The 63,824-nt window shown below is 37.3% G+C and overlaps 3 protein-coding genes across 7 annotated transcripts in view; all 3 read left to right on the forward strand.

Moving 5' to 3' along the window:
* The first annotated feature begins 3,659 nt into the window (after nucleotides 1-3,659).
* alcamb (activated leukocyte cell adhesion molecule b) lies at nucleotides 3,660-28,934 on the forward strand. Of its 4 annotated transcripts, XM_079823753.1 has the most exons (17): nucleotides 3,660-3,769; nucleotides 3,994-4,077; nucleotides 19,606-19,712; nucleotides 19,815-20,019; nucleotides 20,130-20,194; nucleotides 20,383-20,470; nucleotides 21,213-21,386; nucleotides 21,944-22,068; nucleotides 22,177-22,306; nucleotides 22,954-23,066; nucleotides 23,197-23,323; nucleotides 23,473-23,594; nucleotides 24,784-24,916; nucleotides 25,942-25,971; nucleotides 26,257-26,371; nucleotides 26,509-26,622; nucleotides 27,506-28,721. In XM_079823753.1, the coding sequence occupies exons 2-16, from the start codon at nucleotides 4,023-4,025 to the stop codon at nucleotides 26,600-26,602; spliced, it is 1,683 nt and encodes a 560-aa protein (XP_079679879.1). In that variant the 5' UTR covers nucleotides 3,660-3,769; nucleotides 3,994-4,022; the 3' UTR covers nucleotides 26,603-26,622; nucleotides 27,506-28,721. The 4 variants fall into 4 exon arrangements, with proteins under 4 accessions (XP_079679879.1, XP_079679878.1, XP_079679877.1 ...); XM_079823752.1 differs by having other exon boundaries at nucleotides 3,672-4,077; nucleotides 27,506-28,934; XM_079823751.1 differs by having other exon boundaries at nucleotides 3,722-4,077; nucleotides 26,254-26,371.
* Nucleotides 28,935-32,023: 3,089 nt separating this feature from the next.
* dyrk1ab (dual-specificity tyrosine-(Y)-phosphorylation regulated kinase 1A, b) lies at nucleotides 32,024-60,723 on the forward strand. Its single transcript, XM_079822632.1, has 11 exons — nucleotides 32,024-32,749; nucleotides 53,274-53,470; nucleotides 53,662-53,754; nucleotides 55,172-55,360; nucleotides 55,583-55,730; nucleotides 55,844-56,130; nucleotides 56,240-56,386; nucleotides 57,004-57,144; nucleotides 57,254-57,557; nucleotides 57,652-57,776; nucleotides 57,877-60,723. The coding sequence occupies exons 2-11, from the start codon at nucleotides 53,351-53,353 to the stop codon at nucleotides 58,474-58,476; spliced, it is 2,154 nt and encodes a 717-aa protein (XP_079678758.1). The 5' UTR covers nucleotides 32,024-32,749; nucleotides 53,274-53,350; the 3' UTR covers nucleotides 58,477-60,723.
* Nucleotides 60,724-63,263: 2,540 nt separating this feature from the next.
* Nucleotides 63,264-63,824, forward strand: part of thap12b (THAP domain containing 12b) — a 9,944-nt gene continuing 9,383 nt past the window's right edge. The window contains exon 1 of one of the 2 annotated variants that reach the window (XM_079822614.1): nucleotides 63,264-63,519. In XM_079822614.1, the coding sequence (XP_079678740.1) occupies nucleotides 63,431-63,519 (89 nt within the window). In that variant the 5' untranslated portion in view covers nucleotides 63,264-63,430. Of the gene's footprint in view, nucleotides 63,627-63,824 lie in introns of both variants that reach the window. The other variant, XM_079822615.1, reaches the window with a different exon arrangement.

Here is a 63,824-nt window from a genome sequence, read left to right on the forward strand (position 1 = left end):
TCTTTGTGTGCACGAATAATAAATAATTAGCTACACATCAGAAATTACTGATCACAGATCAGAAGGAACTGAAAAAAGACTTCTGTTTTCATTTGTACATCCAAACACTGAGAAACTGCCAGCGTTCACTCGTTCACAACCCATGATCTCTCGAGCGTTTGCATGGGCGTGCCAGATTCTCTGGGCGGAGGAAAGGGAGGAAACCGTTCCTGCTTGGACGTCAAACCAGGAGACTTCAGGATTGGCTCGTCTGGCCTGTCATTTTCTCAAAGGCAGAGAAAGACAGCCAGAACTCGGGTTTACACCGATCAACATTTCTATCCACTTGGGGACAATATTCAGGCTAGAGGAACTCATATTAATGTTGAAAAACCTCATAAAATGAAAATTTCATGCCATGGGACCTTTAAAACATTTCTTTTCAGGACTGTTCATGGGACTTTGCAACATCAGCTGAATGCATGCAATAAACAAAAAACATAATCGTTTGTGAAATTATATCTCTTAGCAAGAGGTTCGCCACCAGTTTTGCGAGAGTTATGTAATCAGATTACTTTTTTAAAGTAACTAGTAACACATTACTTTTTCCATATCCGCTTCTTAAGTCGTGACGTAAGGAACGCCGTTTCTGGGTCCAAGCCTCAACTCGTTTCACTTGAGAATGCCATCGACGGCCGTTTATGAGCGCTATTTATTCATATTAAATATCAAACATTTAAAAAGTTAAACATTTTAAATACTTACAGTCTACACAACAGTCTCTGTGCTCACAGACATTAATATTTTAACGATTTATAAAAGATGAATCACTGTCTGGCCATCTGGAATTTTGGTATGGAGATAAAATTATGATTATAATTTTTTTGTATTACACCACATTTTGTGTGTATATTAGCACCGTTTGTTGTTTTTCTTGTGGTATGAGATAGATCGTTTGGACCCGCGTGACGTCAGACTTAACAACCGGATAAGTAACGCAAGTTACTTTGTTTTCCCATTTATTGACTCTAAGCTCTCCTATCGAGAGAAATCGTGAGTAAGTGCAGAGGCGCTGAGTAAAAATGATGGTTATTGTAGTTCTACACTAAATGTGACCATGCATTTACTCATCTCACTTACACAAAAACAGATTCAATATGCCTCAAAAGAAATGAAAATATGCTAACTCGGATACAAATACGCACAAAATTCGGAAGATTGTCTTTTATTGTTATCAATAAACAAACAAGCAAGCCCAGCCCAAGTGAGAAGGTAACGCAAAAGTAATGTAATGCATTACTTTCTGTAAAAAGTAACTAAGTAACACAATTAGTTACTTTTTTAGGGAGTAATGCAATATTGTGACGCGTTACTTTTAAAAGTAACTTTGCCGAACACCGTTCGTCACTATATTAACAATACAACGAACCACTAGAACGCAGGTAAGAGAAATACTGTGCCCTGTTTATGAACTCTCTCTCTAAGCTGTCGTAGGCTCATCTTTGAGAGCGAGAATCATCATGGTTTGCCTTTGTTCCTCATGCATTCAGTCTCGTATCTATCAGGCGGGCCATTAGGAGGTGTGAGGTAGTACAATGCAAACTGAATGAGATGAGGGAACACCCCACCCCATGTGCCCAAATGCCACTGAGTGTGTGTGTGTGTGTGTGTGTGTGTGAGAGAGAGAGAGAGAGAGAGAGAGAGAGAGAGAGAGAGAGAGAGAGAGAGAGAGAGAGAGAGAGAGAGAGAGAGAGAGAGAGAGAGAGAGAGAGAGAGAGACGGGGGATTTCAGCTAATATTGGGGCAATAAAATGCAAAGGAGGAGCGGTTTGGTGGCTAACAGGGAGGAGGGATAGATAATGGAGGGAGAAAGAAAAAGAAAGATGCAAATGAGTCACGTCTCTTGATGTACCAGGTTCACTTTTCGATCAGGCTTTGAAGGAGGTTCTATTGTCTTTCACTCCCGGTTTAACCTGTTCGACTGATTTTATGTAATGCACATTATTTAATTAATGAGATAACATGAGCATGCCTAGCTAATGTAATATTAATCTATATTACTGCTGCCTACAGATAAACTGCATGTCAAAGAACATATTGGAAATAATGTTGTCTTTGTTGGTTTGTCACCTACAAAGCAATAAAACAATACCTACTGATTGTTTTGTTGTATTGCTTAATATCCAGACTTGTAGGCTAGTCTATTCTGACTCTTAAAGGGAAAGTTCACCCACAAATACAAATTTGAGTTGTTCCAAACCTGTATGAATTTCTTTCTTATTCTCTTGCTGAACAAAAAAAGAAGATATTTTGAAGTATTCCGGTAACCAAACAGTTGATGGACCCCATTGACTTCCATAGTAGGGGGGAAAAAATACTCAATGAGTAATAAGTCAATGGGTCCATCAACTGTTTGGTTTCGGGCATTCTTCCAAAATATCTTCTTTTGTGTTCAGCAGAAGAAATAAACTCACACAGGTTTGGAACAACTCAAGGGAGAGTAAATGATGACAGATTTTTTGGGGGGTGAACTATCCCTTTAAGGCTCTCTTTATTCAAAACTATATCCAAATTTTTGTCAGTAAAAAAAAAAAAAAAAAGCTGCCACTCTAAAAAATGCTGGGTTAAAAACAACCCAGTTGGGTTGAAAACGGACTGACCCAGTAATTGTTTTTTTTTAACCCAGCAGTTGGGTTAAATGTTTGCTTAAAACAACCCAAATGCTGGGTTAAAAACAACCCAAGTTGGGTTGAAAATGGACTAACCCAGCAATTGGGTTGTTTTAACCCAGTGAATGGGTCGTTTTAACCGAGCGGTTGGGTTAAATGTTTGCTTAAACAACCCAAACGCTGGATTAAAACAACCCAATTGCTGGGTTAGTCCATTTTCATCCCAACTTGGGTTGTTTTAACCCATTGAATGGGTCGTTTTAACCCAGCGGTTGGGTTAAATGTTTGCTTAAAACAACCCAAACGCTGGGTTAAAACAACCCAATTGCTGGGTTAGTCCATTTTCAACCCAACTTGGGTTGTTTTTAAACCAGCATTTGGTGTGGGTATAGAAATTAGCAGTAGTTGGATGGCAAATCATATGTTTCAGGCCATTTAGGTCTGATTTATTGTGGTTTTTAGTGATTTAAATAAGTTAGTAAATAGTAATTTTAACATATTAGATACATTATTTGAGTGTGTTTAAAGTTATGTTATAACGCTACGGCAGTTACTATGACACACTGCAGTGAGCTAGATGGATATTAGGCATGGTAAAACATGGTACTCGCGGTAAATCAAGAAAACCAGATTTAAACAATACGACTAACTGTGTTGAGCGATATAACAATGATTCGTTTTCGGTTGATGAATGTATCCAAACAGTTTCTCACCTGTCTAATAAAACACGTCATATAGCGTCTTTGGTGTTTCCATGATTTTTAAAAATCATGGAAATCGGGGTATGATGTCATTGATATGCGACGCACAGACACGGTCCATGTCCTGGTTAAAATTGCTTATTTCTCTGGATTTAAACATTCTTATAATCATTTGGGATAATGTAAATACACAAGTCAACAAAATATATAACATGTTCTAGTGTTTTTTTGGATATTTTAATCCAAAAAAATCTTACATATTGTGCCTTTAACAAGGGCTAAAGAATTCCCATAAAGGATAGTGCTTTTCATATGAGCCAGTGTTGTCTTTCCACCACAGCCATGGTTTGATGTTGCCAAATCAAACATTACGAGAATAGTACTATAGTAAAGTTGAACCGCAGACGATCACAGGACCAGGTAAGGATTGTGTCATCAAATGCTTTCTATAGGTTATATCCTACACAGCGCAGGGGAGGAGCTTCAGCACATATAACCGCCCATCACAGCTTCAACAGAAGAGACACGTGGGGAACAAGAACAACCTCAAAGTTTGAATTTTACCGACGCACGCTGCCTGTATCCTAGTTTCCATCATCATTATCCAGCCAGGACTCTCTAACGCAAGGATATTATTTCTCCAGATTGAGTGTAACTCCCAGACTGCCGAAAGATGCTCCGGACCGCCTTTTTAACGTGTCTGCTCACCGTATCCCTGATCAATCAAGGTAATACTCATTTATTTAATATTTTTATAACGTTCGCGTCATTTTAGATCGTCTCTTTTGACGTTTATAACGAGGTGGGCCATTAAAAGAACTGTACAGTGTTACTTTTAAAAGATTCGCACGTTATGAAATTATAGGCTCTTAAGACAAAGCGCGCGCGTAAGAGTTTAACTTGGAATTCTTTTCAAAGATAAAACTATTATTTACTACCTTTATCCGCAAAATATCAATTCACTATGGTCTTCTCCGTGTAAAAGTAACATTTATTTCTATACACGCTTTTTGTCCCCGCCCCCACCTTTTGCTACCTTTCTCTTGCACCTGTTTCGCTTGTGAAAAAAAAAAAAACTAACTCTGATATTACCCTGTGCGAGTTAAACCTTTACGCGTCGGTAGTTAAAATCGATTAATAATTAATTTGAGCCTGTATCTCAGTCCCTCTGTGTTTGTTGTGTCTCGAGTAAAATGCAAGGGCGCTGGTTTTCATTGGGTTTATTGTCGTAAGTGAAGCAGTATCATATTCAGGTAACGAAATAAAGGACAACAAAGCCCAACATCTGTTATTGTAAAGCACCAGCGCGTCTGTCAATGTCACTTTAAAGAGACTCGCTCGCCTTTTGGGCTGGAAAAGCAAACGCATAATGATAGTGTGTCATGTGCTGAAAGATTGCTGGGTTGGAAGACAAACTTAAACATGTTGCGACGGTTTTGTCCTTAGTTGTGTGAGGGGGGGAAAGGGTCATTCTTTAAAACAGTACTGGATAAGTTGGACTTCACTAATTAAAAGTAAACAAAAATAGTGGTAATACAATATTTTTGTTACTGTTAAATTAAACTAGTTTTCTATTCAGAGTCAGCATTTGGTCATGTGTCGTCTGGGTCATTCTTGTTATTAGTCAATGTTGTTTCATTTACACTCGTGACTGTTTGTCTACTAGATTGGCCAAACCGAGTTTACAACTTAGTAGTTTTTAGTGCAGCATCTGTTTTTTGTTCTTCGTTCTCTCTCTCTCTCTCTCTCTCTCTCTCTCTCTCTCTCTCTCTCTCTCTCTCTCTCTCTCTCTCTCTCTCTCTCTCTCTCTCTCTCTCTCTCTCTCTCTCTCTCTCTCTCTCTCTCTCTCTCTCTCGCTCTCTTTCTCCACCCCTCCCCCACAACCCCCCTCAAAACACACCATCTGCAATGTCACACCCTTTATTTCTAGTTAAGCTGGTGGGTCTCTGTCTTTTTGCTTCAAAAATCACCTTTTTTTCTAAGAAGTCTGCCCTAAACTTTGCTTTCTAGCCAAGTATTGCTGTAAATGCTGAACCAGGTCTCTGAGTACATGCTTATTTGCTGTGAGAAATTGTCTCCTGGCAACTTTTGCTTTTTTTATTGATTAGCTTTTGTATTGAGGACTCATTTGTAGAGATGCGCCAATAATTCTTTATATTTCAAAAGTGATAACCGATATATTGGACGATAAATCCTAGATCCAAATTTGTGAGCCTAATTACAAAAACAAAAGTCTCAACATTAAAACCATGTCCCAAGCATGTCCCAATTACAATATTTTGTAGCCTATATGACAGACTTCCAATCATATTTTAATTAATTCAAAACCATTGTGGCGACTGAAGTGTCTCAACTAAAGGAAACATGTTATTTATCGGCTTTGATATATTGGCTAAATGTTCTTATCGGTGTGTTAACATTAAAAATGAACATACAGTATATCGGCCAATATCGATATATCGTGCATTCCTACTTATTTGCATATTCTCATTATCTTTATGGGCATATGTTACTAGATTTTTTCAATTCTAATTCTGATTTCAGATTAGTTTTGCAGTCAGAAAACGAGCTTGTAATCCTGATTGGTTAGTGGGATTACTCACTGAGTAAATTTTCTTTTAAATATTAGAATCTTTTATTCCAAAGATGAATCATCCACTTAGACTTTCCCGTCTGCAATATTGCACCATCAAAATACATTTTATAGTCCCATTATAAAAGAAAGCAAATATAGCGCAACAAAAGGCTGTTTGCTTAGATTAGAGGTCCTCAGTGCCGTACATTGGGCTTGTCCATTCATTCATTTATTAATAGTCTTCCCTCAGTGAAAGTACTACTGTGGAAATACTATTGTCATCCTCTAGCTTGAACTCTTCTCTTCTTTACGGCAGAAGTACCTCTTTTTCACAGTGGCCTTCATAGGAACCAGTTTATCTGTCATCAGGCAAGACAAGGGAGCAATTGTCCAGTCAAAAGAGAGGAGACACATTGTTTTACAACAGGATAGGCGTGTGTGTGCTTAACAGTGGCACTCTTGACTTGCAGAAATGCGTCCATTGAGATGCATGAAGTCCCCCACGGTTCTCTGTAACCTCCAGTGCACTTTCTTGGATCCACCCTGCATTTCGGGACAAAAAAAGTCAGGTTTCACTCTTGTTATTCGGCTTCCCCAAGACCTCCTTCGAACCCCTGCTGACTTTATTGTTCGGCGGGTTATTTTAACTAATGCGTGTACGATTGTGACATCTCCCACGGACTCCTCTCCATTTGTAATTAAATTCAACGGTATACTCCCCACCGAGAAGCCGTTATCTCACCCAGATCCTTTACATGCACTTCTGTTCAAAAAGACATTGGGTTACCATATGAATTACTGCAGCGCATGCTTCTGTTCTCCTCATGCATTTCAAAAGCACCACTGAGACTGAAGTATTAAACCGTATGTATTGCAAGAGATGTGTGTTAGGGGGCATTGAGGTTGAGGCAGATGCATGTGGTTTGCGAATACCCGCATCTGTCTCTATTTACTGTCATACTTCTGATATTTTTGACTTTGCGTAAAATTTTTGTTAGGGAACTACTTGCTTTTTGCTTTTTCCGCAGTGTTTTCACAGTAGCAGCTGAGAGGAAGCATCTGTACTATACATGTTCAATCGAGAGCTCTTAATCCTGCACTGTTTGCGCCGGGATTCAGGAAATGAAACCAGCCATTACAATAAAGCCACCTACCCCTCCTTTCCCGCCTTCTCTCTCTCTCACTCCCCCCCCCCCCCCCCTCTCTCTTTATCTCGTGTAAGGTGAAGCCAGAGGCAGAATTCGAAATAATTTTTACTCCTTTTCCTGTTCTACTCACTTCTGCTGGTTTCTTCACGGGTCACGTTTCTTTCTAAAGAACCCCCTTCAGGCATAGCCTGAGAGATTATTGCAGTTGTTTTGAAATGTTTACTTTCCTTTGCATATTGCAGAAGTGCTGTCATCATCTCATTGGTTGCAGCCACAGGTTTCACCTTGATTTTATTTGCATTTCTCATCAGTGCATCTAGCTTTAAATGCAATATTTGATTTAGAAATTGATATGATACTGATCTGTCCAATAACCGATTAATCAGGCAATCGTTTTTAAAACCAATTCTATGAATGAAAACTTAATGTAAAATAGTAAATAATCTAACATTATCTTAATTGAGACTGCTTTGTATTTATTACATAGAGCAATGCTACTGTCACGCTGACTCTTTTATTGTTGTATGAAATATATAAATAGTTTACAAGAAAGAGAAGAGGAAAAACGAGACAATCAGGAATACTGCTGATCAACGTATACATCTTTGCATACTGTGTGCATCTTCTGAAGCATGTGATCCGATGTGCAAATAAAAAGCTCAGGCATCATTTTAATATTAGTAAACCATATTAAAAATGAGAAATGCACCGATTGACGTGCTGATACTGATCTATAATTGACAGCATATTCAAACAAAAATCGACCTTTTTTTTTAATGCAAATTCGTTTTTTCATTAAAAAAGCCACAAGTAAAAAGTCAGTAATAAAATACGAGCAAATAAACAAATTGCAAACAACAGCAGAAATAAATGCAATAGAATAAAGAGAGATATGAATAAGTTTTTCAGGTGGGTCTAACAGTAGGATTTTATTTAGAACTTACAATTAAAATGATAACTTTAGTCGAGATAAATATATTTTTTTACCATGACAGACACTTTAACAGTTTATGCACGGAACCAATATACTGTTACACAACATGCGTTGTCGCAACTATTTACGTTCCAAAACTGACTGTTTAACTGAATACTTGCCAAGGCGAGCATTTTAGCATAATTTTGTATGTATTCAACCATTTAAGCACAGTAAGGCCCCGATCAGATAGAACCGCACTGCCTTTTATTCAACGTTTTTCAATTTAGATTGAAATTTAGGACCCACTTTATATTAGGTGGCCTTAACTACTATGTACTAACATTTTAATTAATCATTTGATACATTGCACTTATTGTGTAATGTGTATACATGTTTTTACATTGTACTTACATTTTGAAAAATACCTGCATGTAATAACATCTGTAATTCATTTCTGTAGTTACATTTGTAATTACACTGTTGACACTTTCCTTACACCTAACCCTACACTTAAAGGTCCTGTTCTTCGTGATCCCATTTTTCAAACTTTAGTTAGTGTGTAATGTTGCTGTTAGAGCATATATAATACCTGTAAAATTATAAAGCTAAAAGTTCAATGCCAAGCGAGATATTTTATTTAACAGAAGTTCCCTTTCAAAGCCTACAGCGAACGGCCGGCTGCGACTACATCCTGGTACTTCCTTCTTTAATTACGTCAGTAGAGCAGTTTGTCGACTAACCTCCACCCACAAGAGTACGCGAAAAAGGGGGCGTGGTCTTGTTGCTCCCGCGTGGATAAGCGTGGATCGAGACGCTGTTATTTTCATCCCGGAGTCAAGTCACCTTTGTTTGGCTGTCCCAGGGACGCTGTACTTAGAGATCATTGAGCGCATGCATCCCCGTTATGGTGAGAGGCGTGACCTTTCCGGTAACGTGCGCTCTGCGTGCCCTAAGCTGCTGTCGAATCACAACACGGGAACCGCTGGCACAATCAGAACTAGTAACGTGTTTCTGAAGGAGGGACTTCATTGAACAGGGAAATCTTTCAAGCCGTTTTGAGGACAGTGAAAACAGCAGTATACAGATAAGTAAATTGTGTGAAAAATACTGTGTTTTTTTACACGCGAAACATGAACACATGTTATATTGCACACTGTAAACACAATCAAAGCTTCAAAAAAACACGAAAAACGGGACCTTTAAACTTACCCATACCACCACACCTGTTGTGGTCACATTTACCATTGTTTGGTGAATTTTTGTGGGCAAAATCCAGTCATTTCCATGCATTCAGGAATTTTGTGCGAGGGCCAAAGTTTTCCCCTCATAGATTATGCAACTGGTACAAATGTGTCTCATGGACTTGGTGTTTGACCAACAGAAAGCTGCTTGGTTTGAAAGTCACTTCTGGGTCAGCTGTGATTCATACATTTGCTACGCTATTGATGGATGGATTGTTTTCTTATGAAAATGTACAGAAATTTTACTAATGTGACCACACCTTAGTGCTTACATCAGTCGACCTCTACTACTCATTCTTTGAAATTGTTGGTTGGATCGTTTGAGCTACTATTGTAAAATCACAGAAATCTTAGGATCTTCTTAGGACTCCTCCTATCTCAATATAACAGGGGGGGAAACACAGGTTTTTTTAGAGCTGCTTTAAACAACTGGACGTGGGTGCTATGTTGAGCAGCATTCGAATGTAGGCTTTATAAAACCATGACCAGCTAGTGATGTCATAGATATGATGCAGTGGTTAGCCGAAGTGGGTCTCATTTTAGCTTCCTTGACTGAATGTTTTGATGGTTGGTCTTCATAAACAAGCCTTTTCTCAGCTCATATAGCCACCTCACATACAAACATGTTATGAATTATTTACTGTAGATTATAACTGTCAGACATCCTGAATGAAAACTGACATATGTCAAAGTATTTGCAAGGTTTATGTTCATATTCACAAATGTTTTCTACAAGAACTCTCTATTATTTAGCGTGTTGTTGCAGAGAAGGTGCAGATTGTGTGCACTGTGCTTGTGTTAGTTTCTGTTTCTTTTTGCCAAGTTCAATGATTCCCTGTTCTTAACATTTCATGGGCGTCGGAAGCATAACAAATGTGGGTGGGTCCTCTCTCAGAAAAATTTGACTGGAGTAGATGCCATTTACATTAAGTACAAATATACCGGCTTGTTTGCTAAACGTCTGGTTGGGCAAGACAAAATCATGGAAATCCTCATGTCATTGAGAGCGGCAGTAGTGTAGGGGTAAGACGCATAGCATCAAGTTTTGACGCAAATCGACCCGAGGTTCGAATCCGCCTTTTGCTGAACTCACTCTACTCCCTTTTCCCATCTCATATCAGATCGGAAAGGCATTTATTTTCAATAAAAATTAAGAAAATATTAGTGGAAATAAAGCATCTAACATGTTGACACGGTTATCCGTTAAAGGGTTAGGTCACCCAAAAATGAAAACCTTGTCACATTTACTCATCCTTTTGTCGTTCTAAACCCACAAGACTTGTTAGTCTTCAAAACACAAATGTGGAGATTTTTATTGTTCCTCCATTGACAGCTACGCTTTCACTTTGGCTCTTCAAAAAGTTCATAAAGAGATTGTAGAACTAACCCATAGGTTTAGACATGATCACTTTATATGATGAACAAATTGAATTTAGGCTTTTATTCACATAAAAACACAAGTGTGAATAATTGATGACTTTTTTCCATTTTTTGGGGGGGGTGAACTATCCCTTTAAGGTTTAAAATGGTAGATTCCCACCCAAGCTGCTTTAAAGTCAACATGAGATGTCAACGTACTTACTTCCTTCTAATGTGTGATCTTATTGCGAATATGAACGATAAGACTGTGTTTGTTTTTTGTAACTAACTTCCTCTTCCACTGAAACGGCTTCAATTTTCTGCTGATGTCACAGATTTTGGGGACTGTTGTAAATATTAATCCGATCATAAGCATCAGATTCTGATTCCTGAGTCTGATCCTATCAGATTACAGAAGTAAAGCTGGTCGCAAAAAGCAATTTACATTTGAATTTAAAAACAAACATCTTTCGGTTCAAAAGTCGGTTTAATGACCCACTATAATGTGACGCGCGGGTTAGTGCATACTGATAGTGAAAAGCCAGACGCTTCAATTGTGTTTCTATGGAAATGTTTCCTTTTCCCAGAACTTCTGGCCTCTTTCCAATAATCCTTTGAAATTATAACTTTGAAGTTATAAAGAATACATGTTTCTTTGGTTTTCTTTCTTTTGTGGGAACTTTGATGTTGTCTGCTTTTGAGCTGGCATGCCTGCACAAGTAGTGAACAACAGCCGCACCTGTCCCAGATGTCTGTGCTCTGTCAACATGAGAGCTAGACTGGTGGCCTTCCAAAATGTCACAGATTTCTAGTATTCTCAATTTTTGTAAGAGTTTAATGTCATCAAAGAGCACTGGAGTTTACATTCGCTCTAAACATTTTGTTGTATCCAATAGCAAGGCATTATAATGAGGTGCGTTGTGGATTGGAATTGAATTTAATTGGAATTTGTATCTATTCCATGTACTTTAAGAAGTGGGAATAGATTGAAAAGTCTTCAACGTGAGACTTTTTTGGATTTACTTAAAAAGGGTACGAAGTTACCTGGAGTTGGACATTTCTTTTTACCATTTTTGTTATGGATGGATTGACTGAACTGGTGGGAGTTGGTTGGTTATAGCCATAACCACTTGACCACCAATGATGTTTTTCATTCTAAAAATCATCTAATCATCATCTTTTTAGCATCTATTAGGATCATGTCTTCTCTAATAAATGTAGAGAGAAAAGGTCTCTGCTCTGGTAGCTCAACAAATACCAATATTCCATCCAATTTATGGTTTAAAATCCTTTAAATGAAGTTCCTTCAAAGTCTGCACTGTATAAACTGCATTTAAGAGGTTTTCTGGCTAGCTTTCTGCAGATGTAGACCCTTAGGCTAAAGGGATCATGAAGAAGGAGACAGTTAAGGACCTTTGTGACCTTTTCTACAAACCTGGCCAGTCCCTGAACTACACAGGAATGTGATAAAAAGATCTGCTTTGTTGTATCACAGCATCATAGTGGAGGAAAAACGGAGAGAACCGGCTCATTAGTAGTGACATACTATCACGTCAGAACCTTTTAAACCTAACATAATTCATGAGAGTTAATCGCTCAGTCAGAAAAGGCCTTGAGCGAGTACTCCCTAAGTTCCGCTGTCTATTTTTTTGTTGTTTCACTCCCTGCAGAGGGGAGTTCAGAGCACACACCCACCAGCCATGCTTTCTGAAATCAATATTTGCTTTGCTTTTGTTTAAACGGGTATAAAGGTGGCCTATTTATAAAGCCAGTGCTTGAAGTGGGGGGAAAAAGTGCCTGTTGGGGGGCGTTCCCCCCCTCTCGGTTGCAAAGGCATAGTTTTGGTTTGAACAATGGGGGGTTGAAGTGTGAACCATTTAACTCTTTCCCCGCAAGCGTGTTTTAAAGTTTCCAGCCACTGCCAGCGTTTTTTAAAATTTTCACAAAAATGCCCCCAGAATATTTTGTTGTATGAATATCTGAACATGCAATCTATCAAATAACTGACCCTCTGCTTTTAAACAAAAAAAAACGTGCTTTATTCTCGCTTCATACATTCTTTTTTTTGTTAACACTTGAAGTTAAGTTTCATATAGCAATATTTTGGTTTCATATAGCAACATCGGATACAATCATGTTTTTGTCAAAGATTATGTCTGGATCCGATTCAGTATGATGATCAAAACACAGACGGATTCCATGGAAAATTCCGTGTTTGATGTGGAAAGAGTTAAGGTTTTTGTTTGTTTGTTCATTTTCGCAGTGTTTTTTTTGTTGTTGCATCTACACATGCAAAGTTAACATACTTGCAATAAAGTAATAGCCTAGTTAACAATCACTTGTTTACAAAGTGCCATGGGAAGTCAAACTATCTTTGCTTAAGATTTTCTTATATTGAAAATGTAAATTCCCTGTTATCACTTGGAATATTTGAAAGCCAGGTTTTTCCTAATATCTGTCATGATTAGCAGAACACATTTTACACATGGGGGGACCAGTTGTTTAGTCAATAATTCAAGGTCCAGACTTTAAAGCTCTTGATTCTATCTTGTACCTATGAAAAAAAAAAAACATTGTTTTTGCACTATATTTTTATAACTATAGCATTTGTTATAATTAGGTACGGGCATTTTTTCCCAAAATATTGTGTTCTAATATTTGGGCTCATAAAAAACGAATATTCGTTTATTTATATGACGTTATTTTGAGAAAATGAGAAAGTCGTTTTTTTTTTTTATTCATCAAGTTGTCGTTACCATTTCTGAACAAACTTATGATTAGGTAATATACACAACAAGTTTACGTTATATCTTAAGGTTTTCACAATATGTGTAAGCAAAAAATATAGGCCTAAAGAACAAAAGCACTGCTATTTTCAAAATTGAAAAACGTCAACCAATAAAAGGCAGTACAGTGCGCCTTGCTTTTTCGAACCTGAAAAACGCGTTCTGTGTGATCGGGGATTAATAAAGCAGAGCGCGCCAGTTATCGTGCAAAATATGCATATACACTCGAGTCAAAATATGGTTATCGTGTTTCAATTGTTTCACATTAAAATGAAAAAGAATAATATCATGTGGATGATGATATTCTCGAGTGAGAACGCGCTCCGCTGACAGACGTTGCAGAGAGTTTCTAACAGCACTTTGTGTTTTCTGTTCTTAAACCCTCGACAAAACTTAAAGGAAGCCTTTGTCTCTCGTTCATTTTGCTTTCATATGTTATCTCGCTCTGTGCTTACCTGCACTCGTGAATGCAGTGATGGACGGCTGTCTTTTCTCATTCGCCTGGTGTTTGGATTTCATGTGATTTCTCATTGTGGTCGTGATATTATTTCATTAATTAATTTTATCAAAAGTAACTCCATTTTGTAAGCTCATTTTCAATTTTCATCCAAGTAATTCCAAACATCGCGAGGCAGACGGCGACATTATGTGATCAAATATACTTAACTTATTAACAAGCTCCACAGCGCCACCCACTGGATTTAGTTATAACTGCATGTTTTAGCGGGATTTATCTTGGATTCACTGCATTTACGGCCAGCAAAGCAATATAGTAAAATTCGAATAGTATTTTTATTTTGAATAAAAATATAATGAATAATTGAATATTTGAAATATTTGAAAATTGAATATTAATTAGATTTAATATTCGTGCACACCCCTAGTTACAATAATGATATAATTAGATGCAAGACTCGAAAGGGTCTTCTTTACCATGCTTAGGCCAATGTTACCTTTTTTTTAATCTATGGCATTTGTTATGAAAAATAGCAACATGCACATTGAAACTATAGCTACAACATGCCACAGTTGTAATATAAGTCTATAGTGAAAAATCGTTTCCCTTAACAGATTATCTATTATACATTTTGCAAGAAGTTCACCACGATAAATGCAATAGAACGTGATGCATTCTAGTAAAGGTCATGTTCGACTTTCTCTGTAGCGTTTTACTATATTCTCAATAGAATTCAAATGGGTTTTACATTGTATCATCAGTGTCGCGATAGGAAGAGCTCACGCAAATCTTATCACAGTTTTGTTGAACGCGTCCATGGGGATTTCGCATGCCACTAATGCAAAAATTTGCAAAATAATTGGGCTTCAGTCACAGTCATATTGTGCCGATAATTGATCTGTTGAGTTCGTACAACTTATAAAAGCTCAGAACGCGTAATTTATGTTAATTAATTAATTTCCTGATTCTATGTTTCGAGAGAAAAAGTAAGGGTATGCTACAGATTACAATATCACTGTATAGGGCTGAATTGTTATGGGCCCTCTCACAACTTGGGAGGCGGCCCTTTTAGAGCCCAGAGAAAGAGCTTATTTAACTCTCAATTCAAGCTCGCTGACCTCTGTGTTTTGGCACCAGATTTGATTGGTATCTCATTGGCTGCAAGCAAACGCTGATGTTATGAACACAAGGGGCCCTGCAGGATCTTGTGGAATGTAAATGCCCAGGGCCTCAAGGCTTCTGGGAGCAGGGAGACTGGTTAGATAAAGAGATAAAGGCTATCTCTCTCGGTCTATGCAAAAATACGAGACACCTCGCTGTCTTGTGAAATGCTTTGAGATTATGTTCAACAGAACACCTTTGATGTTGGGAATGTTGTTAATCAAAGACCACACGAAAACTTCAAATCTTCACAAATTTATGTTCGAGCAATTAGATTTTTAGAAGTCAAGACTGACTGCCTCGACGTGCTCATTAGTTTTACATTTTGAAGTGTCTGTTAATTTAAGTACGTTCATGGCATGCCTTAACAGATAACCTGGATGAACTTGGATGGACTTTCTGTTTTGAACTTTAAAGGGGTAGTTCACTCTAAAATTAAAAATCGTAATCACTTACTCGCCCTGAAGTTGTGCCAAACCTGTATGAATTTATTTATTGGGTTAAACACAAAAGAAGATATTTTGTAAAATATGGGTAACCAAACAGTTGATGAGCGAAAGGAAAGAAATCCTATGGAAGTCAATGGGGTCCATCAACTGTTTGGTTACCAACATTCTTCAAAATATCTTCTTCAGAAGAAAGAAATTCATACAGGTTTGGAACAATTTGTGGTCGAGGAAATGATGAAGGAACTTTTTTCATTTTTGGGTAAACTATCCCTTTAATTTCTCAAATGGTACCAGGTTCTCATAACTTGCATGATACAATTGGGTCAATGACATGACCCTATGCTATCTAATAGGGCTATGCATTAAAAAAATACAGTAAAATGCAATTCACACACCTTTTCTGGGATAAGCACATGTTGCTCATTTCTAAATTAAAATAAATTTTGATATTTTTTGGGCCATAAAGTCAAAATATTTTGATATCATAATGAGGAAAAAAGACTGTTTGTTGAAAAGAAACCCTTTGACATATTTTTTTTTCTTAATTTACCAAAACAATTTTTCAAATATGAATTCCCTCATGGTATTGAGTCATGGTCTCTAAGTCTCTTGAAATATCAGATAATTTGACTCTTTTTATGATAAAGTTAGTTCTGAATGTCATATGGTGTGACTTTTCATTTTTGAATTGATAATTAATAATTTAGCACAAAACGTTAATACATTTCAATAAATTGAAAGTTTTCTTTTAAAAAAAAATGGTATGCATTGAATACTAAGACTTATTTGTAATAACTTTGAACACGTTTTAACTAAATTAAATATTTCTCCTTTTCTTTATTATCACTCTACATAATGCTGGATCGTTTCAACCCATGTTTGGGTCAAATATGGATAAACCCAACCGTTTGACTTAAAAATCGTTTGGCTTAAACCGATAGTTGGGTATGTGCAAATTTGACCCAAACATGGGTTGAAACAACCCAGCAATTTTTCTTTTTAGAGTAATGGATTTGAAGATTCTGCAGCGGCAGCAGAATGAACTGTCTGTCATAACCTTAAGCTAGTAAATTGCTTTTGGGGTTAATGGACCTCCACGGAAGCTGCTTGACTGTATTTTGTTAATAGTTCGCTATTTCGTTTAATAGCCGCTCACGAATGGGGGGGCTGTCGGTGAATCCTCTGGGTCAGTATTGAATCTGCCATGATCTGCTGTCAGGTGCAGACATTCTTCAAGTTCCCCGGGGGCCCCTGCAATCAAATACATAATTTAGAACTTAATGGATGTGATTTCTGAGTGCACTTATCACTTATGAGTCCAACCTGCTTGATGAGTTTTGTTTTGAGAGCAATTTCAGGCCCGTCGTAGACTTAATTTATGGCATTTTCAAGGAAGCCTAATGGCTCTTGCATGTTGGAGTGAGTAAAGAAGGACATTTGGTGTAATAAGACCGACTCCAAATCAATTCCTGGGTTGTCTCTGTCTCCTGGACATTCTCTATGGTGGCGGGGCTGCTCTTGGCAACTACGGAGACACGATCACTTAACTGACTCATCCTCAGGTTAATGGTTTGCGAACATCCTCTCGGCCTGTGAGAGCGTCTCTGAACCTATTCACCCATTATAATCCTTCTATGACATTCAATTTGACTGCTAAAAATGTATTAATTGTGGATTTTTATTGAAATGTATCCAAATTTGAACATTTCTAAGCTCTTAAATTTTATAAACCATTATATAGGGCCCTATGAAATATGTTTTTTTTTTTTTTATTCTCCAAATTCTGTTTTTTCCATTTTAATTTGTCTGCATTTTTTTGGACTCCATTTTAATCGTTAAATTTAAATTCAAGTAATCAAAATGTGTCTTATTAATTGAAATCATAAAACTTGTACAATTTAATAACTTTAACAAAAATGACATGCATAGGGCCATATGAAATATGTTTTCCTTTTTAGGCCTACCAAATTCTGTGTTTAAGATTTCTGGATTCCATTTTAATTGTTTAATTGCATTTTAACAATCAAGCAATTGTCTATGAAATGTTTTTTTCCCTCATAAATTCTGTTGTGTTTTTAAATTTTTCCAGCAATCAAATGAAGACACAAAACATTTAACTTGATCTTTTAATCATGACATTAAACATTTTGTCAAACAAAGTGCTGCACAACAGAGCCTTAAAATTTAAACATGGAAGAAAAATGTAGATTATTCTTTTAAAAAAGTTTTAATAATAAATTATTATTAGTGTTAGTATTATTGAGATGTAGCTAAATTCTACTGTACAACATACAACAGTAAAATATTTCTGTCACAATTTTTTCAAGTTAAACTTAAACAAGTTAAAAACATTTCGAGATGCCGTGAAGACCTTTTGAGTTTCTGTGTGTTTATGATATGACGATGGTTGTTCTCAAATGAAATGGTAAAATGTTCATATAGTGACTCACAGAAGCAGCTCTGGAGATGGAGTTCATGCATTTAATTGAATTCCAGATTTGCATGTGGTCTCTGACTTTTAGGAAGCCCAACAAAACAACATTAGTTTTATTTTAGAGAATTACACTCAGGGTGTAAAAACAGCCTAACAGTCTAAAAAGCTAACAACAAAGTCCTGTAGTCTCTTCCTGTATGCTTTCAATGAATAATCTGTTAGCACGCTGCAGGCTCTAGGTCTAGGACATAATGTTTTCCATCAAGAGATTTTCAGCAGGATAGAGTTTTAGCAACAGGTGAATGAAGAAGCTCCTGCAGCAGCACCTGTTCATGAAACAAAGAGCAGAGGGATGAGGGGGTTGGGAGGCCAGTGTCATTTGTTTACTTCACCTGGTGCTGGTTTTGAAGCTCTGAGGGCAATCTGACACTCAATCCTTAGCTCTTTTAGTGTGTCAGCCAGCATCCGTTTGCTTTATGTGCTACTGCTTCTTAATGCTCCAGTGTCACCCAAGACAGTATATCAGTATAAGCCATGCTAAAAAACAGGACGGCTGTTAGATTGAATGGATCTAATGGGGTCGATCCAGATTGTCCAGGTCTTACAAATGTATTCTGTTCCGTTACAGTTTAGGGATAATATACAGGCAGTAGTTCTTAATCACAAAATAAACTTGACAGACTTGTCATCAGGGTCTTGTATGATCCTGAAGGGGTTTATTTTTCTAGCGCTGATTGGCTTACTGTACATTTTCACTTAATACAGTGCTACTTGCCAGATAACTAAATGGACAAACGTATTGTTTTGAATTGAAAGTAATTTACGTTGTAATATGGCTGCACGATATTGGAAAACAAACTGTATTCAGGTACAGACATAGAATAATCAAATGTAAAATAACACTGCATAGTCTTCAATGTATAAATTAAATATAATGTAACTGTGTGGCAGGTTCAGTCAAGCTTTACATTTCATGATGCATTTCAGGGGAGTTTTGTGGAAAGATGCGGTTTTGTGTCACAATCTCATCTCATACTACTTTTATCAAGGCTTCTGTTGACAGCTATCCATCTCAGCTGCTGACTCCTCTTCTCAGAAGTGCAGTTGTGACACAGCAACCAGTTTTACTGGCTTTGGTGTTTGTCTCGAAATCACATTCAGAGCCTTGTTCCAGTTTGAATATTTAGTTTCAGGCCAATCTCATCTCAGGTCAAGTTGATGTGTATAGAAAACTCAAAGAGTATGATTGAAAGTTGATAGTCTATAGTTGACCCAAAAAAAAAAAACATCTATTAAAAATGCTTGAACCCAAGTTTTTTAGTTTTTACCTGCCCATAATGGCCCATATTGAGTTATTTTATTTAGTGACTTCAACAGACTTCTCTCTTTCAGCAAAAATATTCTCTTTGCAAAAAGCTCTTTGAATATACAAATCAGCCTGCAAATCAGCCAGGCAAAATTTAATGATATTTACATAATATTAAAATATTGAGGGTCAGAATAAAAAGCCACTGCAAACACCCTCTCTACCTACAATCAAGCATTTTAGTTGCAAAAATACAAACCTGTAGCAATATGAGAATATCATTGTACGTATGTCTATGTGGATGTGTTTACTTCCACATATGAGTTCTCCTGAATCTAATGTTACCTTCATAGGATGTTTTCACAACGCATTGTATTCACCGTCTCACTTTTTTTTTTCTTTTTTTTTCAATTGTGCATTTTAGTGAGTGGCTTGGTAACTGTCACCGGAAAGTATGGAGACACTGTTGAAATCCCATGCAACAGTGGGTCTGTCGTGGAAGCGGATGTCAAGTTTGTTAAATGGAAATATGTAAGTTTGTTAAATTAAATATATACACTTAAACAAGAATGCCAATGTATGAATACCGTAATTGTAGTTGTCTCTGTTAAACATACTTTTTACATGCACTAGGATATCGATGGCAACATTTTGGTGAAACACGTGGGTCAGAATGCCACCATTTCAGACGATGTGAACTACAAGAGCAGAGTCAGTATCAAAAAAGATTTCGCCCTCGTCATCAGACAAGTGACTATGACGGATCAGAGAACCTTCACCTGCATGGTGGTGGGGATGGAAGACATTTTGGAGTACCCTGTTCAACTGGTCATTTACAGTAAGAATCGTACACAATAGAACCTTTTCATATTTATAATGACAGAACTAAATGATCATTTTATTGAATGCATTTATGAACTACACTAACGCAGTTTCTTCTCTTTTCAGAGCTTCCATCGTCACCTCAGATTACGAACCATACGACTGCGATGGCAGTTGGCAAACTAACTAAGGTATATATATATTAGACACAACATAGCAACACAGAATGAAATATTCTTATTTGCAGTGAATACAGCATGACTGTGATTAAAGACTTGATGACCAATTCTTATAGTCTGCACTGGAAGTCTCCCATATGAATAAAAGTCCTCTTAATATTCACATTAATATTGTGTGGTGTTTATTTTTGTCTCATCAGTTGGCGGAGTGTCGTACTGAAGGCGCCAATCCAGCTGCCAATATCACATGGTTCAAGAACAAAACTCCACTTATGTCTGATGGAGCAGGTAGAGTGAAATATGGTGGTCAACCAAATATTTGCCTAAATTTACTTGCCCTCAATTCATTCCAAATCTGCATGACACAAATGAAATCAAAAACTGTTTCAATAATGGGTAATAAAGCTTTCAAACTTCCAAAAACGATTTAAAAAAAAAGAACCATTAAAGTATCATAAAAGTGGTTCTCCATTTTTGTTCAAGGGTTAGTTCCAAATTATTAACTCTTTCCCCGCTAGCGTTTTTGGTCTTTTTTCACAATTTCATGGCAATTTCCCAGCATATTTTGTTGTGTGAATATCTGATCATGCAATATATCAAAAGAAAGAACACACTCTCTATTTTAAAACAGTTTTATTCTAGCTTCATGGATCGAGTTCATCAACACCCCCAAAGCCTAACCACTTCCTGGGTCGACATTTCACTCTGTAACATTAGGCCGTTTTGATTTATATGCTGTTTATTGTTGATGATCGCATGATTTTCCATATGTATCTGCTTGCATATGAGATAGCTCTGCCTGTGTTTTGATCTGGAGATACTGTACCCGTTCAGGAGATGTGTTATGGCGCCCCTACCCTATAACCGTGAAAACAAAACACAGAAAGCCATTCAAACTCGTCAATGTCAGTGAAGCGTTTTCTCATAAAAGACGAGAACTGTAAATGGCGAGGAAAGAGTTAAAGGTTCTTGGGTGCTATTTCTTTACATTTATTTCCCTTTATTAACATTTTATTTGTGTTGATTACAGCCATTAAAATCTCGAGAACTGTGGATGTTGATAAAGAGACGAGACTGTCTGCAACATCTTCTTACCTTGAGTATACAGCAGTGAAGGGAGACGTTGATGCCAGTTTCACCTGTCAGATTCAACACATCCGGTCTGCTAACATGGATTCCTCCCCTCTGATCTTCACTGTGAACTGTAAGTGTTTTTTGTTATACTGCTTTCTTATTCTTTCTTGTAGTGTTTGGTTAATGTTTCTATTTGTGCCATTTTTGGCAAGTTTTTAATCCTAATGCTTCTACTTTCCTCTGTTATTCAGTTCCAAACAATCTCACTAAAAGCTAATGTATTCAAAACTGAAGTGGTTAATGGTCTAATGTTGAGCATAATTCATAGGGTTATTCAGAATAACTCTCTTTCCATTTGAAGTAGCCATGAAAAAGAGGCCTTATCAGAATCAAATGCCTTGTTGAATTTCGTCCAATAAGATATGTAATTTGGCCTTTCAGGAGCAGGGCGTTTAGATGTTGAATGGGGTTTTGTCTTGCCCCTGGCTATTATTGTGAAGGTACTAGTCCACTGCTAACTCTCAAAAGCATTTCACACCATGAGAGCACTCTCAAAGCCTCAACTCTTGAGCTGAAGGGCCTCTTCTGGCTCATAAGGAGCTTCTCTGAAGTGCCCTTATCTGCATGGGCTCTGGCAGGGCTTCTCTGTGCTGCCCTCCCTGCTTTACACAAACCCTCTCTCCACAGACCCTACCGAGAAGGTTAGTCTCCAAGTGGTGTCCCAGGGTCCTTTTAAGGAAGGGGACAACGTGACCCTCAAATGCACGGCAGATGGAAACCCTCCACCTCCTAGCTACATCTTCTACGTGAAGGTAAATCTTCTCAGATTAACTCAAAGTGTTCACTTTGTGTGGCAGTCAGGAAATGAAGGCTGTGTTTCAACTCGAACTGCTGCCTAATTTGCCTTTCTTTATCTGTAGGGAGAGAAAAAGAATGTGAAGTCCAACACATACACATTGACCAATGTCACTCGGGAAAGCACTGGAGAATACAATTGTTCGCTGGTGGACAAAGAGGATATGGCCGCTTCTGTACCCATCAGAGTTGAATGTAAGGAAATACTTCAAGATTCTTTCTTATATCTTATATTCTTATATTTTTGCCCCCTTAGGGCTTGGGCCCTATTGTGTTCCGTAGGAACATTTGTTATTTATTTATTTATTCTCTCGGGCACTTCGGGGTCCCTTAACATGCTCCGAAACTTTGCACACACGTCAGAATTGTCGGCCATCAGGCCAGGGCTCAAGTTGTCATGGGGAGGTTGTGAGGGGGCTCTGTGGAACACTCTTTTATAAAAATGTATTATGTGCAAAAAATATGCAGTTTAAAGTATGCAGATCTGTTGAAAGAAATGAATAAAATCAAATGTAATGCATAGTATAACCACCAGATGGCGGCATAGGTTTATTTTTAAACACTGATAAGAAACGCCTTGTTGCTGAGAACAGTTTTCAGACATCATTAACTGTCACTAAAACTGTCATTAAAAAAAATGTTGTTTGAAATGTTTTATTTTTTGTCTCAACTAAGTGGTATTACCCGCTTTAAATGCATATTGCCCACCTTAGACTGTTTCCCTAAAGCCACTGGGGTGGCGCCCGGGCTTGGGCACGCTATTGCTGCTTGCAGCTATATTTTGGATTGTTTTTCAAAGTCAAAAATGTGACTGTTAGCTCTTTTGTCTTTTCCCCCAAAAGATCTTGATGTGGTTTTTAGCACCACTGGTAAAATTTTCAAGGGACTTGGCGAGAGCTTTGAGGTGACAGAAGATGTTAAAGCGTCAGGAACACCACAAAAATCTTGGAGAAAGGTAGAAAATGAATGTCTCTTTATAAAACATTGTCATTAAAAACTATGGCACGCATGACTACTCATCCCTATTAAAAACTACTCCTTGTGTTAATTTCTAGTCATTCACGAATGCTGAAACTCTCTTTTAGGGTGAAATCAAGGTGGATGGCCCGCCCAAGTTCAACAAGTTGAAGTACTCAGACTCTGGTGTGTATGAGTTTGTTGTTTCCATGGCTGGCCTCAAGAAGACAGGAACATTTGAATTAATAGTTCAAGGTAAGATACATATTTAATTGATAAAGTATGCATTTGCTTTGGCTGTTGACTACATTCCAGATGCAGACCATTGTAAATCATAGAAATGCTTCAGAAAACCGTTTTGGGTGACCGTTTTTGATAGCTAATGACATTGAGTGTTTTTGCAGGTTCTCCAGTAATCAAGAGCCTGATCAAGACGCGTGGTACTGGAAGCGTGAACAAGGTCCTGACTTGTGAGGCTGAAGGCTTTCCAAAACCCACAGTACAGTGGAGTGTCAATGGCACAGATGTAAGCCTGAACTATCTGACACACTTCATTCTTGTTATGAAGTACTTTAAGATTAGAGAAATTATTTTATGCTCACCAAGACTGCATTTATTTGATCAAAAATACAGCATTATTAAATTTTAGAATTAGCTGTTTTCAATTGTATTATTTTTTTAAATGTCACAAATGTGTACGTACGCATGCTTCGTGAAAGAGACCCAATATTCCCAGGAAAGCATGTTTTGTTAAACACCTGGAAAATTTCTTTATAAATTCCCTGTTATTCGTGTTCATCGTGTCATTTGCCAGGTGTTCATGTTGTTCAGTGCATATCACAAGAGGACAATGCCAAAACATGCCATTATTCTTTCAAAGCAAGGAGTGAAATTATATTTGTTCGCTGTGAATATATGGTTTCCATCTGTAATATTTTAAAATATATTTGTATATATCAAATGTATCATGTAACAACCTAATACCTATTATTACGGTTACTAAAGGACTTTATTTGGCTTTATAAGTATCCTTTTTTTATTATTAAAACCTGAAACTGAGCCTCCCTTAAAGCTTTTATGATGACATTTCTGAGCATCTGAGCTCTTTTAGGATTCATCTTCCATGGTTTATTGCTGTTTTCAACAGTGAAATAACCTGAAAAGAGTAAAACTGCATCTTTTATTTCGAACAAGCTAGCAGGACATTTTTGAACTGATAAAGATGTTCTCGCAGTGAGTCACGGCAGTAGCATTGGGACAGAATGTATTTTGTTAAACAAAGCAGTTATAGTACCCATATCAGTAAGCACTAGGATAAGGTCACTGTCCAAACACACCAGACATCTAATGTGCCTGAATGGGTGTTTACAGAGGAAGCAATTCAAAATGATGAGGCTTTTACATACTTCCTGTATTATGTGGTTTTGTATTGGTACAAATTGAGCTGTCAGTGCAACTCATGAGATGTCTGATGTGCATTACCTCATTGCCTGTCTACCGTCTGCTTTCTCTTTGTCTAAGTGCATGCCTCCCTAAAAGTGAATCTACTAGTGCACAGGGCAATAGCGCTCTCTAGTGGTTACTATAATCCTTTACAAAAGAGCCTGTACTTCCTGTATCGTTGTTTTAAATGTCTTGTTTTAATAGCCTTGAAGTACACTGGTAATGTTTAAGTCTGATGTCTTTTTAATGGATGTTGTGTGCTGTATTTGCAGGTTGCTGAGGGTGCTTATGTGGATGGCATAGTCAAAAACAGCATCACTATCGTTCCAAAGATCAATCTCACTGTGTCCTGCATGGTCTCTAATGCCTTGGGCTCTGCAAATAAGAGCATTAATGTGTCACCACGTAAGTGTAACCTCCTTTCCACTCTTACCTGACTTCCGAACCCTCGTGCATCACAGTATTTATCCTGTAAAGTTGTTTAATGGTTCATTTTTAACAAAATCATTAAGACCAAACTTTTAAAAGAAAAACATTTGTAAATGGCAGTGTTTGACATCTGAAATGACACTTTATGTATTCATTTCAAGTCACATCCCAACAAGATCAAGTTTGTGTTTTAAACATTATTTTACATCAAATTAAATAACGGTAACACTTTATAATAAGGTCTTATTTGTTAATGCATTGACTAAAAATAATTAGTTATTAACCAGTATTAACACTGGTTAATAACAATACAACTTGGGTCCATTAAATACTCTTAGCGGATACACATTTTAATGTTAGTAATGTACGAGTAAATGTTGGGATTATCATTAAGATTAATAAATGCTTGTGTTTCACAAAAGAATGTTTCACTGTTGTTCATGTTAACAACTGGAATGTTATTGTAAAGTGTGACCATAATAACTATAATAGAGTAGCTAGCGCATTTTTTGTGTAGCTTTATTTGTTGGTTATATTTATTTGTTGAATATAATTTACAATACAAACACACTTAATCTAACTTGTTTTTAATCAAAGTTTTGTCTTAATGGTTTGGTTGGCAATGTAGCATTACAACATTAAATATTCTTGCATCTTTTATTAGAGTTCCCCTTTCCTCACCCTCCTCTTCTGTTCTGTTTGTCGGGATGCTGGTCTGTCCTCTCACTAACACATGCTTTCACTTGACTGAAAAATCTTTTGCTTAACCTTTTTAAAACGAACCACTGCTGGATATCTGTATTTTACATGCATTGCTGTTTCATTTAGGACACACACACACACACACACACACACACACACACACACACACACACACACACATATATATAATTTCTTCTATTCATTTCTATCATTTCTTCACTTCTGTATGCATTGGGCTTTTCATACAATGAGAATTCCATACGAATGGAAGTTAATATGATTTTTATATCTGATTACAGTTGTTGAGGAGCTGGAAATTGCCAAACAAGGTAAGACGTTGAGTGGTTATCTACAATCAGGTCTGCCACTCTGTACGGTTAGCATTACAGAGGAAGAGAGCATATGCCAAAAATCAGTGCCTGTACTGTAATTTAATACATGCTTTTATCTCTATTTTGTTTAAAAAAGGCTAAAACAAAGGTGCTGAGATGCCCAGCATCCTGACAAATATTGCATCAGTGTCTTGTTTACTTTTGTTTAGTTAATGAATGGTCTTCCCCTTCTCATTTGTTGTCCATATCTTTTTCTGACTGTTTTATCTGTTTCTTAAGCAGATCAGAAAGATGAGTACAGTGACCAGACGGCGCTGGCTGTTGGCATTGTTTTTGGCCTGCTTGTGGCCACTCTTGCGATAGGACTGGCCTACTGGCTGTATATGAAGAAATTCAGGTACTGAAATAACATCCATGTCTCAAACTGATTTATAAAGATGTGTCCATTCATCACAATTTGCATATTTGAACCATGCTTATGTCATTGAGATTTGTTTAAAGTGGTAGATTATATAATTTTTAATCTGAATGTAGGCAAGGATCCTGGAAAACCGGAGAAAAGGAAGACGGATCAGCGGAGGAGAGCAAGAAGCTGGAGGAGAATCAAAGCCAAAAAGCTGACGTGTAATGTCAAAGGAGCCATTCAAGGTGAGATTGGAACAGATTTCTGAAACTGTGTGTGTGTGTGTGTGTGTGTGTGTGTGTGTGTGTGTGTGTGTGTGTGTGTGTGTGTGTGTGTGTGTGTGTGTGTGTGTGTGTGTGTGTGTGTGTGTGTGTGTGTGTGTGTGTGTGTGTGTGTGTGTGTGTGTGTGTGTGTGTGTGTGTGTGTGTGTGTGTCAATGCATGTTTGAGCTGTTTTAACTGAAAGCAACTTGCACTGGCATATCTTAAAATATGTCAGTGCCATTGTTTTCTCTCAAGATGCACAGTAATAATGTTTTTTTTCTGAAACACATTTATAAAGGCACTTAAATGTCCTAATTGAACGAAGACTAATCCGGGCTTAATCTAAGCCCTGGCTGTGAAACTGGGCCTTGATGTGTATGTGTATGTGTGTGTGTTTAATACACTACCGTTGAAATGTTTGGGGTCATTCTTACTATGAATTGCACTACTGCTAAAATATTTTTTTACAGTCGCTTATGCTCACCAAAGCTACATTTATTTGGGAAAAAAATACAGTAAGAATAGCAATACTGTGAAATATTATTAAGTTTTCTATTTTTAATATACTTTTGAATTTTCGGCAGCCATTACTCTAGTGTCTACTTCAGTGTCACGTGATCCTTCAGAAATCATTCTAATATGATGATTTGCTGCTCAAGAAATTTTTTTTTTATTATTATCAGTGTTAATATTTTTTGGGAAACTGATTCTTTGATCACATACAAATCTTTTAGAACATTGTAAGTGTCTTTACTGTTACTTTTGATCAATTGAATGCATCCAAAGTATTACCATCTTTCAAACAAGTGTATATGTGGATGCTTTACAACCAACTAAACTCTTTATGTATCTTGTCTTTCGTCAGGATTAATGAGAGATCCATGAGAGAAGGAGTGAAAAATTGGTGGAATCTGTGAAAAAAAAAAAGAAGAAGAAAAATCAGAAGCTGTAATGGAGGACCCGAGTAGCTGTGTCAGTTACATCTCCACCATCATCTGTAATGTGTCTGTGCCTCCCCTGTGCCCGGGGATTTCATTAATAATGCGTGTTGTAAAATATGTGAATCTTTTGCGTTGAAGATCAAGCCTGTTCCGAAACCCGTGTCTGTAAAGTGTTCATTCACAATGTTGGGTTTCATATTTGATCCCCTTTTAAAAAATGCTTTTTTTTTTTTTGTTACTTTTGTGTATCAGGTATTTAGTTAATGCCAATTTCATACTTGCAATTTCACATGGTAGAAACACTGTGGCCTTTAGTATCTGCAATGGACTTTTCCTGTAGAATTACACATAGTACCTAATCTGTGGCATGATGTGAAGCATGATTTTCAGATTCATACTGAGCACTTGGCTAGTTTTCAACAAGTCAATGAGCAAAATGACATCCCTATATTATACTTATTGGGATCTAGAAGACCATACTTTATCAACATTTAGACCTTATAAACATTTTAATAAAGACTTAAAGTTAAAATGTCTACTCCGGACGAATTACATATTGTGATTTCAGAAGTAAGAAGATGCAGGGACCAATGCTTGTGTGTTAATGAAAACCGTGCCTTTTGCTTGGATTGTTTGGCATCCCATTTTCAACGACTAAAGACATTGAGCTCAATAATGTATATTTACACTCCCTCTTTTCTCAGATTATCACCTGTTTCGTGTGTTCGTTTCATTGTTTTGTGGCAGAATTGTATGTGATCTGGTTTAAGCATTACTTGTAAATATGGTAAACTTTTTTGTTTTGTTTTGTTTTAATGTTCTATTTATATTGTTAAGGTTTAGCTAAATGCCAGTGTTTTGACATTACAGTAGCTAGTTTTAGTAAATTTTCCTGAACACCTCCATTGTTGTTGTTGTTGAATGGTACAGTACAATTAATGGTATTTACATGCAGGCTTTAAAATTGTGAATCTTTCAGCTTTCAGTTTGCATAGTGGTGTTGCTGCATTTCCACACTTAAGTGCTTATTCTGTGCATTTAATCCATCAGACCAAAGAGGTTGAATGTGGTCATGCAAGTATTGTACATACTGAACATTGTTTTGTACTCCTAGTTCAAATAAAGTGTACATTTCTAGGGAAGTGTTTTTTCATTCTTTGCCGTTTCATTGACCATCCTTCCACAATGTATGTTCAGTTACGCTACAGTAATCATACACTACCGTTCAAAAGTCCGGGGTCTGAAAGGTTTTTGAAAGAAGTCTTTATGCTCACCCTTTATTTGATCAAAAGTTTGTTCATACAAGTATTTACACGTTAAGAAATTTGCTGTTAATAAAAGCAGTTGAAAGTGAGAGGACTTTCTTCTTTGTTGAGTTAAAATGTTATTTATTCCTGTGATGGCAAAGCTGAATTCTAAGCAGCCATTATTTCAGTCTTCAGTATCACTTGATCCTTCAGAAATCATTCTTAAAGAAACATTTCTGATCACTGTCAATGTTGAAAACTGTTTATTTGGTCATATTTATATATACTGTGTGTGCGTGTGTATATATTTATTTAATTTTTTTGTGGAAAGGTGGCATTCATTTAGAATTTTTTCAAAATCATAATAATAAAAAATATATATACTGAGCTCAAACTTTTGTATTTATAATTGTAAACTCTACAAAGGTTATTTACTTCTTTTTGAATGTATTGGCCATATGCAATTGTAGTCAGAATTATTGGCACCCTTGGTAAATCTGATCAAAGATGGCTGTAAAAATAAATCTGCATTGTTTATGCTTTTGATCTTTCATTATTTTTTTATTTTTTTCAAAAATCTAACCTTTCATTGAAGTAAAATAATTGAAAGTGGGGGATAAATCATATTATGAAATAAATGTTTTTCTTCAAAACACATTGGCCACAATTATTGGCACCTTTTTATTAAATACTTCTTGCAACCTTTTCTTCATAGTCTTCTATGATGTCTGATGAGTTTAGAGACAATAGATCAGAGACCATTCCTCCATACAGAATCTCTCCAGATCCGTCAGATTCACAGCTCTTCTCTTCAGTTCACCGACTCATTTTTACAGGGTTCAGGTCAGGGGACTGGCAGAAGCTTCATTTTGTGCTCAGTAACATATTTTTGTGTTGATTTTGATGTTTGTTTTGGATCATTGTCCTGATGCAAGATCCAACCACGGCCCATTATAAGATTTCTAGCAGAAGCCGTCAGGTTTTGATTTTTGATCTGCTTGTATTTGCTAGAATCCATAATGCCATGTATCTGAACAAGATGTCCAGGACCTCCAGCAAAAAAATAGCCCCACAATATCCAGCCATATTTAACCGTGGGTGTGGGGTACTTTATATCCCTGTTTGCACCAAACTCATCTGGTGTGTTTTCTGCCAAAAAGCTCTTCTTTTTTTTTGTTTCATCTGACCACAGAACCAGCTCCCGTTTGAAGTCCCAGTCGTGTCTGACAACTGAATATACTGGAGTTTGTTTTTGGATGAGAGGGGAGGATTTTTCTTGAATCCCTCCCAAACAACATGTGGTGATGTTGGTGCTGTTTGATAATGTTTAGGCTTTCTGACCCCAAGACTCAACTAATCTCTGCAGTTCTCCATCTGTGATCCTTGAAGAGTCTTTGTCCACTCAAACTCTCGCCGTGCATTAGGACGATATTGACACACGTCCTCTTCCAGGCAGATTCATAACATCTTCAGTTGATTGGAACTTCTTAATCATTGCCCTGATGGTGGAAATGGGGATTTTCAATGCTTTAGCTGTTTTCTTACAGCCACTTTCTATTTTGTGAAGCTCAACAATCTTTTTCTGCACATCAGAACTATATTCATTGTGATGAATGATTAAGGGAATCTGGACTTTGCGTTTCCTCATATTTATACTGTGTCATGGATGGACAGTGTCATGCTCCTAATTGTGATAAAACCCTACCCTGGTGTGATAAAAAAAAAAAAAAAAAGTGTTTTGGAGAAAACATTTGTTTCATAATGTGATTTACCCCCCACTTTCAATTCTTTTACTTCAACGAAAGGTTATATTTTTGCAAATTTTTTGAATGAAAGATCAAAATGATAAACAATGCAGATTTATTTGTACAGCCATCTTTGATCATATTTACCAGGGGTACCAATAATTCTGACCATAACTGTAGCTAAAAGGAAACTAACAGCCGAAATCATTAATTTTACTAATGTTTGACCAGTAATTTCACAATCACAATATTATAGGTGATGACTGCTCAGTTGTAGCACTTTACAACAACATTCCCGCGTTGACTAACTGGGTCATTATGTGGATGTTGCATAAACCATGTCCAAAAAATACCATATTTCTTTAGTAAAATGCAAAATTATCCTTGATGAGATGTATTTAATTAGCCAAGTGGGCAACAGAAAATAAAACAATAAAATACATTAAAAAAAGAAAGAGCAGTTTGTCTATTTTGTGGTTGAAGAGGTAATAGACTAGTAATAGAGGTAATAGAGGGAACAGACATGGATGATCACAGAAAGCAGGTAATTCAAATCTAAAGTTATCTGAAACATTAAAGCACTTTGACATTGTCATAAACATGATTTGATAAACAAAGTTAACATGTTAGACGCCATGTCAGTTGGACGCAAAAGGTTTGTCAACTTTGTAGTTTTCTGTTAATATTGTTTCATTGTCTCATAAGAGAATGGTAGCAATGTATTTAATTGGTTACCACCTGTAAAGTCTCCCCCAACAGTTTTTATTTCTCAGTGCAGCTGTTGCTGTCCATGGTGCTGTAATAGGCAAATTATACATATATTGCAACTGAACTGTGATGTGCAGGTTTGATAAGAACAAAATCACCATTTACATTACATCAATCCATGCATAATTGTTTTTTTGTTTTGTTTTTCAGGACAATCAAATGGGTGTAAAAAAATATAAGTCAAGTGATAAGCACAACACTAATCACACAGACCCAAGAGACACTGCGAAGTAAGACTGTGCATAAAGTTTTAATAAACTTTCAACATCATAGGCCTACAGCCAGACAAGATTGACAAAACACAACGAGAATCAGGATAAACTTGCAATGTCCTTTAGTGTTTTAGAAAGTTACTAATCCTAAACTTTGTATCAACTGTTATATTTTTTATACCTATTACATACAGTATATTTACCTAAAAAAAGGTGTTTGTACATCATTATAGTTTAAACATAACATTTTTATTAGCCTATGTAGTTGATTCTGAACGAAACTCTGTCTAAGCTGTAAATAAAGCGCAAAATAAAAAGCAGCCTGCTTAAATTTCTCTGCGTTTTGGCAAAATTAAATGATTTTCTGTGTAAAGTTTTTGTGACAGTCTTGACTGACACATTGCGTGCAACAACCTTTACTGCTTCCCCCCTACGAATCGTCATTTGAACATCCGGGTACTCGGCTGCTTGATTGACAGTTGCCATAGCAACAGCCCAGGCTGTCGCCATTTTGTCAGTTGCTTTTTTAATCTTTCAAATGTTTTCGCTTCCCGCCGGAATAATGCAGTCACGCGCTCGTAACAGTGTCAATTTTGGAGAGGCTTCGCCACCCGCGTCGGACTGAAAACGACACCTGGACAAAGAATCGGAATGTCAGGAATATATTTAGTGGGCTAGTCGTCCGTGTCTCGGGTCCACCGGGCCGGTCCGCTGCGCAGGTTTGGAACGCGCGCCATTTTGTGAAAACTGACAGAAAAGCTTAACGTTTTTTTTGTTCACATTTTTATGCGGCTGTTTCTATAATGTCAGCACGTCGTTGGTTTTAGTGACTAATTTTGCTTTTGAAATCAATTAATTTGCATCTCCTCCTCTCCTGAAGCGAAGAATCTTGAATGTGCGTTTCCGACGCTAGCTGGTTAGCTGCGTTCGTTAAAGTCACTGAGAAAGAGCGCTAACTAGCCGCTAGCCTTCACTCCACCACCTATAAACCATGCTCAATACACAAATGAAGACTGACACAGGCAAAACCGAACTGGAAAGACGCTGCTTCATCTGCCAGTTAAAATAAAAAAAGCATTTAGCCCCGTCTGGCTCCGTACATTAGGGGTGTCTCATTGGAAGCAGCGCAGAGAAACTGGATCAGTCGCGTCACCTTACTGGATCTGGGACTTTAAATGAAGATCACACCATCAAAGGTGAGTCTTTGACATTTGTAGAGGTCTGAATGCAACCTATGGGGTTTGTGGGGTTGTTTACATGCCGCTTGTTTGGTAGAAGCTACAGGCTAGTTTGATTTGGCCTAGATGGCTAGCCGATTAATAACTTCCCTTAGGCGACTTAGCGATCTTTATTGATGCACCAAATAGTTTATCCGGTCATCTCTGCCAGATTTTACACTCCCAAGCCTCATTCCCGAGCGTTTGTACTGATTTTAGCACAGTATGTTAGTCGTTTAACAGGTAACCCCGTGTAGCTCCGCTAGGTCAGACCGCTGGAGCAAATGTGATTTGCTCAGCCTAACGATTTTTGTATACCAACAGAAAGTCGGCCAGCTGGTGATTACAGGAGTGTATCATCACATCAGTCTGATGGGAGTGTTTGGCTGGTGGTAGTGGTGAGGATGATGATGATGAAGCCCCATGACTAGCGTGTTGTCAGTTAGCCATCAGGCTGGTTTCCTGTCGGGGGAGGGGGGCTGACATTAGCCAGCGATGTGATGCCTAACCATAGTTATCCTGCAAACATTGCTCAGTCATGTAGTACGGGTTTAGACTTTTGCGTGACGATGGAGGCGTTAAACGAGTCCGATCGACCCCGATGAATGGCTAAGCCATTTAGACAGGTAAGGTCCGCTTTAGCTGTCACTATCAATCAGTTTAACCCTGGTTAGTTTGCTCGGCGAGCTCAGTATTTAGGGGTTTATATCAAGTTATGTATGGTTAATGTGGAGGAATTGATGGCACGCTACTCGGATTTGCATTTGTTAATCTGGGTAAAGCTTTCAGAAGGATGCTTTCACCTTTGCCAGATGAATAATGATCTCTGACCAGGTAAATACAGGGCAGGATGTTAGATTTCCCCTCACTGTCATCTGAAGGTTCAGGTTTGGTGCTGTTATACTTGTGGCCTTAGTAAAAGTACAGTTGGTTCAGATATGCATGCAATACACACACACACACACACACACACACACACACACACACACACACACACACACACACACACACACACAGAGATGTCTCTTAAATAAGGTCATGGTTTGTTGCTGTTTCCCTGAGGTAAACTTTATTCTGAAAGTTCATAGGTAGATCTATGTCAGATGACATCTTTTTTGTCCATCACTTCCTCCCACAAATGTGATTGACATTGGTCTTATTTAACAGAGGCTTTTTGTGCTTTCCTCTTTTGCATACATCTTATTTCTATGGATGTTTGGAATTTTTTTTTTTTAGCCGATACTGATTTTAACAAACTATTGTCCAATTATATTGTCAAATATTTGTTACTTGCTCTCTTATCTGAACTTTTTTCATTTAAGCAGACCAGTGTTTTCATTATGTTTTAAATGAGAAAAGTTAAAAAAAACCTGCATGCATTAAGGTACACTAGATTAGTTTTATTGCTGCATCATCAAATAATTTCTATTGAATATGGATTGGATTCATTTAATATCCAACAGGCCGCATAAATGCATAAATTCAACAGAACAAAGAGACACATAAGATAAACAGTGCTTTTCATGTAGGTAGTTTTCAGGTATACAGAAATAAAGTAATCAAAACACTGCATATATTTCACTTTATGAATGCAAAATATATCAGTTATTTCGTGGGGTGGAAATCTTTTGGTGCCTCACGATTCGAAGCAAATTAATTCTAGTAATAATTTTAATTCTGAAAATAATTGATTCCCGGTTTTTTAAGTAAATTTCGATTCGATATTGCATTGATTTGTTTCTAGTTTGTGTCACTTTCCCTCTTTGACTGTGGTATACAGTTTTAATAGGTCTTCTTAAATGTGAATGTGTGTAATATAATGTGTCTTTCTTTTTTTTTTATTCAACCCAATATTATTATTAATATGACTGCAATCTTTACACACATGACTGGCAGTCTTATGTAATAAAGCAAGGCGATTTTATTTTACTTGTATTATTAAAAATAGGAACATAGAAGCAAATTACAAACAATAGGACGAATACAATAGAAAAATATAAATTAAATCAGTTTTTGAGGTACAGTAGACTAGATTTATTTAACGTAGTAAGAAATACTACAGAAATTGAATAAACAAATGTAAAAAGTAAAACACTGTATTCATTTAAATATAAATATATTAAACATGTGATTCAGTCATTAGCAGAGTGATTTTTTAATTATTTTTTTTAAATTATTAACATCAATAAAACAGACAACAACAGTTTATGAGGCTGCTGTCACTTTAAGAATGAATGCACGGATCTAATGCAGGTTATACATTTGATTTTATGTTTACGTTTGCGTATGACATAACCGACTGTGTTTACATGCATACTCCACACAATGTGCATTTTGACATAATTGTGTTTGTGTATTTGACCATTCAAGCTCACAGACTTTAGACTTTTAGTCGGATTTAAAAGCTGTTTTTCAAAAAATGTCCGCACATGGATTTCGGATATTGCCATCTTTGTAGGGACATTTTGTCCTCATAACTTGGGGTTTACCTGGACCACACACACGCAAGCACCCTTCTTCAAGCCTTTTCCATTACGTTCTGTGTAAAACCAATTCTAAGTAATTTTTCATTGCAAAGGCTTAAATAAGCTCTGAAAGAAATAAGCTCTAGCATTTCAGCTGTGTGTCCGAAATCTGTGTGTCAGCACGAGCACCGCATCAACTCCTTTTTCGTAGCTTATTGTGATTAATAACACTCTAATGTGTCAGTAACTTAAATAGACCTGTCGCGATTGGTCGATACAAATATAAAATATTTTAGCCGATTGGGTAAGTTGGGTACGATATGCAATTGTATACCTGTACTTTAAAAATGACAGCACTCTAATAAGAGCAGTATTTCTTAATTTGTGTCGATGTGTGACAGCAGGAGTGAGGACGTGTGTGTGACCGTTCACTAAACAATGGAAGCAGAACAGTCAAATATATACGCGCAGCTCAGGAAAAAGAAAGCAACAGAAAAGTGCGACGCGGCCACACGCCTTTCACTCAGACAGATCACGACGCCAGTTTCGCGGATTATTGGGTTTGAATGATAAAAAATATGTACAAATACACGTCCTGGCGAGTATTCGGGTAAACGCAGTCTGATATGTCTTTAGTGAACGTATACAGAGTTGAATGAGAAATCGGGTGTTAAAATGAATTCGGTCCGTGCAGCTCTTAAAGGGCCGGACCTCATATTCTGTGTGAAGTAGGGCAGGGCAGGAACATGCCGGCCAAGTGAGTTTTTAGAGTTTTTTAACCATAAAACAATGAATAGTAAGTTCTGTCATATTATTCATATTACTTTTACAGTTTTTTGGCATGGTATTGATTCAGTATCGGTATTGAGGTATGTTAGTCTGGTATCGTATCGAATTCATAATTTGGGTATCGTGACAACACTAAATAAAAAGTATTTGCTGATATTCTCTTTTTTTGTTATGTTGGTTTACACATTTGTACCTTTTTTACATTTTTACTCTTTTAGTTTTACATTTTGTCAAGGGCTTGTTTACATTTATACTTTTTTTTATAGTACACTACTGAAGGCCAACAGTGCAAGTTAAATTAAATGTTTTTAAGTAAAATTGTTGGAAATGATTGTGATAAATTAGTCGATAGATTAATCAATATAGAAATAGTCGTTAGTGGCAGCCCTAAACTTAAAGTGGTACTGTGACCTCACAGAATCTTCTGTTGTTTGATTAACAGTAAAACGCAGACAGCAGCGCATCAGGAATATTAGGCTCCTGTCACTTTAAGAGCAGCATGGATCCAATATACTGGTACAAAAGCATTTTAAACTGTTTACATAACTGTCTATGTTTAGGATAATGGCCAAGACAGGCATTTTGACAATTTTGTGCGAGTTAGAAAAAGTGAACTTAATAGTAGACCTCTAGAATACAGAGAACTCAATTCCGTGTTTGCATGCTGTCTGAGATGTGGCTTTTGAGTTCTCTTTTGCGTCTTCTTGCGCTTGAATATTTAAAACTTAAAACATGCAAAGGATAAACTTTCATGAAGATGCAGCACTGGACTGATCGGGACTGTGACCGTTCCGTCAACTGTCCTGAGCGTCGTTCATTCTGGCACCGGTCAGTCCTTATTGACAGATTTCATTTTGTTTTGACAAGTATTTAATTATTCTACCCAGACGAAAACATTGGATTATTATATAACAAACCATCAGCCTTTTTTATGCTATAGTCGATATGCTAGTGGTTTTAAATTGATCAAATTGGCTAATAAATATCAGCAGCCAATACATCAGTGCATCTCTACTTCAATCACACTTGAGATTAAGTTGAAGTATGCAGAAATAGGCCTACATGCACAGGAGGACCAGGATCCATACTGTCACTCATTTGTTTTCTTTTTACACTCCATGGGCATTCCCATACCCCTTTTCCACATTTTATTTGAACTGTTTTTGAGTTGTATTGGTGCTGAGTGTCATTTGAGAGCTTCTGTTTGATTAGATGTTTAGACATTTAGGCCCTGTCCACATGAACACAGGTATTTTCAAAACAGCATCTTCTTCTATGTGGTTTCTATGTCGTTCATCCACACGTAAACGCAGTATCCGGACACTGAAACCAAACCTTTTTGAAAACTCCTGCCAGGGTGAGCATTTTTAGAAACTCCGGATGTAGTGGTGTCGTGTGGACGGTGAAACCATAGACAGTAAAAGAAATTGACACAGCGACCCCATAGGCTTCGACGGGGAAAAGTTAAGTCAAGTAGAAGCACTCACTTCCTGATGGCTGATGTACTGCGCAGCCTCAGACTGAGCTTGATGACGTAGATGTGACTTGAGCAACCAGTCTGACAGTGGCAAGTCTTCTAGTAGTTGTGCAAAGTGAAATCTGAATCACGTTGTTGAAATATTTTGTCCCGTTGCTTTTGGCTCTCTATGGGCTTCTCCACATGCTTCTCCCTTGACTTTTTCGGACTTCATGCCTCCACGTCCCCCCGATTGCCTCATAGACAGTAAAAGATTGCCTGCAAGCTTCTCCTCCTGTCTATACGGTAATTTCTCTACTGTGCGCCGGGAGTCACGTGGTTATGACGCAATCATTAGCCTATTTTTACAAAAACGGCTTCTACGGGGCGATAGTGTAAGATACAAGGTAATGTAGCCTTTAATACATTGTCGAGTTTCTTTAGAAAAAAACAATGGTCAAATGGAGTAGAGCTGCAACTAACGATTATTTTTTCTGTCGACTAATCTAACGATTATTTTTTCGATTAGTCGACTAATCTAACGATTATTTTTCCGGATTAATCTTATGATTCTTTTTTACTGATTATTGTATTTCAAAGAGGGTAGTGAATTTGTATATTATTTTAACATGAAATCAATGAATGATGACAATATTAATTGTATTTCAGGAAGGGTAGTGTACGTAGTATGCCATTTTATAATGAAATATATGAACACAAGAAGCTTTTTAAACATAATAATGATACTATTCATCATAAAATGTATACAGAGTAGGCCTAATTAGGAAAAGTTGTTTACTATAGTAGTTGAGTATGATTTACTTATTGATTTGTGTCAATAGTAAACGAAAATGCACTTGTATTTATCTGCAAAAGGTTCACATACAGGAGCTTTCAGCATAGTTTTAATATAGTATAACTAGTCGTCTATTTTGAAGATACATGTGCATAAACAACGACTAAAGCTGCCAGAAGTTTTAGCCCAAACTTCAAAGACACATTTAAATGATTAAAGCTAGAGGCATATCTTAACTTTAATGTTACTTTAATCATGCAAACTACCTATATACAGCATGTTAATATGCATATGTGTTTGGGACAGAGGGGAACCAGGTCGCATTAACAGGAGATATATGTAGCATGAGACGTACAGGGGTCGGAGAAGAACCCCGGAAAATGTGACCGTCTGTTGCAATACACGCGCCACGGTTCAGCTGCGCGAGAGAACACTGGCAGCAGGGTTGCCAGGTTTTCACAACAAAACCCACCCATTCGTTACTCAAAACTAGCCCAAAACAAGCCCAATCGCGTTTCGGGGAGGTTCTCTGGTAAACATCGCGTTCGGGGGGTTAAATATGTGTGTTTTTTTTTGCAGGGATGCCGGCTAAAATTCTCATTCCCGGGGCTAAATATCACATAGTTGGGATCGCTTCAACCCGCGGACATGAGACACAGCCCGCGGCAACAGCAGAAGTAGCCCAATTCCGCGGAAAAAAACGGGACTTGGCAACATTGATTGGCAGTGTGAAAGCTCCCGCTCTCCACGCGCACAGCACCTGCTCTGCCACCGCGCGCAGTGTGAAACCGACATTACAGAGCGAACAAAGCACAGTTTTATTCGGCTTCTGTTTAAAGTACTCCCACACTTTTGAATGTCGCGGTCTGGCTTTATATGATAAATGATCATTTTCACTATGCCCGGGAGCAGAAGCTGCCATTATTCTAGATCTTCTGTTCCATTCTAGAACGTAAATAATGTGCCGTCGACGCATTTCACGCACGTCGACGTATTTTCGTAGTCGACGTCATCGACGACGTCGACGCGTCGTTGCAGCCCTAAAATGGAGTCTTTAAACGCCTCAGATGTAAAGTTATTCGCTGTCAGAGTGACGCCAAAATGAATGGGAGTCAATGGGATGCTAACAGCAGGTGATGGCTTGGTTAGCAATGGCCGCCCTATGGAAGGTACGCTTTCCGGGTGTAGGATTACCCCCTTGGGTGAAACCAGAGATTTTGGCTTGTTGTGTCTGAACCGGAACCGACAATAACCTTTTTACCAGGCTTCTGATTGGCCAACATGGCTTTACGGTTCGGGTTATATTGCCACCTGTTGGTTTGGCATGCTCTTGACAGCGCTTTATAGCGTGTTTTGCGTTTTCATGTGGACGAGATTTTTATTTTTTATTTTACGGTGGAGGGAAAAACTCAATTTATAAAAATACCTGTGTATGTGTACACTAGGAGTTCGTTAGAGCATTTAGATGAATTATATCTTTAACTTTTAATGGGGGAATTGGAAGAAAGTTTTTACTTTTAGAACCCCTTCAAGTATGTTTGGTTAAATTAGACAAAGTTTAGTAGAAGTTTTGAAAACTTAGGCTTACTGGTAGAAGTCGGAGCTTAATGTTGCCCGTTTAAAAAAAACAAAGTTCACATATGCATTACATGCCCAGTATTGATTTGAGTTGTAATAATTTCTTTAAATTGTTGTTTGTTTTGTATTCAAGTTTATTTGCAGCTCTTTATATCCATGCAGTACTCTAAGGAAAATATTAAATGTGTTGGATAAGTTAATAATTATTGCTAGTGAACACAACTTTTTACAACTATTAAAGATTAAATTAAATAATACTTTAAATAATGCATCCATTACGTAGAGAAACCGTTAGCCTACTGATCAAGCAGGCAATGAAAACATTGCGGCAGCACGTGCGGATTTCATAAGCATGGAAATATATTTATTATTGTGGCAGTGTAACTTATGACTAGGGTTGGGTACCGTTCACATTTTAACCGGTATCGGTACTGGTATCCAACGGTACCTTTTGTCGGTACTTTTGGGATGTTTACATAAATAACTGTAAAGAACCTGTAAGTAATTTATAAAAGTGTTATTGACAGTATGCCAGAGTTGCCCTGGTTGCTGTCTGCCATTGTCTGTGATGTTTGATTACTGTAATATTTACTAGTAAATAGTAGGCTTCTTGGTACTTCATTTAATTCGTAAAAACAACCATATTATTATTTTTTCTTTTTAATTTCATTTCTATGAAAAGATTTCCCACAAATTGTATGTATTTTCTGGTAATCAAATGAAGACATAAAACATTAATTGAATTTATTTTAATTTAATTAAACTTTTTTGTCAAACAAAGATCATAAACACACAGAAATTTTCACGGCAACCCGTCAAAATAAAAGTTCGCCTAACTTGACAAATAAATTACTGTTGTACAGTAGAATTTAGATACGCCTCAATGTAATAATAATATTAACACTAATGTAATAATAATAAATTATCAAAACTTAATTTTTTCAAGTTTTTTTTAAATAAATAAAAAATGTTCTTCATGTTTCAATTTTAATCATATAAAGCTCAGTCGTGCAGACTATTATTATTACATTGAGGCGTATCTAAATTCTACTGTACAACAGTAATTTATTTGTCAAGTTAGCTGAACTTTTATTTTGACGGGTTGCCGTGATTCTGAGTGAGAGTGTGTGTGAGGTAAACCCATAGACCGTAAACCGCGCGTCTACGCATTCATTCGCACACAGACACGCATGCTTCGTATTTAAATGGTCTTTTTGCGCTTTAATATTCACAGACACTCGTCTATATCACCAGATGCGTTCTCAGGTACCGAAATTTGGTATCGATTGATTTAATATGAATCGGTACTCTGTAGTACCGACGTAATCCGGTCGGTGCCCTTAAAAGTACAGAGTTCGGTACCCAACCCTACTTATGACAAACAACTGTCACGACCGCCTTGTCTGTTGGATTGCCGCCCATATTCCGTTTGATCGAGTGGAGCGGGCATGAGAAACGCGAGGCACTCACCTCATCATCCACGCTGCCATTAGATGCTAAATCTACTCCTTTCTTCTTTTCTTTTTCCGACACCGAGGTGCACTGAAAAGAGTGCCGGATCTGCATCTCGGACTCGATAGCAGGTGTAAACTCACGGGCCGCCACGACCCTCACACTCTGCCGGCTCAATTCGCATTATTTTTCTTTTTTAATAAAGAAATTATCAGTATTAAACTCCCGTATTCTGCTTGCTTCCATTTCCTCACACACGCACACACCACTCGAACCTTCCTTAAAATAATGTTTCATAAAGTTTGGAAAGGTTGAAGTGAATCACAATGACATTCACAGGATTCATGTGCACACTTTGCTAGATGTTACACTTGCTCTCGCTCGCCGGTATTTTCTTTACAAATGCTCTACGAAGTAGAGATGTTCCGATACCGATTCCAATACCTGGGCTCAGGGCAGGGCTCCAGACTAACTTTTTGCCTTGGTTGCACTGGTGCGCCTAACTTTTTTATTTAGGTGCACCAGCACAAAATTTAGGTGCACCCAAAAATTTCCCCCGGCTCGCGTCGCCTTGAACGCCACAATTTCAAGGTCACCTTTTTAATCACACTCCATATACATTCATATACATTATTTAAATGACATGTATTAACTTAACATAATATATGCAGTTACACAGGAATTAAAATCAAGGGAAACAATGCTTTGAACATTTTACTATTTTAAAAGTTTAGACAAAGTGTTATAACTTAATTTAAAAGATAATGAAATGATAAACAATGAAATACAAATAATAAATAAAAATACAGACTTTTTAATTTCCTCTGCCTGCTATATATATATATATATATCTCACGCTTTGATGATTGTCATAATTATGTGGTAACTTTACTGATAGGCTATTGTAGGCTACGGTAGCCTATATTTGTTTATATTTCTAAATTGTCCCAGCTGGAACAAATGCTATAATGAAATTATGAATTATCACTGGTAGATCACCGCTGGATTAATCGTGGTCGAATGTTTTTTTCAAAGAGCCAGAAAGTAACTTTGCAGCAGGCACAGCAAATTAACAATGAATAACGTTAGCATTTCAGGTAGGACAGTAGATATATCAGCAAATATCGTTCTCAAAGAGATTATTTTTGGAATATAATATAACAATGCACAATCACAGTATTGACGCCGACTGGGTTAAGCAGTTACAGGACTTATTTCATTTCACTTAATGTAACGTTAGACTTTTTTGAATATGCCTAAAACATACGGAGCTATTCCTAGATGTTTTGATTCTCGCGACACCTTAGCTAACACTGACAGACGGTTGTCATGACAATGAAGTAGTTTAGGGTGGCACAAGTTCACGTTCATTCTCTCTCTCACACACACACACATGCGCTCACACACACACCTTCACTGAAATGGACTCACAAACCGTTTCAGCGTCGCGTTTAGTTTGCTGATGCTAATTGCTGTAACTGATTCTCTGGTGCTGCTCAGGTCGCAATTTCAATCACACAAACAGCACGGAGCAGGAATATCTGGACCACAGCCAATCAGAGGCAAAGACCTGCCCCATCTCTGTCTCTGATTGGTTTAGACCACGACATGATCCAACCATGTGTGAGTTCAGTCAAAGGAGAACAAACGCTTCGTTCGTGGAGAGGCAGCTGAGCGCATGCAATGACGTTAGGTGCACCGGTGCGACCTAGGAAAAATTTGGTTGCACTCTAGAGCCCTGGCTCAGGGTATTGGCCGATACAGAGTACTGATCCGATACCTGGGTGTGTATCTGTATATACAGCTAGGCAAGGCAAGTTTATTTGTATAGCACATTTCATACACAGTGGCAATTCAAAGTGCTTTACACAGAAATGAAATTATTCGTAGGTGAGAAAAAAAAAAAAAAAGAAAAAAAAAAAAAAAAAAAAATATATATATATATATATATATAAATATATAACCCGTATCTGGAGTGGAAGAAAATGGAGAGTCAGGTTTACGTTAAAAATATTTGTCAGGTAACTGTGCGTTTAAACATTACTCTTACAGACAAATCTTCCTGGACTGAACCACCAGGGCTATCTCAGATCTATCCGTCAGAGCAGATCTAAACGGATCGTCCTCGCGCTGGAGGGATTTCGATTTATCGCGCTCCCGTCTCTCAACCTCGTCCACCCTGACAGCCTTAACAAAATAATAATAAAAATAAAAAGATAAATTAAAACAGTTATAATAGGAATTAAAATAAATAAAAATAAAAATGAAATCCCCTATCTGGAGTGGAAGAAAATGGAGAGTCAGGTTTACAGCTGTATATACTACTAGCCCTGTATGAATTGCTAGAATTATTTTATGGTGTGCTTCAGACTTATCCCTTAATAAAACATGAACAAATACATGGTGAACTACTGTATTTATTACAGCATTTTTATTATCTGACATGCATTTGACAGTAATATTATCTATTTTTCTTAAAGGGATAGTTCACCCAAAAACGAAAATGTTATGTTTTTCTGCTTACCCCTAAGGCATCCAAGATGTAGGTGTCTTCGTTTCTTCAGTAGAACACAAATTAAGATTTTTAACTCCAACCGTTGCTGTGTGTCACTCATATAATGCTTGTCAATGGAGTCTAATTCTATTAGAGTAAAAAAAACATGTGACGACACATTGATGTCTTAAGACATGAAACGATCGGTTTCTGAGAGAAATCTAGCAGTATATATGCAAATATATCACCTCATATCAGACGAATGCTTCAGCTCTGCAGACTGCCATCACTTCCCGTAGGTGAGGTCAAAATAGCGGGCGGGTCATAGATATGTATGCGTAGATTCCTCATTCGAGCGATCCACGCCATGATCCACGCAGGCACTAATGAGGTATCTATGTATATATCTATGACCCAGCCGCTATTTTGACCTCACCTACGGGAAGTGTTGGCAGTCTGGAGATCTAAAGCGTTTTGTCCAAAAACAATTGTCCATGTTTTTTTTTTTACTCTAATAGAATTAGACTCCATCGACAAGCATTATATGAGTGACACACAGCAGAGTTAAAAATCTTTTCATTTGTGTTCTACTGAAGAAACGAAGACACCTACATCTTGGATGCCTTAGGGGTAAGCAGAAAAACATAATTTTTGTTTTTGGGGGAACTATCCCTGTAAGCGAAAAATAACTTCAAATGCAGCCACAAATCTAACTAAACTAACTAAAACTAAGAAAGATATTTTAGTTTTACAATATAACTGTATAAAAAACTGTGCAACAAATAAGTCTAGGAATATTAAAAAAATTATATATTAAATCAGAAAATAATCTCTTTACAGCAAAACAAGTAAAAAATAAGCAACCGTCTAGGCATAATTATTATTATTAATAGAGATGTATTATTATTACAAAGAGACGTAAATAAATCTACTGTAGGCTACAACTGTAGCTTAACATAGTGTCAATTTCTTCACATTAAACCAAACTTTTATTTTGACGGGTTGCCGTGAAGATCTTTGAGTGTCTGTGTTCATTATATGACAGTTTTCTCAAATGAAACTGTAAATTCTCATGAAGTGACGGTTTATGCGTTTGTGTCCTCATATAGTGACACACGGCAGAGACTACAAAGACAGCGAGCAAGTGTCGTGCGTGTGTGCGCGCGCCCGTGCATCTGCGCCCGTCATCCACAGAGACGCAGAACATGCAGGAGTAATATTTAAATACTATTTTGCAGTTTAATATTCACAAACACATTTTCTAGTGACCGATCACATCTAAATTTTTTTGTTGGCTAAATTGAATTAAATTGCATCAATTCACAGAAAATCAATTTGGCCAACTGAAAAATTTAGATGTGATCGGTCACTAGAAAATGTTCAATTGGAGACCTGAATTTGTTTTACAGTGTAGTATATATTCGGCTACAGTCTGGAGCCCTGTGCTTAGATTATAGCATACTCGGGAGCACGGTTACAATCGTTAACGAAAACAAACGAAAACTAGGTGGGAAAAAACATTGTTGTTAACTGAAATAAAAATAAAAACGAGGCATTACAAAAAAAAACGATAACTAACCAAAACTGTAATGTGTGTTTGGCAAAACTAACTAAAATAAAATAAAATTATAGATTAAATGTCCTTAGTTTTGTCTTTCGTAGAGCAAATAACGTTCAGCTGCATTTCCTTTCCCAGCGTAAAAAAATATTTTTAATTCTGAATAGGGGTGTAACGGTACACAAAACTGACGGTTCTGTTTGTACCTCGGTTTTGAAGTCACGGTTCGGTACAGCAGTTTTACATAATTGATTTTTATTTTTTACTAAACAGTGGTTTACAGAAAAAAAATCTGTCCTTAAATGAATTAAATTATAACTAAAAGTTTATTGAAGATATTGCTGTAAACTATATAAGGAGCCCTTACTTGCACATTAATATTAATGGTTAAAAACAGAGCCCAAACTATTAGCCTAAATTCAGTTGCTATTTATTTTTAGGTATAATAATCAACACTCAAATATGTAAACTTCACATTAGGCAGTTTTTGCAATAGCTTCTAAATCTAATTATAAAATATTTTTTTCCCCAATTCGTTGTTGAAATATAATCATTTATGCACAGATTTATTTAAACATACATGAAATAATGAAGACATCCCTAATAGGTTAAGTAGAATATAATTAATATATAGACTAATATAGTGCATATATTTAATGAGAGTTTTTAGTAATTTCTCTTGTGAATACAATTCTGTGGACACTGATTGAATGCCTGAGGTAAATGTGATGCTACATGACATTGTTTAATTTACAAGCAGTTAGGGCTGCACGATTAATCGAAAAAAAATCACGATCTCGATTCAAACATAAATGTGATCTCATTCACTTATTGACTCGATTATTTTTTTCAGGTTGGGATGTCTGTAACACTGTCTTAGTACATTAAGCCACGTTAAGCGTTTTCTTATAAAAAAAAAATTAAAAATATTTTATTTATAGTTTTCATTTTTTACAAAAACGCAAAAACAAAATGAAACAACGAAATAAGACAACAAAAACCCTCTCTCCACAAGGCAAGATATTAAATAATCATAAAAATAGAAATAAACAGTAATAAGCATATATTTACATCTAGTCTGTCTACATTTGTTGTTTCTACATTTTAATTTAATTGTAACTAATTACTTTTATTTAAAATTGATAAATTTTTTTTAAAGTATAAGAAAAAATGAGAATCGTGTAAGAGAATCGTGATCTCAATTCCCATGGAGAAAAATCGTGATTCACATTTTAGCAAGAATCGTGCAGCCCTACAAGCAGTTATATTGACGTCTTTCCGCCGTTGAAACACTGAGCGATTACAGTGATCAGTGGCGCCACATTAAAGAGCGTCAAAACTGCATATCGTTTGAATTTCGTGATAAAACGGACTGAATACTTAATATGTTCGTGTGGGAACTCGGATTGAAGTGTTTTCCGCGCTTAAAACAAGCCTACTGTTAACTGCTAAAGATTGCATTCGGAAACCGTTCGGTGCACCGAACCGAAAGCCCTGTACCGAAACGGTTCGGTACGAATACGTGTACCGCTACACCCCTAATTCTGAATATAATTTTGTCAGTGTGCTAATGGCGACCCGAGAAGCGATTGCTACTTTAGGAAGTTAACTAGTCGCAAGTTTGAGGTAAAATGCACTTGGGTTGTCGATGTCAAAACATTATAAAATTTTTGAATCACAGCTTATATAGTGTTATGTCAGTTGTTTACTCTTACACTGAATGTTTGCTGCATCAGTCCAGATGAGTAGGCTATTATATAGGATAAATTTAGTATAGGGTGTGAAAATTGTACAGCTGTGGAATTTGTATAGGTTTAGCTCAATTTAGGTTTAGCTGTATATTTGTATTTTAGCTCAAAAATGGGTTGAATACATGCGGTTCATGTATGTCTTTTTTAGTCTGTTGGCTCTTTGGGTTTTTTACTGGCACACGTCACTTACACATTTTGCACTTACTACAGAGTGTTGAGACTGTTTACATATTTGTGCCCATGTGTATATTTTATGTACTGGTTTTATTTTTGAATGAATATTTTCTAAAATTTTATGTTTTTGTCGAGTTATTATTACACAATACTTTTTCTGACCTTTTTGAATCTAGCCCCTGTTAAAAAACCCATAAAAAGACTAAAACTAACACTAAAACCAATAAAAATACAACTAAGCATTTTCAAAAAATAAAAAATAAACTAGCAAACCCACTTTTAAAACGAATTAAAACTAAACTGATTTTGAAAACAAAAAGTCAAAACAAAATAATGAAAAATGTAAAACTATAATAACCTTGCTCGGGAGTCGGTAACTTACTACCGGTACTACAGAAATGCTGGTATAATCACTTTTTTTTTAAAATTTCAGCACTGACTTGGTACTGAAGTGCTCGTACTTGTGACATCCCTAGTCACCGTTTTACTGTCTGGTTGGTCCAATCTGAAATACTGCTAAACAGGGGACATACTGCTAACGCATTTTCATTTATTCTTCGCTGCTCTAAACAGGTGTTGCTTGTGGCAACACAGCACAGCTTCCTGTGTTTGCAATGCATTCTGAGCAGCGAAGTAGAACCACATAGTGGTTAGGCAAAGCTTGCGGTTATAACTAGGTCTTGTTAAAGAAAATGGTATCGGATCGGTACATGGGTTCAAGTACTCGCTGATATTTCCAATACTAGTATCGGAATTGGAACAACTCTACTACAAAGGCATAATTTATGTACTTTGAAATGAAGTGGGCTTGTATATAAAAATACGAAACTCACTGATTTCAAATGCTCACGCTTGAAAAAAGTAAAATAAACCTGGACATCATACCTGTCCAAATGACCCTTTTCCAAATGAAGAGTCAATTTCATAAGCCCTGTTTCCACAAATTACCTGGTACAATTTGTCCCAGGAACTTTTTTTTCCCCACATACCTGATGCTGTCTGCATTTCCATCGTGGTCTAAAGTACTGTGAAGATTATTCCGGTGACGTAGGAATGCGTGCAACTTTCCTGAGCCCACTGGATTTTGTCTTCCGCAAATACACTTAAGCCCCGTTTCCACCACAATTACCCGGAACAATTTGTACCAGGAACTTTTTTTACAGGAACCTTTTTTCCCCCCAGACCTGCTACTGTCTGCGTTTCCACTGCGGTCTAAAGTACCGTGAAGATTAGGCAAATTAGTCCAGAGACGTGGGACTGTGCGCGACTGCTCCTCCCAGTCACAGACGAACAGTTATCATTTTTGTGCAATACATGTCTGCAACAATAACAAGTGGTGGAGTTGCAAGCAGCGCTGGTTATGTGGTTTACTAATATGACATTAACAAAACGATGGAAAAGAGACGAGCACTGATACTAAAGCGCATTCTGAAAGCTCGTAAAGCTAGCAAACATTGACCGTGCGATTGCGGAGACCGCGCGCCATCGGACAGAAAGAGCAAGACTGATATTTACTGAACGCAGAACGAACCTCGCAAGACTTTTAAAAATGCCAGTTGAAATAAAATGCTGCGTGAGCTCAACCAATCAGCATGTTCAGCGCCCGAGTCCCACCTCCGAAAGTTTTACCACGAAATTCAAACGATAAATGCCGTTTTGACGCTCTTTAATGTGACGTGACTGATGCGTGTGAACGCGATCTTCTCTTCCTAAAGAATAAACATGAATTAATATCTTAAGGTATGTCGAGGATACATTACAGCTCACTGAAATTAATCATATCTTGTGTAATCGATCAATCAATGTTTCAACGGCGGAAAGACGTCAATATTAAACCAGCTTTACCTCAGAAGTCATTCAATGTCCACAGCTGTTAGTTCACTAGAGAAATCAGCTTTTACTAAATATATGCACTATATTAATTCTACTTAACCTGTTACTGATGTCTGGATTATTTAATGTTTTAAATCTGTCATGAAAATGACAGCCAGCCATTGTGTATAAATTATTATATTTCAACAACGAATTGGAGAAAAAACTATTTTATTATTTGGAAGTTAATGCAAAAACTGCCTTATGTGAAGTTAACATGTTTGCACATAATGTGTTATTTGAGTGTTGATTATTATTTCTAAAAATAAATAGCAATTGAATTTAGGCAAATAGTTTGGCCTCTGTTGTTAACCTTTTAATATTATAGTAAAGTATAAGTAAGGGCTCCCTATATAGTTTACAGCATTATCTTTAAGAAACTTTTAGTTATAATTGAATTCATTTAAGGACAGACACAATTTTTTTCAGTAAACCACTGTTTAATAAAAATAAATAAAAAGCAATTTTGTAAAACTGTTGTACCGAACCCGTACCGAACCGTGACTTCAAAACCGAGGTTGTCTTTGTTGATACAGAAGATAAAGAGCTTAAAATAATAATTGCAATATTGGTAGAAAAACAAACGCAATTAAATTATTTTCCAAAATCGTTCAACCCTAGTTTTTAAAGGGGAATATCTAGTAGTAATCAAAACCACTTGTTGGCTGCTCTTTCTCTTTGTGGCTTAGTCATAACTTGGGTGAAGTTATTCTTTGTTTGCTGTACTTTTTTGTTTATGTGCTCCATGCCAAATATTAAGAGGAATAATTTCTGGGACATGTAGCACATTTTAGGTTTGCAATTTGAGAAGGTGTCAGTGCAGTGGCTATCATGAAAGCCATTAAAGTCCCAGTGAACCGGAAGTTGCAACTGATTTTATTAGTGCTGTGACGTATTTCTGAGTGAAACGGAATATTGAATGGAGGGCGGGTTTTTTACTTCAGCGCTCCGCCGCTCCATCTCCCGCTCATAGCAGACTAACGGTTGGAGGGGAGTGGTTAGGATATTCAAACCCCTGCCGTCATCGGAAAGGGAACACCATTCCAGACCGGAAGTTATTTTTCAGATTTTGATTAAAGATTACCACGGCAAACAATTGTGTATTAACTTGCACGGATTAATTGCTCACCCTAAAGCCTTGTTTATACTCGCCGCGGCCGCAAGAGCGCGAGGGTGTGCGCGGCAAAAATGACGTCAACGCGGAGGGGGCGGTCTCGCGCGTTGGCTCCGCAAGACCCCATTTCGCCTGGCGGTGCGCAGCGCATTTTTTGTAACTCCGCGCGCACCTCCGCATCCGAAGATGTACGATTTTGAGGCGACTTTGTCCGAGCTGGTGCGTCAGTCCCGGCACATTTATGACCATTCCATGAGGGATCATCGCGACAGCCAGATGGCACAGAATTCATGGAAAGTTTGCATTGATGGCCATCCATCCGTCCAACCATCCATTCCTTTTGTGAATAGGACTTTAGAATACATTTGCATTAAGCACCCAGTTTGCACTTGTCTTAAGTAACTGCTTACATGAGCCTTCAAAATGAGCCTACACCAACTGAAATAGAACCTTTGATAAAATAAGGCATGTTTTATAAAAAGTAACTGTACAAAGAGGCTTCATTTAGTACATTAGTTTACAAGACACTTTCTGCAGCATTTATTGTGCTTGTTTAGTGTTAATTTCAGAATGTACAAACAAAATCAGAAATTAGTTGTCATCTTCAGTTAATGCACTGTGAACTAATATATATATATATATATATATTAGTATAAAAACCATCTGCAAAATTTGGGGGAATGTACTTGTACTACGATCAACGAAACTGTGGTCGAGCCCAACTTGTAACTGTAGGCAACACATTTTTGGTTACTGCCAGACGCAAGAACACGTAGTGTGACGGCCAGTCTCTCTTGTAAAGTTACGGGGCTCATGTGGGTTCGTTTATGTTCCACGAACGGCTTGCGGGACGCCATGTTCACCTGTTCCGGTAAACTACTTCTTCGCTCGTGCTTTCGACGGATTTAAGAACAATTACTCCAAGTCGCCCCCTGTCGTTTCACAGAATACTACAACGGCGCGTGCGTCGACTATAAACGCCTCGTCCGTTTGGGGGAGGAGCGCGCTCAGTTTGCGGAGCTCGTGCTGCGGAGCCAGGCGCGAGTATAAGAGGGCCTTAAGACCTGTAATGTGTGCTAACAAAGTAAATAAGATCGAATTTGATTTCATGAGGACTTTAAAGTACAGGGAGCTGGCTGCTATTACACTATAAGTAAGGTCCAGTTACGTTGTTACAGAGCTTTATTACAGATTGGAAAACGTTTGATGGAAAGCCATAACTGTTCTCGGCTCTTTTTGCATGTTCATTGAGAGAAGGTAATTTAATGATCACATTCCCCCACTGTACAATAGTCAAAGGAATTAGTTGTATATCAGATACATAACCACCAGGCATGTCATAGAATAAAATAACTTAAAAATTATGCATTTTGCATTAGATGTCAAAAGTTTCTGCGAATAATGTTATTTATTACAAAGCGTATCACTAGTTTTTGTAAGTTGTTAAAAAATAAATTACACTAAATTTGTCCTACTTTAATTTGTTTTTGTTTTTTTGATTCCATCCCTTAAAACAGGATAATCACAGACCAGTAAAAGGAAAACACTTGCATAATATATAATATTTCTTCTTTTTACAAGTTTAATCAGATTCAGAAATGGAAATGTCAATCTGAGTAGTTCACATGTCAAATTTGTGACATGCAGAGAATAGTGAAATGCACTGCTGAACACTTTGAACATTTATATATTTATGTTGCAACTTTACAATTTTAATACAGGCCTATATACAAAAATGGTTGCATTTATTCTATGAAAATAAATCTCACAGACACAGCACTAGATGTACATTTAAAGGGACTTCTATGGTGCAGAATGTAATGTTTTTTTCTCTTTGTGCAATTCAACAAGAGAAAACCGATGTATGTCATAATGCACAGTCCTTGATAACATGAATCATCAAGCCTTTATTGAGAAATGTGCCTTAGCATAACTGCTTAAAAAAAAAAAAGCATCTGCTTTATATTTTAACTGTTTGTTTTTTTTAAGCACAGCGTCAATTTTAAATATTTATATTGGCAAATGTAAAATGTGCTGTGAAATATGTATTATTATTTCATAGGCTTTTGGCTTGAAAACCTTTTGAAATGGTTGTTTGAGGCTGAAGAAGTGTTTCCATCCTCTGATATTTTGTGGATCACATGAATTCTTTGCCCTGCCTTAGTTAGGTCAGCTGAATCATTCTCTGCTCCTACACCATGAGTGGGGTCTGAGCTGCTATTTTGCTGTCAGGCTCCAATGTGGTGGATGCTTCATCTAAGTGTGCCAAAGTTCAATTTTATTTCTTGTTTATTTCTTGTTTTCTTATTGGAAAATGGGAGCAGCTCTGCCCTGGCAACAAAAGTAGGCTATTTGCATACTCTTCTGTGATTGGCTTGAACATTGATGGGCTTGCCAAATCACACTGTATCTTCTTGGTGATAGGCTATGCTAATTAGGTGCTGTTGCTGGGATTCTGAATAGTGGTGGGATTCTGTGTGGCTGTGGTGCATTGTGTTGCCTGGCAAGAGATGCTGATATATGAGCAAGCTCCTTATAATTGTCACAATTTACCGCTAAAAGAGGACAGATTTCTGACCAAAAAAATGTGCACTTGACATGAAATTTGCCCTGTAGTCTTCATTTGATTTTATTTAGAAATTGAGAGGAGAACTGATGTATTTTTCCTTTTCTTTACAGTTAACCTATGTCTTTTTTTGTGTGCTATTTTTCTGGCATTTCCTCTTAAAAGGATATATTTTGCAACATTCTGATAAATAACATTACACACATTTCTTAATGTATATAAATATGCATTCGCTTTCTACCCTGTTTTGTGTTAGTTCTAGTAAGCCTATGCCTCACATTTGGTTACATAAAAATCTCAGGGATGGATTTGCTCTCCTAAAACAGAGAGAAAAGGATCGTCTTATTAACCTGAAAGAGGTTTATGATTCAAAGGATCACAGGGAGAGAGGAGAATTTTGTTTCTAACACACACTAATTTAGCTTAAATTTCCTCCAGGGGGAGAGACCTCAGCATGCAAACCCTCGTCTGTCCGGCTTGCACCCTCTCTTTCTTTCCATGCTGCTGGTCTTCAGATGGCTGCTCCCATGCCTCATTCGCACCAGCAGTACAGTGACTGTCACCAGCAGAGTACAGACCAGTCTGTCACTGTACTGCCATACAGTGATCAGACACAAGCACTCACTGCCAGCCAGGTACTAAATGCTCCGCTCCCGTTTATTTGCATAAACATGGATGGAATATGCTCAGTATTATTGCACTTTGTGAAATTAATTCTTCCTGTTACTTTCCACCTTGCCTGTGGATTATTATTTTTCCTCTTAGACAAAAGTAAATAACAAATATCACTTGTTAAATCTTTGTGTTGCCGCTTGTTTTATTGCAGAGGCACATGCCCCAGTGCTTTCGTGACCCTACTTTAGCTCCTTTGAGGAAGCTCTCCATAGACCTGATCAAAACCTACAAACACATCAATGAGGTAAAGTTTCTTCATTTTATTCTAGGGATGGGACGGTTTGAAAATTTCATATGACGATTGTAGTGACCCCAAATTATCACGATTATCAATATTAGCACAGTTTTGTTCAAATTAGATGAAAGTGTTCAAAAAGAACTCATGCATAGTTTTATATTTGAAAATCCCAAATTATCACGATTATCAATATTAGCACAGTTTTGTTCAAATTAGATGAAAGTGTTCAAAAAGAACTCATGCATAGTTTTATATTTGAAAATCGAACAAACAACAAATAAAATAAGCAGCTCCTGTGTAGTTTTTTTTAAAGCACGATTCTATTGTGGCATTTCCTTCCTTATAATGACCGTCATCAATAGAAACGCATTATAGCAGCGCACATCCGCGTATCACAACAGACGCCCTCTCTCGTTTCATTCAAATGCAACTTGCGTCTCTGTTTTTGATTGTAGTCAAAATGAAATCAGAGGACTTTACTATTAATACTACTATAATTATTACTATAACTTCTTTTGATCATCTTGTCTGGACAGTTATTTTGTACACTGTTCAAAATGTGTATAATTACAAATGTCCCTGTAATTATTTATGTGATAAAGAAAATCTGTGTAGTAAGTGTACAATGAATATACATTATTATCCCTTAAATGTCACCCTTAATAGTCTTAATTGAACTTGTTCGTTCATCTATGGCTCAAAGAACTTTAAATATTTTATCTCACTCGCTTGAAATTAAACTCAAAACTTTGTGTCCAATAATTTCCCAAACATCGTTTTGGTATTAAGGTCAAAGTCCACTAGCCTTGCGTTCGCTGAAGACGACTCTGCAGATTTTAAGTGTTTCTCCCTATTGCAGCGACTTTATTTTTGCATGTTCTGCAGACAGGCTGACCATCCTCGATTAGATTTCTCTCAGGACTTTTGTAAAAGCCAAAATATGAGCACACCTCAGATTTGGTCCTTTTAGAAGGCTGAACAATCCCCCGAGCGCTGTCACTGCCTTCTGCCATTTCTTCTCGTTCAAAAAAACGTTGTGCGCTGCGCCTGCGCCAGACTGATGCTGGCTGGACAAGATTTACCGCAAGTTTTCAAAATCGTGACAATCAAACACGGTTTTAATGATATTTTTTAACGATATTACTAACCGTCAGTACATTTTATCAAAGTTTATCGTGAAACCGGTAATCGCCCCATCCCTATTTTATTCTCATTTCTGTATTTTGCCAGATTACTGTCCTTGTAGTAGTAAAGCACTAAATAAAGACGTCATAAAGAGCAAACTAAGAATACTAGATGTGAAGGTACCTATGAAAAGTCTTTTAGGAAGTTCTCAGACTAATAAATGAGAAAGTTATGAGCACAACGATGCTCTAGTATTTGAGACTGATGCTGTGAAACTTGCTTTGGCTCCTTTGTATAGGTGTATTATGCAAAAAAGAAACGACGGCATCAACAGGGTCAAGGTGAGGACTCCAGCCACAAGAAAGAAAGAAAAGTCTTTAATGATGGCTATGATGATGAAAACTACGACTACATTGTCAAGAATGGGGAAAAATGGATGGACCGCTATGAAATTGACTCTTTAATTGGAAAAGGGTCATTTGGACAGGTATGATATATTAAGTCTCTTCAGATTTATTTTGTGTAGGGAGAACTTTTTTTTCAAGATAAACTTGATAAAAAGTAAGAAATATCAACTTTCACCATGATGGAACAGGCTAAATTATTGTTTTGGACCACGTTATCAACTTTTCAAAGTAATTTAGATATCTTATGGGAGATCCAAACTTAAAATTATTGTCTAATGAAAGTAATTGACACATGATTTTAGGTTGTAAAAGCTTACGACCGAGCTGAGCAGGAGTGGGTAGCAATTAAGATCATCAAGAACAAGAAGGCCTTTCTGAATCAAGCTCAAATTGAAGTACGGCTTCTCGAGCTCATGAACAAACATGACACAGAGATGAAATACTATATAGGTAAGTAACCTGTTAAAATCTTTTTTTTTAATTTTTTTTATTATTTTAAAATCTTTACACATGGTGCATTCCTTCAATTCAAAATCTTTTTTTCTTTCTTTTTTTTCTCTCAGTACACTTGAAACGGCACTTCATGTTCCGGAATCATCTTTGCTTAGTATTTGAAATGTTGTCATACAACCTGTATGACTTGTTACGAAATACGAACTTCAGAGGTGTCTCTTTGAATCTGACTCGGAAGTTTGCCCAGCAATTGTGTACAGCACTTCTGTTTCTCGCTACACCTGAGCTCAGCATCATCCACTGTGACCTAAAGCCAGAGAACATCCTGCTATGTAACCCCAAGAGAAGTGCCATCAAAATTGTGGACTTTGGGAGCTCCTGCCAACTGGGACAAAGGGTATTGTGAACCACCTTATTTATTGCTTGTGTGGAGAGTGTTAAAAAGGACTGTGTGGTGATTGTCACAGTATGCTTAATGTGATTATGTATTCCTCCCCCTACATCAGATATATCAGTACATCCAGAGTCGATTCTACCGCTCCCCTGAAGTGTTATTGGGAATGCCCTATGACCTGGCCATAGACATGTGGTCTTTGGGATGTATTCTGGTGGAAATGCATACAGGAGAACCTCTCTTTAGTGGAGCAAACGAGGTAATGAGCTATGTGATAATTATTATTATTATTACTAATATACCATAACATTTCCCATATCCTTAAACACCATGAATCTAAAGGTTTAACATTGACAACTATGTTTAAATGTGGGAGTGAATCCCCTAAATTTCTGATTCTCAACATTTTTGACCAAGGTATTTTTACAAAAAACAATTTTTAAAACTCAATTTCTACCTGATAAAATATTTTAGAGCTGGGCATAACTAGAAAAATGTATGTTAGTAAAATAAATATATAAAATGCACAAGGAGTTATAAAGTCATACAAGTTAATCAAATCTTATTAGATCTTAAAATTGCACTTTTTTTATAATTCTTCAAAATGCTCCTCATTTATAAGTCGCTTTGGATTCAATGTAAAGGTTCAAAGAAGAGAAAAGGTTATTTTTTTATTTTATTTTTTTTATAGATTTTTAGTTGGTTGGGCTTATTTTAATTTGTCTTGAGGCCCCTAAACTACTCTTGTTGAATGTGTTCCAGAATACAGGAGTCATGCCATAGTTTTATTGTGGATGATTCTACCCACTTAAAATGGACTCTTATAGTAAATAATTGTCTGACAAAACTTATCTTTTATCAATGAAACCCCAATAGGTGGACCAAATGAACAAAATTGTTGAAGTACTTGGGATCCCACCCAATCACATTATGGACCTAGCACCAAAAGCCAGGAAGTTTTTTGAGAAGTTGTCAGATGGCACATGGAGTATTAAGAAGACCAAAGATGGAAAAAGGGTATGCGCTACTGATATTTGAAGTAGGATCTCTATCAAGCTGATTTTGTGTGAATGCTTGTTATTATTGTTGCAAGTGCTATAATGCGTCTCTGCTTTTCTGTGAGCAGTACAAACCTCCGGCATCTCGAAAGCTCCATGCCATCTTGGGAGTGGAATGTGGTGGACCAGGCGGTCGTCGGGCGGGAGAATCCGGCCATGCAGTAGCTGACTATTTGAAGTTCAAGGACCTCATTCTCAGAATGCTAGACTACGACCCCAAGACGCGAATTCAGCCCTACTATGCCCTCCAGCACAGTTTCTTCAAGAAGACGACGGATGAAGGAACAAACACAAGCAGCAGTGTGTCAACAAGTCCTGCACTCGAGCAGTCACAGTCATCAGGGACCACGTCTAGTACATCCTCAAGCTCAGGTTCTACTATGTTTTATTCTGTTCTGGGGTCTGTCTCTAAACTCTCTGATTGTAGTAAAGCCTAACACTGTTCCTTTGCTTTGCCTCGCCTCAGGAGGATCGTCTGGAACAAGCACCAGTGGCAGAGCAAGATCCGATCCAACTCACCACCATCGGCACAGCGGCGGGCATTTCGGCACAGCCATGCCAGCCATAGACTGTGACAACCTTTGCCCTCAGGTGAGCCCCCCCTGGCTTATCTTGTCAAGTAGTTGAAGGAATTCAGTTTGGCCTTCAAGATTGAACAATGTTTTCTTCTGATTTACCTTGTTTTGTGCAGGCGAGACAGCCTTATCATCCACCCGTAGTATGGCCTGGAATTGTAGGACCAGAACCTGTCACTGTAGAGACTCATCCAGTCCAGGAAACCACTTTTCATGTGCCTCCCCAGCATCCCAAGGCATTGCACCCCCATCACCACCATCACCACCACCACCACCACGGACAGGTCATAGCAACGCGACCACGGCCGCGACTCTACAACTCACCCACCAACAGCGCCTCCACCCAGGATTCCATGGAGGTGGTGCACGGTCATCTGTCCATGACATCCCTGTCTTCCTCTGCATCCTCTTCCTCCACATCTTCCTCTTCCACAGGAAACCAAGGCAACCAGGCTTACCAGCTCCGCCACCTTCCTGCCAACACCCTGGACTTTAGCCAAAATGGAAGTATAAGTATGAGTATGGGTTTGGGTGCCTTCTCAAATCCTCGCCAAGAGACTGGTATGGCTGGACATCCCACATACCCTGTTGCCACAAACACAGGACCTGGTCACTTTATAGCAGAGGGACACCTGGGCATGAGACAAGGCATTGATAGGGAAGATTCTCCAATGACTGGAGTCTGTGTTCAGCAGAGCTCGATGGCCAGCTCGTGACTTTAGCTGAAATGGGTTTGTTTTTCTGTGTGACTTTTTTGTTTTGTTTTTTTATGTTCTCCTCCCTTTTTTTTTACACGGTGGTGTTTTCATTTTCTCCTGTTTTTCAAAAGGTGCATAGAGAATAAAAGCTGCTCACTTCTGAGGGGAGATATCACTGAACCGCTACAAATTGAAGAGTATTTAAAAAAAAGTATATATGTATTTCCATCATTTTACGTTGTCGAATTCTAGATAAGTTAGTAATACTGCAAATAACCATAGTGAAACTGAGACATCCATCTGCCGATTCACTCGCCTGCATACAGTACCTTTTTTTTTTTTTTTTAACCATCTGTTACATTGGAAACTAGGAGATTTTGTTTAATTGAATTTGTTCAATACAGTGAGCATTTCAGAGCTGTGAGCTGTCGTACAGCTTTTTATATGTAAAGCAATGCAAAGCATTTGTTTAGTTCAAACAAGTGAGACATTGGACATTTTATAATTTGGCTGGTCGTTCTTTTATTTACCCTTTAAGTGAAACTTCTCTAAAGAGCTGTGTGTTTAATACCTGTAGCGTGTCAAGGAAGCAGTACTTGCAGTGATATTTCGTGTTGTCGGTATCGTGTAACTCTTCGAGAGGGGGCACAAAGCTGCGGAGCTCCGCTGGCCTAGCGGTTAGGGCCCGAGACAGGCAGGTGCAGTGCTCTTCAGGCCAGACCGGGCGGCTTCGACTACATACAGCAAACTGAGGAAGGAGGTGTGCTGAGGAGTGACGAGGGCGACAGATCCGGATCCAGATGGATCTGGGGCTGCTGTTGAGAACCCTTTGGCCTTATGACTTTTGGACCTTGACTGAAAAGGAGCTGGACTTTATCATTAAATAGAGATGATGGCTGTCCTCTATTTTTAACATTTAAAGAGTCCTTAATTGGTTAGGGAGAGTAGTTATTCAGAGGCCTTTTATTTAGCAAAGATTTCTCATTTGAGGGACTCCAAATTGCAGGGTCTTCTTCAAACGTTCCCTAACATGACTTCCTAATATTGCCGAAGTGGGATTTCACATAGAAGGTATTCATTCCCATCGTCTTTTTTTTTTTTATTGCTTTTTCATTTTTTATTTCCCGTCAAGCATGTGGTCCCCATTGGAAAAAAAGAAAAAAAAAAGCATAAATTTTGCCTCTTTGTGTTGAACACAGAAGATATGTAATGAGATTTATGTGACTGCCTTTTTTCTCCTCTTGAATTATGCTGTGAATTTTACACAAATTAGTGTTTTTTTTTTCTTTTTCTTCTTCTTCCTTTATTAGTCTTTCTTTCTTTTGATATACCAAAGCAGTTGTTTTTTATAGCACTAGGTGTCTGTAAGAAATAATGTAGCAGTTCACCACTTCAGCCCAAGGTTCATCAAAGTCCATTTAGTCTGTATACTCTCAAACTGGAACTTTTTTGCTGAACCCATGTTAACAAAATACTGAAATTATATGGATAAACCTCCCCGATTTTCATTGGTCTTTCCTGTCGAGGGGAGGGAAGGGACTCTGAACGGTTACTCTGCAGGCTACAGAGTAGCCGAGAGATCACAAATTATTCTGAGGAGAGAAAAGTGTTTTGTTTTTGTATTTTTCCTGGTCTATCAGTCAGTGATGCTGCCTTTTATACCTAATTTGATGAACATGCTAATTTCTACCTTTTTAAATCTAAGTGGCTACTTAAATTGATTTATTCAGGCAGTCTACTGTAGCTACTGTGACCTGAGTTGAATTTGTTATCAAGTGATTGGTTTGATGCTTGCCTCAGATGTACTATTCAAAGGGAAACTGGAGGTGCTGCCACACAGACACCGGGCACATGCATGTTGTTCTGAAGAGGATAAATGTTTATAGTCACTATTCAGTCATGTTAAGGATAGCTGTGCTCACTCTGATTCTTACATTAGAGGTTGTGAGCACCCCCCCACCCACACTCATCACCCTTAGCTTCTCACTTTACGTCTCAATTCTTCAAACAAACCCGTGATTGCAACTTCTCTCAATCTTAGCAGTTCTTCACAGACAGTGGGACAATATCCTGCCAGAAAGTGTGTGTGCAGATTTTCCTTTTCAGTCATGTTTTGGTATATTTTACAAATCTCACAACGGCTAGTGGTAATCGGAAAGAAGGTTTACCTGAATGTTAGCTGGATTTAAAAATGTTATATATACATAAATATATATATATATATACATTAAAATGCAGTTATGATGACGTTGACATAAACATTCCAAAAATCAATATCTAAAAAAAAAAAAGACAGAAACTTTTAAAGAGTGCACCTGTTTCAGCTGTTACTAAATGAGATCTGATTTAGCGCAGTTTTCATGAGATGCAGCCCCTTTTTAATAGTTGAAATAGAATTTATGTATATATTTATATTTTTTTAAATAAAGGAAGTATAGAACTCACTACATTTGCTCCTGCTGGTATGTCAATTACATTTGCCATGTTTTTGCTTACCTATTTAGGTTTTTGTTTTACCCTTCTTGTCTTACTCGGTCATTGGACCAAAAAATTGCGTTTAGTCAGAGGCATTTGACTTCAACAGGACAACATTTAAAGGTAGGGCTTATAACTTGTACCGACAGAATCTTTTCACAGGGTATGACGCATGTATGTCCACACTTTTATAATGCTCATGGTTTGCTAGGTCTGTTTCTTCCCTTTCTCTTAAATGTCACTGATTTCACAAGATCATGGATTTTAATTCAACATTCTTCTGCCTTTTTGATTAATTTTCTTTTCTTTCCAGATTTTCTTGACCCTTTTCATGCAACATGCACTATATAATTGAACAGCATGGGGAAAAAGGATAAGTGTCCACAGATTGTAAGATCTAGTCAAGACTTGTGTATATGAAAATGCCCTTTGTATTATATTCAAACAGTCTTATGTATGATATATAAAAAATAAGTTAATTGACGCGCTCTTGGCTTTTTTCTTTGTTCCCTTGCTTGTTGCTTCAGCACCACATGTGTGTACTTTGACGAGAAACGTGTTAAAAGAGTTGCTGTAAATTATCGAATAACATAAATTAATAAACTGCATATTAGTAAGTTTACGACAAGTTCGGTAATCAGATTTAAGAAGAAGGAGCATAAAGATGGGATATGTATCCCATTGTTTATGACGCGGTATTTTCCTTATATACTGCGCGGCTCGTTGGTCTAGGGGTATGATTCTCGCTTCGGGTGCGAGAGGTCCCGGGTTCAAATCCCGGACGAGCCCACTTTTTATATCTTATTATTAAGTAAAAACTTACTTTCATCTCACAGGCACAGTTCAGTATAAATGTGCCGTGCTGAATTATGGGCACAATCCGCAGAGTTTAATTACGAAAATATTTGTTATTAGTAATGTGAATCCGGAGTCGGTTCTTTCGAACAGTTCGTTTCAAAGAATCTGTTCATATTCAGTGGTTCTTTACGCTATGAGTGATACGAAATCTCACGGTCCATCCCGGCACATTTAAACAGCCGTTTGACTGCTCATTTAAAATAAAACTGGATTATTCAGAATTGAATTATTCTGTTAAATAGAAATGCTACAGCAATTTGAAGTTTTAGAGACCACTGATTTACATTTACGGTTGTGGGTAGGTTTTAGTAGCCTAACTACCTAAAGGTTATATTTGTATAAATTAATAATAGATAATGACTTGTGTCATCATTGTGGCAATATCATTATTGTTCTCCATTGTCACACATTAATAACATACCATCATATTAATGATGGATATGATGGATTAATTGGGGGGTTAAAAAAGTTTCGTAGATACTGCCAACATAACTGATCCCATACACAAAAATGATCGAAACAAACTTTGAATGTGAGAGGCTGCTAACTGCAGAGCCAATGGGTGGAGCTTGACCACCCATTAGGTCCACAGAGGTGGAGCTGGACTAGGTAAAGCTCCACCCATTACATCCGGTGGAGCTGGACGTCATTTGGCTCTGCAGTGAGCAGCGCCACAGGAAAGTGATGGGAATGAGGAGCTTTTAATTAAAAATGGCCGGTCTTTGCTGCCATCTACAGGATCCACGGCTTTAATGAGCTCGAAGGGAGAGGATCCTTTCAGGAGGCATTCAAATGCTAGTTTGAATGATTTTGACTCTCCGGTGAACTTGTGTCTCGCCCATGCCATGGTCATTTAGCTGTGCTTTAAACTAAATTTACCCGAATAATAAATGACACTGTATTATCTTATGATAACTGTATTATCTTATGGAATCAATTTATTGTTGAAAATGTCAGATGAGTTTTATAAACTGTTAAAAATGTAGAAAGATTAACGACTTCTTATCTTGTGTGTTAAAAAAACAAAAACAAAAAAACCCTGACAGAATGGGTAAAAGAAAACTATTGGTTGAGTTTTTATTATTATTATTGATGTTGTTATTAATAATTTCGAGGTAAAATGTAAACAGTAAATAAAAAGAAGATGAAAAATAACAGACCCTACCAAATCTAACATGCGCGTATATATATATATATATATAATCCATATATATATATATATATATATATATATATATATATATATATATATATATATATATATATATATATATAGTATACGTAGGTATAAATTGTGGATTAAAAATATAAAAATAAACGCATAGCATAAATCAAATACAACCAATGAGTAAGAACCGTTTGAAACGATTCAGGCCGGTGTCTTGTGAACCGGTTCAAAAGATTCATTTGAAACGATCTGACTCAAAAGAATAATGATTCGTTCCTTTCAGTGAGTGTGGCTGGTGCATTGTGGGATCGAGACGAATTGCATTGTGGGTTGGCACGTCAACAATACTGGTGCTTCATACTTGCGCGCCTTGCTCATTTCTGTAATGTTGCAGTTATTTCATTAATGACCTAATAACTAATAGAGTGGCTAGAAGGCTTTAGAAAGTTTTCATCAGACATTCAATGCACAATGCCAAATTTTTGCGCCGCTCCGAACTGTACCAGGAAAAGCACTCAGTCCGATTTGGCTTTCTTTAGATTTCCAAGGGACCCGGAGAGGTATGACTTTAAAAAAAAAAAAAGCTTAATAACATTTTCACTGCCGTTTTGTGTTCAAATGCAGTTCATTTATTCTGCCGACTGATATGAAACTATTCTTGGGAACGGTAAGCCAAAGTTGCACCTGCAAGTTACTGATGTTTTCTCAGTGCAGTTCGTGCATGTGGACACAATATGACTCTTACAAGTGCGACTAACTCCTATTTACAGTCTCTCTGCGTCCATGTGATGTCTTTTGCTGTTATTTGGTGAATAACTCGTCAACAGAGTTTAAGTACCTACTAGTGAAGGAAGAGAAGACAGTA

This window comes from Gobio gobio, assembly GCF_949357685.1.
Source record: "Gobio gobio genome assembly, chromosome: 8".
NCBI classification, from domain to species: domain Eukaryota; kingdom Metazoa; phylum Chordata; class Actinopteri; order Cypriniformes; family Gobionidae; genus Gobio; species Gobio gobio.

Bases quoted from the DNA above. Each gene is read 5' to 3' on its own strand.
- alcamb (XM_079823751.1), top strand. From the start codon at position 4,023: ATGCTCCGGACCGCCTTTTTAACGTGTCTGCTCACCGTATCCCTGATC. The intron at 23,067-23,196 runs GTAGAAAATGAA...ACTCTCTTTTAG, and splicing joins CACAAAAATCTTGGAGAAAG to GGTGAAATCAAGGTGGATGG. The intron at 23,595-24,783 runs GTAAGCCTGAAC...CTGTATTTGCAG, and splicing joins GGAGTGTCAATGGCACAGAT to GTTGCTGAGGGTGCTTATGT.
- dyrk1ab (XM_079822632.1), top strand. From the start codon at position 53,351: ATGGCTGCTCCCATGCCTCATTCGCACCAGCAGTACAGTGACTGTCAC. The intron at 53,755-55,171 runs GTAAAGTTTCTT...TCCTTTGTATAG, and splicing joins CCTACAAACACATCAATGAG to GTGTATTATGCAAAAAAGAA. The intron at 56,387-57,003 runs GTAATGAGCTAT...AAACCCCAATAG, and splicing joins TCTTTAGTGGAGCAAACGAG to GTGGACCAAATGAACAAAAT.